The 72,089-nt window shown below is 46.5% G+C and overlaps 1 protein-coding gene across 1 annotated transcript; it reads left to right on the top strand.

Annotated features, from left to right (window-relative positions):
• The first annotated feature begins 25,439 nt into the window (after positions 1-25,439).
• On the top strand, positions 25,440-69,995 carry LOC119175619 (soma ferritin). Its single transcript, XM_037426521.2, has 5 exons — positions 25,440-25,595; positions 25,647-25,759; positions 56,554-56,700; positions 56,761-56,883; positions 69,743-69,995. Exons 1-5 carry the CDS (start codon positions 25,547-25,549, stop codon positions 69,878-69,880), a joined length of 570 nt encoding a protein of 189 aa, XP_037282418.1. The 5' UTR covers positions 25,440-25,546; the 3' UTR covers positions 69,881-69,995.
• Positions 69,996-72,089: the final 2,094 nt, after the last annotated feature.

Raw genomic sequence — 72,089 nt, 5'->3', positions numbered from 1 at the left:
TGATCTTGGCCAAATTGTGAAGCCCCCTCTACGCCTTAAGCTGTTTGCAGACGATTGCATCATCTTTAGCCACATAGTGTCTGTCACTGACCAGCACGTTCTTAACCGTGCTTTGCATGCAATAATGGAATGGTGCAATAAATGGGATATGATTATAAATCTCGACAAGACAGTTTACATGTGCATCTCCAATAAGAATAAATCTCACTTCATGTATAGTCTTGGCAATTATCAGATTAAACAAGTGGAGGAACATAAGTACCTGGGGTTAACCTTGACGTCCAGACTTAACTGGTCAACACATATAAATAACATATGTTCCTCCGCGAGAAAAAAGTTAGGATTTCTGAAGCATAAATTAGGTGATGCCCCCTCATCGCTTAGACTCATTGCATACAAATCCATTGTAAGACCCACCCTAGAATACGGAAGCATTGTATGGGATCCCCATACTATCACTAATAAAGAAAAGCTTGAAAAAATTCAGAGATTGGCAGCTCGCTTTATTTATAAACGTTTTAGACGTCGCGACTCCCCTTCAGCTATGTTGGAGCTCGCACACCTAGAGCCATTGGCCAACCGACGTAAAAGTGCCCGCCTAAACTTTCTACACCAGCTATATTTTAATAAATTGGGAATCCAGTCGCAAGATTACATAGCTAATAACCCTAGTCGAGCGTCTCGTCACAAACATAGCCGAAGTATTACACCGTTCTTTGCCCGTACAGACCAATACAAATATTCATTTTTTCCCAGAACTGTTTCCGATTGGAATGTTTTGCCAGAGTGTTCACCCTTGCTGTCATCCAATGTATAATGATTGTATACTTGCCTGTTGATTATGTACCCTCACATTCATGTGTCGATCTTGCATCCATACGCATGTCTGCTGGATATGTACATCCCTCTCCTGCTTGGACCTTTCAAGGTTCGCAGTATTGTCCAAATAAAATAAATAAATAAAAAACTGTGATAAGCTTGTATACAGCAGCGACCAGAGCTTTCGAAATACTTTTCAACTGTATGTCGAAATACCACAGCACTACATTATTCAAGTTGAAACTCTGTTGCCAGCTTTTAAGTAAAACTGCAGCATAAAATCTAAGCAAATTTGAACCCAACACCATGCATTCAGCTAAAGATTTTTTTGGAACATGCAAAATTATCACGACATATACCCTGACACAGAGATCATGTAAAATCAAGTGTTGAAAGCTGTATCTGTAAGAATAACTTACGAGAACGAAAGACTTGCTTGCGCGTGTTTTTATCCATGAAGATAAATGCAGTCATAGTCCCTAACTTCAATGATGAAACCAGGAAAGGATTAATGGAATGCAGCTCCAACACAGTAAAAACAGAGTGAAAGGCAGTTTGCAGCAAAAATGCTTTGTCTGGTAATAGTTACACAATGAACAGTGCTGCCACTATTAGGCTGCATTTATTGTGGTAGTTCAGGGATTACAAGAAGAAAATAAACCTTCAGCTTATCCCATGTTTTGCTGCTTCAGGGTTGCCCCGTATAGAGGCCAATTATTTTTTAAAGCATTGAGTATTTCGTATATCTACCCTTCAATTTGACTAGCGAATGCTGTTTGATCCGTTATTCAAATATTTACACACATATAGTAATGTTGTCGCTACCGATGACCCACCATCTTTTTGTGTGATTGTGATCACGCCCCTGTAAAGATCACGAGTGATTTTTGGTGCTTTATCCCATCTCTCATTGAACACACTCTTACACATGCCTCAAGGTATGTAAATGGAAAAAAGAAAACGTACCTGGCTACAAGTGATGCCAATTCGTGACACGCAACGTAAGTAAAAACATAAGTGTATTTGGTGAAAGTTGCTCTGAATCTTGTCGTCCATTAGCAGTAAGGATCAGTTTATAGCACATCTTTTTTACTCTTAGCTCACATCAGTTAAATAAGCATAAGCCTGTTCATAAGAACTGAATTGTTTATTACTGCATCACTTGTGCAGTATTAATAAAAACACAAGGTCAGTCAGCTCAAATAACTCTGACGAGGTAAGAATTAAACTAACAAAGTGAATTACAAAAAAAGTACATTGTACAATTCAGCACATGCCAGACAGAAAGTGCAGTAACTGCCAATACATTGTCAAAATTTTCGCCTAAATGACGAGTGGCAACCTGACTAAATTATAATTGTTAATATCAATAAAATGTATTTTCTGAGAAGCTTTGGAAGCATCCATTTCCTGGCCCAAGTTGAGTCGAATGGCTACATAATCTGAGTGCTTCGTTGAAAAAAATAGGAATAAGTGAAAAACCTCACAATAACATTTCAATGTTCCCATCAAATAAACAAAGAAAATGCCCTATGTTAATTGTTTTTGCCAGAGAATTCTGGATATGAGATGATTGATTAGGTCTGTCACAAGATGTGCTGAAAAATTAAAAAAAAAACTTGCCAATGTGAACTGCTTGGGGAATGTGAAGTTCACGTATATTTTTACTACAGCTATGAGAATTTCTTTATGTATTTTTCACGGCAACAACACATTCCGCACAAAACACCACACTCAGATGTTTTTTTTTTTTGCTTTGAGGATAAAAATATCTCTTTACTTGGGATAAAGGTAGCATATAAATGACAAGCCTGACAACTAAGCACATGCATATTGCCACGCGTGTTTTATTTCAATAAAGTCGGGTTTCACCCACAAAGACTCTAAGCAACACTCGGCACAAAAGTGTTTCAGGAGCTCCGCGATAAGTTGAGATCACCCTGTTAAGTTTGTTGGTAGGACGCGAATAGTCTAGAGCTTACGCAGCCACTAGCAATAACCCTGGAATTTCCTATAGCAGATGTATCAAACCTGACGCGCTGTACTGCTTGTCAGAATAATAATGGACGACGCACTGTTAACCGCTATCGGGGCAGACGATGTATTGCTTGTAGTTTTAATTTTGGTACTTCGGGAAAAGGTTCGCTGAAATAAAAAGTTTGATCGCAATCCCCCGAACTACTGCAATCTTCAACATCATGACCCCATGGCAATATTAGTTTTTATGTTTCTTTAAGAGATGTTTACATCAGTGAATCCAGAAAGATGAAATTTCATTCTCTTTAGAAATGTGCAGATGTACAACTGCAAAATTATGAAGTTTAATACTAACAGCTATCTGTTTTTGTTTTAATGTGAATCCTTTGGTGAAGCAGAGCAGTGCGCAAGGGCCGCTGTTAACGGAGACTATGTGACAAAGCCCATTGGTCCTTAGAGCAGCTTGCATCACAAGCTGTCTAGCATAGTGTAAGAGTGAAGGTTTCGAAACAAATTTCAAAATGAGGTATTGACGTGCTGTTCACAATGGCCTGTTTGTGGTCCCCCAATTTTTTCGGATTACAAATGAGATTTAAAGAGCTCTTATAATTGCATAGAAGAAGTCCTTGGACACCATTACTGTTAAATAACTGGTGCACAGCTAATTGTTTAACAATTCACACAAATAAAAGACAGTTTTTTATCTTCCATTCTAGTCATAATGCTCTTTCACCTACCCTCGCTATTCCTAGCAACAGCCACAGACATCTTTGTACCACTAAGTTCACATTCATGGGAGTACTCCTAGATGCTCATCTAAAGTCTATTATCACGTTTCACTTATAGGACAGAGGATCGCTCGTGGTATCAGAACATTAATTAAAGAATGACCATGCTTCAACTTTGCTTAAACTATACTGCGCCGTTATCCACAGTCATATTACGTACTGCATCACGTCATGGGCGAACACCTATCCATTTCATATTCTCCCACTTGAACGTCTCCGAAACCAAGCCATTCGCATCCTGACATTCATTACTACATTCAACAGTGTGTCCCCACTTTTTCAGCAACATAGTGTACTGACAGTGTGTAATTATTCAAATATAAACTGGGGATTCTTGTATTTAAGTGTCTTAACAGTTCCGTAACAGCCGATGCCTTGCAGAAATTTTATTTGGTTAACGCCAATCCCCCTAGGTTCTCGTCTAACAACAATTTGTTACTACCACATGCACGCACTAACTACGCCAAACACACTACCATATTTGCTGCCATATATTTGTGCAATTTAATACCACTATGCACTAAACAATTGTCATGTAGAATTAAGTTGTCGGGTGTATTATTAATTGAAGTCCCTTTTGTTCAAGATTATACTGTCATTTTTTCATAGCCATGTATAATTACTGAACATTGTTATGTCACCACTACAGCTGGAATTTATATTACAATTTTGTCTTGTCTTTATTCCAATCACAATGCCTTGCCGCTTTTTAGTTGCTATTATGCTATACTTATCAACATGTATATTTTTCACAGGAGGTCCCCTTTCAGCCATGTGCTATGGGACCTCCTTCTGTATATAGTAACCCATATTCGTTAATATATTTAGCAACAGATAAAAAATTGTGACTGATTGACTTATGACAGAATGACTATTGACAGAATGTATCATGCATTTTACAGACACGTGACGCTGCTCTTCTTGGCGAATTTAAAAGATACCGTAATAAGTTAAACGCCGATTTGAAAAAGGCTAAGACCTGCTACTATCAAACGCTTTTTGCTACTATACTTAATGAACCCAGAAAGCTGTGGAACGAAGTAAATCATTTATCAAACAACTTGAAAGTAAAACGTCGTATTAACATTGCAGCTTTTGCCCATGGCAAAACGGAATTGGAAGCACTCACAGAAATGAATGAATACATTACGAATGTGGGTGAATTTCAAACAAATCTCAGTTCTGAAAGTTGTCATGTTACTACACATAAACGCAAAAGGTTGCTACACTCAATTAGTTTATTCTCTACAAGTCCACAAGAGGCAGAAAAATTAGTGGCAAACATTAGAAACAATGTTTCGGCAGGAATTGATGAGCTAAGTGCCTTCCCCTATAAATACGTTGCGGCTCTTATATCTTCACCATTAACACATATTATTAACAGAATGTTTGAAACTGAAATCTTCCCCTCAGATCTGAAGCTTGCTCGCATATGCCCGGTACATAAGGGAGGTGCTCTTGGTGATGTAAGTAATTACAGACCCATTTTGGTGCTACCTGTGTTATCTAAAGCATTTGAAAATGTTATCAACACGCGTCTGGTTAATTTCATAAATAAGCACCAAATCATAAACGATGCACAATACGGTTTCCAGAAAAAGAAAAGCACTGAGCTAGCTTTGTTACATGTAAAGGATAAAATACTACATGACATTGAAAACAAACTCTACAGTGTAGGTCTTTTCATTGATCTAAGGAAAGCGTTCGATTGCGTTAATCACGACATTCTGCTACTGAAACTTAATGACTATGGCATTCGCGGCATCGCCCTAGACCTTTTAAAGAATTATCTTTTTTGCAGAAAGCAGTGTGTCAAAATTGGAGATGTTACCTTCCCTACAACCACGATAAAACAAGGAGTGCCCTAGGGGTCGATTCTGGAACCCTTGTTATTTATATTGTACGTTAATGACTTGTTTAATATTCCTAACTCTCCCAAGTTAGTAATGTACGCTGACGACACCAACGTCTTTTTTTCAGCGCACACACTTACTCAGCTTCAGAAAGTGATACACGAATATCTTGTTCAGTTGGATGGTTGGCTTCATGCTAATAAACTATCCCTAAATAAAAAGAAATCTAATTACGTCCTCTTTAAGCCCGTTAATAAGCCCTGTGACACAGAGCTTACGCTAACGTATCAGGGCACCGTCTTAGAGCGCGTAAAATGTCAGAAATTTTTAGGCGTATGGTTTGAAGAAAGCATGTCGTGGAATACACACATCAATAAACTCACTTCAGAGCTAAGCAGAGTCGTCGGTATAATATTTAAACTACCTCATTTAATTCCTTTACATCTAAAAAAGGCGATATATTACGCGCATTTCTACTTCCGCTTATCTTATTGCACGCTTGTTTCACCACAACAACTACTAATTACTACAAACTGGAAACAATGCAAAAGAAAATGCTCAGACTTTTCGAGAACTATTTTGGAGAGCCAAAAGACTTACCCACAAATCCTTTATTTGTTAAGTATAATTTGCTTAAAGCAACCAAATTATACGATTATAAACTCCTCCTGCACATACAGAAACATGATCTGATAGACATGGCACATGCAACATCAAGACGTTATCCACTACGTAATACACAGACACCAATACCAAGAACAAGTACGAACTATGGAAGGTCAGCCCTCACTCATCAGATACCTGCACTAATAAAACGTGTATCTTCACAAATAAACTTTGATATCCCATTCCATAGATTCAAAAAACAAATAAGACTTTTACTATTAAATGACTGTGCAGCCGTCACAGCATAACCTTATTAACTGTCACTGCACCACTGTTCTTGCATTGCATTTTTTATACGGTCGAACGTTTGCATTTTCGGTATGTGCAGTTATCCCAGTTACATGGGTGCATTTTAATTTCTGTTGGGCCCTTGGCCAGACACCAACAGTGCAACTGCGGTCACAAAAGCAGTTATTACCTTTTTAGAAACAACTGGACTATGTGCGCGGCTATAAAATGTGTCTCAGCTAGAAAGAACACTACATACTCACCTCTCTATCTCACCATCGTCATCCATTAATCTTTCTTTTCCCCTTTCCCTTCCCCCAGTGTAGAGTAGCAGGCTAGAGCAAGCTATCGCTCAAGCCGACCTCTCTGCCTTTCTGTAAATAAACTTACCTCCTCCTCCTCCTTAATTTCTGATGCTTTTCCCTGTTACATTCATTTTGCTGTATCTGTGCATTCTTGTTGTACCTCCTTATATTTACTTTGCTATGTACCGATGCTATTATATCTTGTCAAGTTGTATAAGTTGTATCATGTTGTGTTAGTTATACTTTTTATTCGCTGCTGCCTGTACGGTCCCCCAGGTCCCTTCAAGCTGTTTTTCAACAGCTTTTTTGCCTGGGGAACCTCCAACTTTTTGTGTTGGAAATAAACCCAAACCCAAACTCAAACCCACATAGCCATAACACAGCAGACACATTGACAGGACAGGCCAAATGGCTTACACCATGAAATTTTAATATTTTAAAATATCTTATCACCAGCAAAAAGCCTTTCAATTCACGGATTGTGCACGTGCTAGAAATTGAAGTTATTGCACAGTGGAAGTACACCCAGCCCTCGAAAAGTTGAGGTAGGTTCGACTTTGATTTCACCTCTGATGACAGACCGTACTGTAGTGTAACTGTGCTTGCAGATGACTTAACAAGACAGATTTTGCTTGTTTTAAGATAAGTGAAAGCGAGAACATCCAGCAGTACAAACTGTATTTGCGATTTTTTTCACTCAATGTAAATATAAAGTCTCCATAGGAGCAGATTTGCTCTGGCAATTCACGGGTTCATTTTACAGTTTTTAAATGTTAGCAAAGGTTATGTTGCACAACAGTTTCTTGTCAAGCAGAATGACAAACAATGTGTACTCAACGCCTTCAGAAAAATTCCACAAAGGCAGATGCTAACCTTATTGCAGTACTTGCCCAAACTGAACCGAGCAGCAGTACCCGGCAGCATTCCAGCTCTGGTCACTGATCCACAATGCTTCGGGGGCCAGCCTCTAAAGGGGGAAGAGAAAACAAAATGGTTTTTAAAATTTGAGTTCACCAACCTGCTGTCTAGTGACATATTTACTTGTTTTCAGGAGAGTTTCATACGAAGATGCCTGCACTTTTAGGTGTGCCAACACTACAAAGAAAGTCACAGAAATGGCATAACATCGAGTACAAGAACCGACAGCTGCACAAGTGGATAAATCAAAGACTGAACTCAAGGAATGGAAGCAAAGGGAGGTTTGCATTGTTAAAAAAATTAGGTGACGTGATTCCGTATTTAGTGTACTAGACTGCTCTACTATTCAAACTGAATACACATCAATAACAATAGTGAATAGGAGCGATACTCTCTTAGTGCGACTAAAGACTGCCCAGTAGTTGCTAACATTGTGTGGTTGGCTACCGCAGCTACACATTTAACGAAGTGGAAGTGAATTGCACGACAACAAAGAAAGAAGCACCGACCTTCCTAAAATCACCCAGAAGATTCAACGAAAGACAGTGGTGCAGCATCCATATTGGAGATCCCACTTGCTGTAGTGTAAAACAGTAAATGCTGTCAAGCTTTGAGAAGAAACTAAAGCTTTAAAACTGGCACAAGTAGGATTGATCACAGTGCCCCCACACTAATTAAAAATATTCAACTTTTATCATAACCGCTGTCATTTCGTGGTCATGACGGCATTCGGTGGACGTACATGATGAAGCTAACCAAGCAATTTACATGATACAGCATAAAAGAAGAAACATCAAGATAAGTACGATCATATCACGAGTGCCAAATTAATAAAGTGAAGTTTATGCAGCTGACTCAACAAATGATACAATCAGAACACTTTTCTCCACCGTTAGAGGTCATTCACATGAACTTGGAAGAACTTTGTAAAAATGCAAATGTTATGGTTTGTAAAAAGATGGTGGCAGCAAAACCAGAAAAGAGGATACCAAGTCTGGTCTCCTTTCGAAACTACAATATATCTGACAAAAAATCAGTATCAGTGAGAGCCAATGAACCACACTTACATTGTCATCAACCCAATAAACGGGCAAACCTACAGCGAATTGCGCTCAGGTTTACTGCTCCATGTCATTCAGCAGTTAATGGGCTTGTAAAGCCAGCTGATTGAGACATATATTAATACTTAAGCATGTGTCCAGACTTCCCAGAAGGATGGAAGAGCTGCCTTTGAATGATGTAGCTCATCGTTCACAGCTCTAAAAAGCATCTCTGGGGTTTACACCACTTCTTATGTATCATTAGATACTGCACCCTCAATGATGGTATTGCAGGAGCGGGAAAAAAACAAACAACAAAATTGACATTCATGAACGAACTTTTCACTGCTCTTTCAAAGCAACATATTTACCAGCCAACGTGGCTGTTGGTTGAAATTATGATCAGTCTGACAGAAGAGAGAACTAAAGAGGGTGAGGCTAAGTACGGAAAGAGAGTGGAGAGAAAGTTCGACAAAAAACAAAAAAAATACAGCTGTACCAAGAATTGAGCTTGAGACTTGGTGCTAGCAATGAAAGAATTGAGCAACTCAGCAGCGAATCACAGAGGGTCATTCTCTTTTGTCAAAATGGCAAGCCAGCAGGGACATTTAAAGATTGCCTGGTATGTTGGCCTCAATGGCTCCTTCGAATTGGCCTCCACAGCCAACATTCTAAAGGAGTACGATAGCACTTTTTAAAGGTGAGTTTACTCTGCCACACGAACTTTATGGATACAAAGATGACTCGGAGCCACTGAGCAGCAAATAAAATCTTAATAAGATATATTATTTTCTATACTAAAGTCAGGTTTCCTGTGGCACATCAGGTAATTCTACAGACTTCATGCTGCAATTTTGCTTGTTGTGATGACATTGGGTACCAAAATGGCCACTCAGCGTCACAAAAACTATCCAAATGACTGCTTGTAGGTCGGCAATGGACCCACAGTGCGTAGTAGCCGAGCGAGTTTCACGATTTCTCACACAAGCACATGACGAGGGGCTCATATTGTGTTAAAATATCAGGGCACTGCAAATTCGGAACTAGTTTTTAAAATGATATACTAATTACTTTCGCAGGGTGCACTCGTACTCGTACTTTCACACAAGAAAATAAAAATTTTGCAATCAGTACCCCTTTATCATCCCGGGAGGTTTGAAAACAAGTGCTGCGGAAGTGAAGCAAGCTTAAGCAGTTGCAAAAGACAAATGATTTTATTTATTTTTTTTTATTTATCACATACTGCGGACCAAGTATGGTCCATGCAGGAGAGGGCAATACAGTTCAAAATTCTTACATACATACACTTTCGCTGCAGTATATATTCACTGCAGAACAAAATTCATGTACATTAAAAATTCGTGAAAAACAAGGGACAAATACAGGCAAAGAAGCAGACTTAAGCAACAAGAAAAGGGTATAGTTTCATCTCGGCGTGTTGAGCATAGGGGAATCATGGGGCAGAGCATTCCAATCAGAGACACTTCTCGGGAAAAATGAATACTTGTAAATGTTAGTGCGTGCAAATATAGCTTTTCCCAGCTCCCTATGCAATTTCTTGCATAGGGAGCTGGGAGGACAGGTATTCGAATGAAGTTAGAAATGATGACAAGAACCGTGTGTGTTTCTGTGTTTTGTGCAGTCTCTTTACATACCCGTTATTAGCAACTTGTACGATAGGCCAAGATTAGTCTGCATTGAAAGAAAAATGTTAACTAACTTTTGCAAGATCACCAAAATTTCTGTATGTTTTTTAACAATGCATAAGAAATATGTGTCAACAGCTTAGCATTGTACTATTTTGTTAGTTAGACCTGTGAGTACATTTACGGTAATAATGTTAGCATAATAGGCATAAATCCAACATTACCCATGAACCTGAGGTGTAATGATGTTTTTATTCTTTGCATGGAGCCAGTACTAGCAGTGTTGCGAAGGCCCCAAGAAATTTCTCAGCAAGGTGCTGCAAACAGATTATAAACTGTTCATAAACTGATCATTCACAACCCTACAGCTGGTGTAGCATTCCCTGTCAAGTGCACTCTGCACACTATAATAATTCATTTGCCTTACGTGAACATGCAATCTCCGTAAAAAGAAATACTGAGGAGGGTGCATTTTCGAACAATACGCTACACTTAGCTGCAGCTGATTATTTTCTTTATTCATAGGACGTTTGTCGCGTAATTTACGTGTAAAGAATGCAAGCTCAAGCCACTAACAATTCCGCATTGCAGTTTGGATGTACACACTGCAGTCTTTCCCACACTAACTGTAGTGATTTGCAACATGATGCTTACTCTGGGCACCTGATCGTAAATATTCACACATGCCTTCACCAAAATACATAGCAGCTCTGCAGTGAAGCCTCAAATAACGCGTGCGTACTTTTTTATTATTGTATAGCTTTCAGTAAACACTCAAAGCTGTCAGTTTAGGTTCAATTTTCTTTGTTGTTGTTGTTGTTGTTGTTGTTGTTGTTGTTGTTGTTGTTGTTGTTGTTGTTGTTGTTGTTGTTGTTGTTGTTGTTGTTGTTGTTGTTGTTTATTTATTCACTTAAGTCTGTGAGCCCTAAAGGCACAGTGCAACAGCAGCAGCAGTCGTATTCGCGCTGGATAGCATAGTAACCGAAGCTGCGCCTGCCCGAGCATCGTTTGCGAACTTCAGTGCACCGACGGTCTTGTAAACAAGTATTTTATGGCTCTGTTCGGAACTGCAAAAAAAAAAGAACTTACCGAGACCAGCATCTGGACGTCTTCTTAATCTTCACTGGATGTGACTGTCCACTTCTTGGTGTCTCCTGCAGTCGTTGAAAACGGGCCAACAATGCCGGTGACAGTGAAGTGCAGCTTCGATAGAGTCATGCTCACAGCGTTTCTCGGCACACTTGAAGTTTCTACGCGTCCCTCCAATAGATCGGAAGGAGTTTTTCACGATGAAGATTACCTCAGCGAACATAGTGCGCTTATTTAGTCTTGCCTGGCAGCTGCATGCAGCATCATCATGGGCGCAGCCATGTTTGCTGATGACACCACGCACGAACCAATGAGCGCGCCGCTTCCGAGAGCCTTGTAAGGGCGCCTGGTGCAGTGGATTTGGGGAGGGGCGGTCTATACGCTCGCCTTTGTATACTCATGGCCGGGCCTCATGCGCGCACCCCCGCACGACACCCGAACAATTCATGTGTCCTTTGTGGTGGTGGTAGCGGTTAGAAGAGGAAGAAGGCACCTAATTCATGCAGCTTGGTGGGGAGCACGGCGCAACACCTGGCCGAGCTAGACTGCTCCTGCGCGTGCCTCTTTCCTTTCGGCCTTCTCGCTTGCCGTGAGAGCAATGGGAAAGTTTCTGAGTACGTTTCGAAACCCGTTGGCAGTTGGGGCGTTGCGACGCTGACCTTGCTTGCGTGACTATATATGCTATGGGGAACAAGCGCTGAAGCTTCCGTGGGCATGGAGCGCTACCCATTCAAGCGCGGCCGGAAACATTCAGGTGTACAAGCATGCTAGCGGGTTTTGAGTTACTTTTTAATCAATTTCGTCTAATTTATGTTATTGTGGAATTTACCGTCCCAGAACGACCATATTAGCATTATGAGAGATGCCGTAGTAGAGGGCTCCGAAAATTTCGGCCACCAGGCTAGGGTTCTTCAACATGTCATGCACCTAATCTGATCACACGGGCTTCGATGATTTCCGCTACCTATAGCAATATACCGCCTTAGTGCAGTAGTGCCATTTTTCTCAGCGCGCGCGAATAAGTCTGCTCAGTAGTTGCTAACATTGTGTGGTTGGCTACCGCAGCTACCCATTTAACGAAGTGGAAGTGAATTGCACGACAACAAAGAAAGAAGCACCGACCTTCCTAAAATCACCCAGAAGATTCAACGAAAGACAGTGGTGCAGCATCCATATTGGAGATCCCACTTGCTGTAGTGTAAAACAGTACGATAGATACTGTATCTGCTCCCGTGGGGAGCATATACAGTAACTCTAGAGCCTCCTAAAGACCCTCCTCCACCGCTACGTGCCGCGCGTGCAACGAATTTAGGAGCGCCTTTTTACTCACCAAGCGTTGAAAAACAAGTTGCTGAATCATTGAAGACATATTACTCATACCCCATGATGTGCCGCTTGAACCTATATGTACATGTCCGAAGTTTTCACTTGGGTGGCAGTCTCATAAGCCCTGAAATGCCAGCGTATTCGTATAGCTTCTTGCGGACAGAAAGCGCCATATCACGCACTCCCTAACAACTTCGTTTGGGTGCGCTGAATGCTTTTTTCCGTCACATTTTAATTGATGCAATAAAAACAAGGCCTTTAGTTCTCCTTTTTGTGCACCTGTTTTTATTTTTTTAACACATGCGTGGTGCTTGCTTTTGTGATAATATTCAGAAGCCTTTTCCTCTTCTTTCAGCAATTACAGCACCTGCATCCAATCCTTTTTTTTTGTCAGGGCGAAATAGGGCATGCTGATATACCTGTAACGCATCTTTTCAATCTCTCCTGCCTCTATAATTTTGCGTGTAAGCTAATTTCTACTTCTTTCCACATTTCTGCACGTGTCAAACAAGGAAACGCAACCACACTTCTTACAATGCACTGCTAGGCAACCACCTGGCCCATTTCTCAGCTGTTGAGCTTATGTTCTGCATACTGCTAGGCCTGGCACCCGAGCACAACCCCATGAGAGCAAGTACCAGCAATCACTTGCCTCCTTCAGCCACCATGGGCACTGCAGCTCCATCGTGCATGACACTTCAGTATCCTGATTCCTGATTGTTTTCATAGTGAGACCTATTAGGGCGCCCAAGACTGGCTGGACAATTTCGAACGCTGGGCGAAGTACAACCAGTGACACAAGCTTGCTAGTGTGTACTTCTACCTGAAAGAAAACGCGCACACGTGGTAAATCAACAAGAAAAGAAACTTGGCAACGTAGACGACTTCCACAACCAGCTGCTTGACACCTTTACTAGCCTCGACAGAAAGGAAAGTGCGCAAAGCCTCTTGGAACCTCGAATTCAAAAACCAAACGAAAGCGTTGCCACGTTCACTCAAGACATGACCCGCTTTTTCTGCAGGGCACATCCTGAGATGCCGGAAGACAGAAAGCTACGGTATCTCATGTGAGGTGTGGAGGAGCAACTGTCTGCTGTGCTTGTGAGAAATCCAACAACCACACTAGCTGAGTCCACAAAAGAAGCCACAGCGATTGAACGGGCATTACAGCAACAGTACCGCCAGCATAACCCTGTCAAATTTGCAGTGAGTAGTCCCGTTACGGCTATGGCGAACCTCTGCGACCATTACAGGCCTCTGCGAGGAGTCATCCGGGAGGTTCTGAGGGAGGAACTTTGCTAGCTCGGTTTGATTCCAGCAACCAAACCGACGCCAACATTGCTTTTTGTCGCCGATGTTGTGCGGGATGAGGACCATCATGCCCAACCTACATCCGGCTATGGCGATGTGCCACGACATCTTACTTACATGGCCAACATGTGAACCCCACAACGTGGTTCAGTATAGTCAGTCTCCGCTGACTTTCCAGCATCGGAAAACCGATTTTTGGCGTAATACTGACCGTCGACCGGTATGCTTTTATTGTTGCGAAGCTCGGCATGTCTACAGAGTTTGCAATTATTGCGACGCCCAGTATTCGAGATTTCCTCGCTACTCTGATTACGCTACATATGACGGTCGACCCACGTATAATGACGTTCATGGGAACACTCCACTGCAGAATCCAATGACACGCAGATCACGTACTCCATCTCCCGCGCGGGCAGTTCACCTAATCGTCGCAGTTTTGCTTACGTCACCAGGGACAGGTTCTCTAGCCTGCAAAGGGGAAACTAGACGCAGTGATCTTGGAGGGGGGGGGGGGTGCCAATAACCGAAATGCCGAACAGCCCCCATTATAGACGAACGGCAGCTCGAAGCCACCGATGCCAAAGACGACGAAAGCAACGACTAATGCGACGAATGAGACCACTCTCGACGTTATGGACGTTATGAGCGCTGACCTCGTTGTTCACATTGACGGCCACCAAGTGACCACTCTTGTGAACACTGGCTCCAACTTTTCTATATTAAGCCTACAGTTAGCCAACAGACTAATGAAATTGAAGATGCCATGGCATGAACCCAATATAAGAACTGCAGGTGGTCAGTTGATGGCACCGGTTGGAAAGTGCACGGCCCGACTCTTTTATCACTGGTTCCACGTTTGTCGCCAGCCTCGTCATTATTCACAAGTGCTGTAAACAGCTTATATTTGGAATGGATTTCTCGCGCGAATACGGGGATGTGATTAACATCCGTGACAGAAGCGTAACGTTTGCTATAAACTCGGACACTGCTACTGATGAGGAACACCAGCCACCTCGTATCCCCGGTGACGACGTCATAGTGCCGCTAAGAAGTTGCTCCCACACATCCATGCACTGCGACATCTTGAAAAACGGTACTAGCGTCACTGAACACATCAAGGAGCTCGTATTTACTTGTGGCATTTCTGTTGCCGGGGCTGTCATCTCTGTTGTTGGATGCGCTGAACTCTTATTAAGAAATTTCAGTAGAGAAAACGAGCACATCGTTAAAGGCATGGCTTTTGACTGTTTTGACGAGCTCGCTCAAATAGATGACTGCCATTTAGTGGAGGAGGCAGCAGCTTCTACTATCACTACACCGACACCTGTTGACGTTCGTCCGCCACTATCTAACATTGAGCGAGACCGCTTTCTCATGCTAATCAACAAGTTCCACGGCTGCTTATCATCCACTTCAAGAGTTGGTCAAAAGTCACTGACGAAACATCGCATCACCACAGATTTCGATGCCAGACCCCTCCGGCAAAATCGTTATCGCGTCTCCCCAAAAGCGCGTGAGGCAATTCAACAACAACTGAAAACAATGCTGGAAGTTGGCTTTATTAGGGCATCTAGCAGTCCTTGGGCATCACCTGTAGTACTCGTTAAAAAGAAGGACGGCAGCTTGCGTTTCTGCGTCGACTACCGGACGCTCAATCAGATCACAAAGAAGGATGTCTATCCTCTGCCACGTATTTACAATTACTTAGAAAGACTACGGAACGCACGCTGATGATGATGATGATGATGATGACGATGATCGTGATGATGATGATGATGATGATGTTTGATGTTTGATGTTTTGTGGCACAAGGGCTATTTCACGGCCAAAGAGCGCCAATTCATCTTACTAAAAATATGGACAATGATTGTGATAAGCGGCTGTATAAGGGCCACAAAATTCCTCGCGGTAAGGCGGGTAAGAACATACAAGTAAGAAAATCATGACCATGCCGTGAAAGGTGTGTGTGGTGTGAATAGATGACAAAAGTTGGTGATAATAAAAGACGATGGTGGATATGTATGGCATTAGCACAAGTGCCTCACTCGTTCATACCCTTGCATCCAAGGGCCGTGAGGCAAGTGCTTTCTTGTGTAGCCACCGCTGCAAAAACCTCTCTGGAGAGGTCGTGCTACGGAATGCCCGGGTATATGATATGAAAACTATGAATTTCTTTTAAAAAAGCTAACAATAATTTATGACTAAAAAGCGGTTCCCTACCGATGAACATTGCAGGTGTAAAGGTATATGTTGTCGGTAGGGTAATGGAAAATGTTGTTTTCTTAGAGTTTCTAAGTGTTTGCACTGGATTAACATGTGAAGGACTGTTGATGCTTCACCACATCTGTCACACAATGGTGGATCGTCACCAGACAAAAGATAAGTGTGTGTCGCGTATGTGTGTCCTATCCTGAGTCTCGTTAGTATTACCTCTGTATGACGCGATATCGATACGGGCAGCCAATGACCAAGGTGTGGCTTAATAACGTGTACTTTGTTTTGTGCGTGTGTATCCCACTTGCTCTGCCAGTATACCCTGAGGTTTCGTTTGAGAGACGGCTTAAGATCAAGGGCCGGGATTGATATGGGTGTAGGGGCAGTGCTTTTGTGGACGGATGCAGCGAGCTGATCCGCCCTCACGTTGCCTTGAATCTCACGGTGCCCTTGCACCCAGCACACTACAACATGTTGTTTGAGTGTGTAGAGTGTGCACAAAATAGAGTAAAGTGAGACAAGGACTGGGTTTTTGTGTTTTTTAAGAGTGTGCAGAGCCGTTACGACACTGAGGGAATCCTTATAAATTACTGCTTTTTGTATTTGTAATTGCTTGATGTGTTTAGCCGCCACAAGTATCGCATAAGCTTCCGCTGTGAAGATACTTGTGCCTGGATGTAGAGGACCAGCATCCGAAAAGGATGGGCCGACAGCAGCGTAGGACACAGAGGAGTTAGACTTGGAGGCATCTGTAAAGAACTCAAGACGTGCGTATTTGTGTTGAAGTACAGGAAGTATGTTCGGATATGGGCAATGGGTGCATGTTTTGTAACTTCTAGGAAAGACACATCGCAGTCTATAATCTGCCACTGCCACGGTGGCGGGTACACTACAGGAGCTATTAAACTGTGTTCAAGTGAGACTCCAGTTTCCTCAGCTAGACTCTTCAGGCGAACTGAGAAGGGCTGCCTCATCGAAGGCCTGTTTTGAAACAGAATTGAGCTCGACAAATCATTAATAGCAGAGTATGAGGGGTGCTTCTTGTCTGCTTTCACCTTAAGGAAATAAACATAGGACATGTAAGTTCTCTGCAGATGAAGTGACTACTCATTTGACTCAACATAAAGGCTTTCTACGGGGCTGGTGCGAAAAGCACCCGTAGAAAGGCGGATGCCCAAATGGTGCACGGGGTCCAGCATCTTCAAAGCACTTTGAGTCGCAGACTGATAAACAACGGCCCCATAATCCAAGCGGGTGCGAATGAGGCTTCTATATAGGTTCATGAGACATTGCCTGTCACTACCCCACCTAGTACGTGACAACACTTTTAAAACATTCATGGCTTTTAAACATTTTGTTTTTAGATACTTGATGTGTGGTACGAAGGTCAACTTGTTGTCAAAGATTAATCCTAAGAATTTATGCTCCGTATTAACAGACAGACGTTGACCGTTCAGTTCAATGTCGGGTTCTGAGTGCATGCCTCTCTTTCGAGAGAACAAGACACACGAGTTTTTTTGTGGGTTCAGTCGGAATCCGTTTTCCTCTGCCCATTTGGAGACCTTGATTAAACCTAACTGAACCTGCCGCTCACACATTGCCAGATTGCAAGATCTAAAGCCAAGCTGGACGTCATCGACATATGTACAATAAAACATATTGCGAGGAATGGACAAGCGCAAGGAATTCATTTTGATGAGAAAAAGTGTGCAGCTAAGTACACCACCTTGTGGCACGCCTGTTTCCTGGACAAATAATTGGGAAAGAACCGTGCCCACTCGGACATGGCATGTCCGGTTTGACAGGTAATTTTCGATTATGTGAAACATTCTTCCGCGCCCGCCAAGGTGGGACAGGTCTCTTAGAATTCCAAAACGCCATGTTGTATCATAAGCCTTTTCGATATCGAGGAATACAGAGAGAAAATATTGTTTATGAACGAAGGCGTCCCTGATCTGTGCCTCAATACGAATAAGGTGGTCTGTGGTGGATCTACTTTCTCGAAACCAGCACTGAAATGGGTCGAGCAAATTGTTTGTTTCAAGGATATGTATAAGTCGGCAGTTTATAATTTATTCGAAGACTTTGCACAAGCAGCTTGTAAGTGCAATAGGCCTATAGCTCGAAGGTAAAGAAGGGTCCTTGCCCTCTTTCAAAATGGGAATAATAATAGCCTCTTTCCAGGAGGTAGGGATAGTGCCAGAAAACCAGATAGCATTGTACAAACAAAGTAAGGTTTTTCGTGTTTCGATTGGTAGGTTTTCTAACATTTCATACACCACGCGGTCAGAACCTGGGGCAGAAGTACTGCAGGAGTTTAGAGACGTTCTCAGCTCAGCTATACTGAAAGCTTGGTTATATGCCTGGTATCTAGTGCATTTGTGTTCGAGTTTCTGCTTTTCTATTCTTGTTCTGTATTTTTGGAAAGTGTCAGTATAGTGGGATGAGCTGGACACCTGTTCGAAGTGTGCACCGAGGAAGTTTGCCTGATCTTCCAAGGTATCACCCTGAATGTTTACGAGTGGAAGTGTGTGTACTTGTTTTCCTGCTATCCTACCGACCATGTTCCAGACTTTAGCCTCATGTGTGTATTAATTGATCCCTGACAAAAAAGTTCTGCCAGCTTTCTCTTCTGGCCTGCCGACGCGTTCTCCTGCCTTGAGACTTTATTTTCTTGAAGGTGTCAAGATTTTCGGCTGTTGGTGAGTTCCGCAGCACCCTCCAAGCTCTGTTTTGCTGTTTGCGCGCGTTTCAGCATTCAGAGTTCCACCATGGCACACGCCGTTTTCCAGGGTGTCCATTTGTTTGTGGGATGCATTTTGTTGCAGCATCAATCAAAAACGCTATGAAGTAGTTGACAGCAACATCAATGTTCAAAGTACATATGTCATTCCAACCTAGACGAGCGATGGTATAAAACTGTTCCCAGTCGGCTCTATTTATGAGCCACTTGGGAACACGTGGTGGGCACTCAGTTACTGTAGTTGTGCTCAAAACTACGGGGAAGTGGTCACTTCCGTACAGATTACTTACGACTTTCCACTGGAGCAGAGGCACAAGAGATGGAGATACTATGCTTAGGTCTATGGAGGAGTAAGTGTTATTGGCGAGATTATAATAGGTTGGTTCTTTTCGATTTAGGAGACATGCGCTCAACGAGAGAAGGAACTGTTCAATCAGTCGACCTCGCGCGTCATACCGAGAGTCATCCCATAGCCTGCTATGCACATTAAAGTCTCCAAGGAGAACATAAGGCTCCGGAAGTTCATAAATTAGAGAGTGTAAATCACGTTTTTGCAGCTGATAGGTAGGAGGAATGTAAATAGTGCAGATTGTGATCAGTTTATCAAAAAGAACTGCTCGAACGGCCACTGCCTCAAGGGATGTTTGGAGTTGTCAGTGTGTGCATGCAATTCCTTGATTCACTATGATGGCAACACCTCCGGATGATGTCATGGCATCAACACGGTCCTTTCGGAAAATAACGTATTTACGAAGAAAATTTGAGTGTTTTTAATTAAGGTGTGTTTCTTGTACACACAGCACTTTTGGTGAGTGTTTGTGTAAAAGTTCTTAAATGCCGTCAAGGTTTCTGAGAAGGCCCCTGACGTTCCATTGTACAATTTGAGTGTTCATGGTGAATGTAAAATAGTGCTGTGTGTACGAAAAGCGAGTGGCTGTTTAGACAGGGAGTTTGAGTTCACTTAATCGGGTCGTCACCAGGCCCTGTTATCTGCTTTTTTGTTTTCTTGGCGCGCTCCAAGGAGCCACGCCGCTCTTTCGGCACCAAGGGTACCGACGTATCCATTGCCTCCTCGGAGGCACTGGATGCCTGCACGCGTGGGCTGTTAGTTCGAGTTTCGGGCCTCACCTGGTGAGGTGAGGCCTTGAGACCCGAAGACTCTGGAGTCTCCGGTCTCTGTTTGGGAGTAGGCGGTGTAGCCTGGGCTACAGCCGCCTTGGGGGCAGGTGCCACAACCACCGGCTCGGTATGCGCGGGCCGAAGGAGTGGCGAGGGCTGGTGCGGCGGTGCCCCCTGACGAGCCGCATCAGCGTATGTAGGTCCATAAAATGGAGCGACTCTTCGCCGTGCTTCCTTAAATGTAATGTTCTCCTTCGCCCTCAACGTAATTATTTCTTTTTATTTTTTCAAGTATGTGCAGGAGCGTGAATATGCGGCATGGTTTCCTTCGCAGTTTACACAGTGTGGCGGTTGTTTGCAGTTCTCAGACACGTGGCCTAGGACTCCACATTGTGCACAAGTCTGGCGACCACGACAGGTTTTAGAGCCATGGCCATACCTGTGGCACTGGAAGCAACGACGAGGGTTTGGTATGTACGGCCTGATAGATGTCTTCGTGTACCCAGTTTGAATAGATTCCGGTAGTTTACTGTATGCAAACGTGAGTATTAAGTGTTTTGTTGGTGTTTCCTTATTATCTCTTCTGATGATGATTCTCTGTGCATTAGTGACATTTTGGCTCTTCCACCCCTCCAAAAGTGCAGTCTCAGTCAAGTGAAGTAAGTCCATGTCAGATACCACTCCGCGAGTTGGGTTCATTGATCTATGTGGTGTTATGGTTATTTGTATGCCACCGAAATCTGAAAGACGGTCTAGCTTTTCAAATTGTTCTTTGTCACGGATTTCGAGGAGAAGGTCTCCGCTAGCCATTTTGGTTACCTTGTATCCTGTGCCAAGAGTTTCGGTAAGACATCTAGAAACTAGGAAAGGAGAGACGGTCCTGGCTTGCTTTTCAGTTTTTTCACAGTGGATAACATGAAAGTGAGGATATGTTTCTTTTGGCTGGTTGAAAAAATTTATATCATCGGTGCGTACCCGCTTTAAGCCGGTACGATCAGACAGTAGGTGGAATGCTCTATGCATGCCTGTCTTATTTTTGTTCAGCAGCGTTGGCGGCCACCCACCACGGAGCCCAACGAGTGGACGCTACAAGTTTGCGGATGCTGAAACCTGCAGATGCCAGCCGTACAACGCCACTATAACCCAATGCGCCTAGACCAAGGTAGGCTATTTGCACAGGGTTAACCCTAGCCACCAGGAAGTTTGGAAGTAAACGGAAGAGAGTAGAAGACAGGACAGATAAATAGTAAGAGATAAAGACGAAGATGTAGGGAGAGAGAGATAGGAAAAGGCGACTGCCGATTTCCCCTGGGTGGGTCAGCCCAGGGGTGCCGTCTACGTGAAGCTGGGGCCAAAGTGGTGTGTTGCCTCTGCCGGGGGGGGGGGGGGGGGGGGGGGGGCTTAACGGTCCAATCACCCAGCGTCGGCTCAATCCCCAGGATCCCTTTTTCTCCGGACACGGCAAAGCCACGCACGGCTAGGCGTGGGAGAGAGTAGAAACTCCCGCGTTAGCTCGGGTCCGTGGTGTCGCTACACACCAAACGCCTACTTGCGCAGGCGCCCCTGCGGGGTACCGAACGCACGCTACTTTTCGTCCATGGACTTTAAAAGGGGCTACTGGCAAATTGAAGTGGATGAGAGAGATCGTGAGAAGACCACTTTTGTCACGCCTGACGGACTTTATAAATTTCAAGTACTTTCTTTCGGTTTGTGTTCGGCGCAAGCAACATTCCAGCGTTTGATGGACATGGTACTGTCGGGACTTAAGGGGCAAACCTGTTGGGTGTGCCTCGACGACGTGATTGTCTTTTCTGTGACTTTTGAGGAACACTTACGAAGGCTTGAAGAATTTTTTGAAGTGATACGCTTTGCGGTCTTATACTAAAACCTCAAAAGTGTCACTTCGGTTTCCACGAATTTCAATTACATGATCACGTCGTGAGCAGCCAAGCGATCCGACCAGACCCGAATAAAATTGCTGCGGTGGTGAATTTCTCCACGCTACCAGACAAAAAATTGGTGCACCGTTTTTTTTTTGAAACCATGTGCCTATTAACGGCGTTTTATTGCCAATTTTTCGCCACTCACTAGAATAGATACCCCCTTCATAGGGGGCTCAGACCAGCAGCAGGCATTTCACGAGCTTCTTCAGCACATGCAAACACCTCCCGTGCTCACCCACTTCGATGAAGACGCGCCAACAATCCTACATACAGACGCTAGTAATCTCGGTCTTGGAGTAGTGCTCGTACAGTCACAGGACGACAACAAAAATGTGATCGCCTACGCCAGCAGGATGCTGTCCCGAGCAGAAGCTAACTACACTACAACAGAGAAGGAATGTCTTGCAATAGTGTGGGCAGTCCTGAAGTTTAGTCCATATTTGTACGGCCACCCATTCACCGTTATGAGCAACGACCACTCGCTCTGCTGGTTAATCAACTTGAAAGATCCATCTGGCGGTCCTGCACGCTGGAGTCTTTGGCTCCAAGAATTTGACTTCACTGTTGCCTACAAGTCGGGAAAACGACACACCCATGCCGACTGTCTTTCTCAGTCTCGACGACGACACAGCGTTTTGGGGAATTGTCGACACTGCCACCTTTTCTCAAAAGCAGCGGGACAACACTGACTGCCCATAAATTACCTAAAAAAACGAAAGAATAGTGTGCCGAAGTTGTTTGCGAGAGGGCTGGCGTCATACTGCTTGTCCAATAACGTCCTTCTTAAGGAGAACGTTTCACCCACCGGCAGCAGCTATACTTGCCTGTTGTTCCTTCTTCGCTTCGACGTGAGGAAGCCGCCCGTGACAAACCTACTGCTGGTCACTTAGACTACACAATAACCTTGGCAAATCTACTACTGCGCGAGACTTGCCGGGGTTGTCAACATGTCTAGATTGCCAGTGTCAGAAGCCACCATCCATCAAGCCAGCCGTCCTGCTGCATTGATTGATTGATATGTGGGGTTTAACGTCCCAAAACCACGATATGATTGTGAGAGACGCCGTAGTGGAAGGCTCCAGGAATTTCGACCACCTGGGGTTCTTTAACGTACACCCAAATCTGAGCACACGGGCCTACAACATTTCCGCCTCCATCGGAAATGCAGCCGCCGCAGCCGGGATTCGATCCCGCGACCTGCGGGTCAGCAGCCGAGTAACTTAGCCACTAGACCACCGCGGCGGGGCAGCCGTCCTGCTGCAGCCTGTCGGAGTGCCGACGACACCATTCGCACGAATCGGCACAGATTTTCGAGGTCCTTTCCCAACGTCTGCCAATAGAAGCAAGTGGACAATCGTCGCCACAGATTACCTAACCTGACACGTGGGACACGTGGTGACAGGTGCTGTGCAACGGGCAATGGCAATTGAAGTGGGGTGATTTTTCATCGAAGCAATCATTTTAAGAGACGGTACTCCCGCAATAGTCGTCACCGACAGAGTTACTGCGTTCATGGCCAAGCTTTTGAACAACGTTTTCTGTCTAAGTGGTACAGCTCACAGGAAGACGACAGCGTATCATCCCCAGAGCAATGGCCTCACCGAACGTCTCAACAAAACCCTGGCTGACATGATAAGCATGTACGTAGATTCAGAGCACAGAAACTGGGACGACATTTTGCTCTACGCCACATTCACGTACAATACGGCTCGTTTGGAAACCACTCGGAAGACACCATTCAGTGTCGTTTACGGACATGAAGTACATTAGACGCGATGCTACCTGATGAAAATGATGGCTATAATACGGAAGCCGAAGGGTTTACGCAGCGAGCAGAAGAAACCAGACAACTTGCCAGGTTCCGAATCACTGAGCAACAAGGCGACGATGCTAAACATTACAACCGCTGGCATAGAACTCTTATATACGACGTGGGCGACAAAGTGTGGGTCTCGACACCTATTCGTCGGCGCGAGCTCTCTGAAAAGCTGTTGCGAAGGTACTTCAGGCACTACACGGTTCTGCGACGCATCAGTGACGTCAGCTACAGGGTCGTTCCGGGCGGCATTCAGTGTTCGAGGCGCCGCAGACATTCACCAGAAATTGTCGACGCGCTTCGCATGAAGCCTTGCTTTCAGTGGCTCTCTGTGCAGTTTTGTTTTTTGCTTGCTTCCTGTACGTTTCACATGGGGGCGATGTTTTTATTTAAAGGGGGAATAATGCCACGCGTATGTGCCAGTGGTGGTGACAACGAAGAAGCGCGAGTGTCTTTGGCAGAGCAGAGAGACAAAAAAAACATTACAGGCTTTTCCTGTGATCGATAAAGCGTTTTTGTTCGTGGTTCTTCATGTGCTCATTGATCCCGCGTCTTCACAATATGTACAAATTTTGCACGCACAGAGATGTGTTGAAGAGTTCCAGATCTTTATATAACCCGTTGTTTGCACTTGCGCAATGATGTCAACAAGAACAGGAGTATTAGCAACACGAGAAGTGATAAGCTCATATGAAGCGTTGGCGCTCTCTGGGATGGTAGTCCTGGACACTGTTACGTTAATCATTTTCAGCGGAGGGCACCGAGCTACAATTTCCGTTTGCCCAACGTGACGGCTGTACTGTAAGAGCACATGTGCAATGTTTATAAAATTGGATATCCCCAGCACTGCAACCAAAATTGATGTTTCACGAACATTAGGGTCTATTTGAAAAGTGTTATCGAGACTTGGCGTAGCTTTGTGCTTGAACGCTTGATTGCCGCGCATAATGCTTGGGTTCGATTCCTGCTGGGACCCTGGCATTCATTCTTTGCATTCGTCGGGTCAGCGCTGCCAATGTCAGATTTTTCTTAACGCTCACACGATTAAATCAGACGTGTGTTGTCAACGTTCCTGAATAGATACTGTCAATCACCTGTGGCATATACCCGCTTACCTAGGAGTGGCGCACGCTCGACCGTGGGTATGTGCCACTGTCTGGCAAAAAGTGTTTGATGACGTACGTGCCAGGATTGTGACAATATTTATGTCTTGACTAGTACCTCATATTAGTCAAACTTCTTACCCTCCCGTACTAATTTTGGTTCACGCCAAGTTAAGGGATTAAGCACGATACAAACATACGCAGATAGACGCCAAAAGTGAAATGCGAAGCATTTTTTCGCCTTCGAAAAAATCCGTCAAATGGCAAAAGCTGCTGATGACGGCGTATTTAGCCACATCACATAATGTCCCGCCACATAAACTCAACAGTACACTCTTTTGGAGCAGAAGGTTGCACATGGTCCTGACAAAATATCTTATGTCGTTCTCGGCTCGCCTATCGAAAAAATGTATTCGTGTTCGTCAGTGACATGTGTAAAAGTGGCAAAATGCGGCAACGAAAATTGACGTGTCATACGTAGCGGGTTCGAAAGCGAGCGACAAAAGCTGTTTTGTGCATGGGCAGAGAAAGGGTGCCTGTTGTCGAGGGCTTGTGGCGCCACCGTGTCACCTTGGCGGTGGCCCCCCTTATCGGCCACTCAAAGGAGCTCGTCGACCACTCGACGTCCGAGGAGCGCCCACCATGCTTCGAATCGTACTTGTCGTGCTGGCCGCCAGCGTTGCGTTGGCAGGTAAGCTTTGGTTAGGCGGCGGCAACTCGTTGATTCACGCTTGCCTTGCAGGGAACAATCTCAACGACCAGGTGAACAAGTACATCCTTCCCGACCGATGTCGCGCGGGGCTCCAAGAGCAGCTCAACCTCGAACTGCACGCTAGCTTGGTCTACATGCAGATGGTAAGAGACGTCTACGCCTTGCAACAGAACGGGCACGCCCGAATCCGTGCGCAGATTTTATTGACATACAAGAAATGCCTTTCGTGTCATGTTCTGCATATCGTTGTACCGTGCACAGCTGTTAGATGCCCGCCGCGGTGGTTGCGGTGCTCGACGGCCGATCCGAAGGTCGCGGGATCAAATCCCGGCCGCAAAAACCGCATTTTCGTTGGAGTCACTTGGGGGCTACGTACTTGAGTGCACGTTGTGTGGTCGAAATTTTCGCAGCCGTCAACCACGGTGTCTTTCACAGTCATATCGTATCTTTTGGATGTTAAACCAGACTGTTATATATATATATATATATATATATATATATATATATATATATATATATATATATATATATATATGTGTGTGTGTGTGTGTGTGTGTGTGTGAGAGTGCGAGTGTGTGTAATAATAGTCTGGTTTAGTCTGGTTTAACATCTTCCCCATTCCACACACACACACACACACACACACACACACACATATATATATATATATATATATATATATATATATATATATATATATATATATATATATATATATATATATATATGGAGTGGGGAAGAAGTAGCTGTGGAAGGGGTGTTGTCTTATCTGCGTGTCTGCTTCCAATACAATACAATAAAATGCACTTAGTTTGCTCCCGCTGGCATGAAATAACCAGGTTTGCGCGAAACCTTCTTTTTTGATCCAGATAAGGAAAAAGAACAATCAATATGTTCATTGTAAATTATGTGTTGCCCATTGGGTTGGGGGGGGGGGGATAAATATGACGAACTGGATTGTGCGTTAGGGTAATTTCGTTAACTTCTTGGGGCAGTTTGCCTGATCCTTCTAGAAAATGTGGCTGCCAGCTGAAGGCGGGAAAGGCTACTTGTTCGTGAGAAATGCAGTAGAAAAGTAGTGCAAGAGCAAAGATAAGGATGCGTCTGTAGCTTGAGTGAAAAGAATTTCACTGCCTGGAATTAACGCTACCGGGTCACCGTCCACTACCAAGTAGTGGACGGTGACGTTCGTTTTTGCTTATATATGTTCTTTTCTGTCTTGACGGGTGGTGTCATGTACGTGTTTCAATTTGTCACAATTAGTTATGTTAGGTGCAAAGCAGCAGTCCTTTGACTAGCCTGTGTAACGTTGTCCCTCCACACGAGTGATGTCACGCTCCCCACGCAGTGCGCGCTGACGTCACTCTCTCCGTCGCCTGCCGCACACTCGCTCTGCTACTGTGACCACCGCTCGTTACACCACCTTCTCGTCGGGTCACGCGCAATAAACCTGATGCGCGCCTAACGTACGCGTTAAAACGCGTCTTTACGTGTCACCCCTCTTTCGCTTCCCGCTCTCCACCACTCGCAACGCTCGAGCTCCCATATAGTGGTAACACTCTTTGGGCTCGTTTATCTGCGATGGAGAGGGCGCCAGGAGACGACGCTCCTTTGCCCGCTGAAACGTCCGCCGATGCGACTGCGCTGCGTGTTTCGCACGCGAGCGATGGCGGTCGCAGCGATGAGTGGCAGCAGGACACGGGTTCATTTCGCATGCGCCACTTTTGCGAAGCGCTCGTTTCTGCGATGTGCCACGATGGTTGGGAAAAGCACCCGTCCCAATCGCGGGCTTGCGTGCGGGCTGTCAGGGAACTCCGCCAGACCGACCGAGTGTGCGCTTACCGGCAGGCTCTACGGCTGTTACGCAAACTTCTTTTCTCCAAGTTCACCTGTCTGAGTGCACGTAGCTTCACCAGCCGTCTACTTCTGTGCTCGATTTTGACGCGCCTAAGCCTCATTTATTTGTCACGTTTATTTGTGTCCATCTCTTATCCACGCAAGTCTTGTTGCATGCTCACAGAGGTGTTCAGGTAAAAGCAAAATAAGAAGTCGGCCTTTGTGGCTCACAGTGCTGTCGGTGGCTTTTGTGCTCGCTCGCCGCAATGCAGTGGTGCACCGTCCGGATAGGCAAGCCGATGTAATCTGACCAGTCGCCAATACTGTGGGTCACTCCTTGCACGCAAAAAGGGAAGTTCGTCCATTTTTGTGTGCATTCTAGCGAAGAGGTGGCGGCATTCGTTGTCACGTGGTCATTCAAAAGAAGAAAAAGCAAGCTGCGAAGGCGCTGAGTCAGAGTAGTACAAAAAGAAAAGAAAAGCAGCAACTTGTGGGGAGTGTCTGTAGTGTCCCCTGGTTGGTGCCGCCACGATTCGAAAAGAATGCTAAAAAACAAAATTATGCGTTTAAACAACTTGTCTGCTTTGGTAGAAGCGCCGTCGAGAACAACGACAGGCACAGAACGGCACTTCTGCACTGCCAGGGGAGAGAAGCTCGCAGCAACGAATGTCGTCTGCTACGAAAGCGAGTTCCTTCCAGCACGCGCGCTCACTTTCATATCCAAATTCAATTTTTTTGTTTACCAGGCGAAACTGTAGAGTTTCCAAGGCTAGAAGCCGTGAGAATGGCTTGACAAAGGCGCTGTTGACCCGTACATGTCCATGGCAGTAGCGCGGGAACGATAACAAATATACATAATACACAAACACGACATAAAACATGAACAATGCATACTGAGTCAATAATAATTTCCCAACTGATTATTCTACACCTATTATAAGAAATGGTTTTCCAAAAAGCAAAGCAATATACACCATGCATAGACCATCGAATACATTAAAATTTATAAGCATAAGAAAAGACATGTATACATTTACCTGAACACACATACATTCATATCGCGAGTACAACGCAAGATAACAAGATGTAACATGATAAAAGTTCTTTACAGTAAACTAAACTATGGAACAAAAATTTTACATGAACCATGGGAATAGTTTCTGCGCATGTTACGATGAAGCCAGAGGGCAGAAATGTGAGTGATGTTGTTGTAGGTTATTGTGCTTTCGTGCGTGTCAAGTGTTGTGGGAACATTGTAGGCCAAGGATTGGCATCTAGATGTATAGCGGAAACGTGGTACGAACCAAATATCTGTGTTTCTTGTGAGAATTGTACTGAGACGATGTTGAAGGCATGACAGTTATCTGATAAAGTTGGAGAGCTCCCCATACGAACAATAAAGTGTGGGCAACAGGTGAAATGTTTAAAGGCTGTTAGCTCGTACCTTACTGAATTCTTCGGGAGCTGCACGCGTCGTTTCGAACGGTTCAATATTTCCAATCTGGCAGACTATCCGTTTTTTGCAGGGTAGCAACTCGATTCATGTTTGCTTTGCTTGTAGTCGCCCATACCAGCCTGCAATACATTAGATGTGAACTAAATAGCTCACAATATATCTCAAGTTTGACATGGAGCGCCAAAATCCTACGGCCATGAGACATCACGCCAGTTACCGAAAAAAAAAAAGCCTTTTGCAAACAAAACTTACGCGTCAATGCCAGTCGAGGGAAAAACGAGCCCTTAGGTATACAGTTCTTTCCCTTATTTCATTAAACTAGGGTCTCGTACTGGCAGACTTGGTGTCATTAAGTTGTATACGAGGGACTATTAATCAGCTGCCCGCTCGTAATAAGTTCACGTGCTACGTGACGCCAAACATGCGCATAAAAGAGTGTTTCACAATCGTCCTTTGGCTTATAGATGGCACTGACTGACACTCCTACTTCTAAATTCACATATAAACCCAAAAATGTGGATGGAGGGAAGGCCGCTATAGTAGCTCAGTGGTTAGAGCATCGAACGCGTTATTCGAAGGTCGTAGGTTCGGTTCCTGCTCACGGCTGGTTATTTTTTCACCCACTTTTCTTTCTTCTTATTTACATTCCATTGGTTCTAATAACTTCCCCTATACAATCCTTGGCATTACTGTCTGTTAGATATCATTAATATTGTGTCAAAGCACGGAAGAACGAGCCCTTAGGTATACACTTCTTTACTTCTTTCCCATATATATATATATAAATATATATGTATATAAATATATATATATATATATATATATATATATATATATATATATATATATATATATATATATATATATATATATATATATATATATATATATATATATATATATATATATATATATATATATAAGGGAAAGAAGTGTATACCTAAGAGGGCTCGTTTTTCCGTGTTTTGGCACAATATAATGAGATCTAAACAGTCAATAGGTCGTAGGTTAAATTCCTGCTCACGGCAAGTTATTTTTCAACCAACTTTCTTTATATATATATATATATATATATATATATATATATATATATATATATATATATATATATATATATATATATATATATATATATATATATATATATAAACGTGTTTTATTGGTGTGATCTGCAAGTGCTCGGCATCAAGCGATTGAGTATTATTTAGATGCTTGACGACTTCGCATGAGTGGCTAAGGTACTCGGCTGCTGACCTGCAGGTCGCGGGATCGAATCCCGGCTGCGGCGGCTGCCTTTCTGATGAAGGCGAAAATTTCTTAGGCCCATGTGCTCAGATTTAGGTGCACGTTAAACCACCCCAGGTGGTCTAAATTTCCGGAGCCCTCCACTACGGCGTCTTTCATAATCATATGGTGATTTTGGGACGTTAAACCCCACAAATCAATTGGAGACTTCGCATGCTTCGCTTTCGTTTATTGCGTCGAGAAAGATACCTTCCCTCACATTACTGCATACAGCGACCAAATCCGCGTGATTATTACAGAACGCAACTGCAGTGATGAAGCCGTTATTAAAATAAGTTGGGAGTTCTGCGCCACATAAATCTTTACCCCCAAAGGTTATACACTCAAGCAAAGCGTTTTTATTAACACGACCAAGTATGGTATTAATTAGTTTCCACGTTTCACTTGAACGTTACCGATGTATGTGTTAAAAATCACAGCATGTCCACGGAGTGAATAATCATGAGTGGGCCGAAGCGTCCGTCCGTCCATCCGTACATGCGTCCAAGCGTAAGATCGCCTTCGACAATGCAGACGGCGCGCGAGTAACACCAACGAGACGCGAGCAGAGGAAGCCGAGCACAAGCGTCTTCAGCGCGCCTGTCACTCTGCTTCGTCCATGCCCAACCAATGATCGACCACGCACGGCGACTATCCAGGAGACTGAGAGGCACTAGTTCATCGCATACCCAAGCACAGCCCATGCACGTAGCAGTCAATCGGAGCGTAACGATACAGCACCATCTAGAATATCCTCACTCAACTGCAGTTAGTATGTACTTCAACGAGACAGTTCCGTCTATTGTACTGTTTGGGAGGTACTGCCTTCTTTTCTTTCTCGTCTCTTCTCTCTGTTGCGCGTTACACATGACAAGGTAAGAGTAAGAGGAGCTTCGCCCCTAAAACACTCTCATAGTAGACTTTTTTGGCAATTTTGCCCCAAGAGCGGAGCACGGCCGCTGTCGCACGAGCCCAAAACAAGTTCCTTGAGCAGTAACTGGACGCTGCGGTGAATATCGCCAGAGTTGTATAGAGCGGCAGAGCGTCTAGTGACGTGCCTGGCTTGCACGTGATGCCAGAGTCGGAGTCGAGCTGTGGACGCGCGCGCTGCGAGGAACTAGAGCTGTGCGCCGCCGCTCACCGCCGCTTCCGTTTCTACTCACGCCGTTCGCGCCGCTGTCGAATATCCGAGAGAGAGAGAGAGATAAAGATGCAAGGAAAGGCAGGGAGGTTAACCGGACGCACATCCAGTTTGCTACCCTGCACTGGGGAAGGGATGAAGGGGAGAAAAGAGGTTGCAGAGAGATGAGAAGGTACACACAATCACGAGCCCACTCGGGGAGCACACAGTCTACAGGCGGTCGCTCAGGTTTGTTGACTTTAAGTAAAGTAGCAGTGCTTTAGTCGCTTTCTGCGCAACTGAGGCAGATGCCCAAGGTCCTAGTATTTTCTGCACACAACATGGTCCGGGGTCAAGTTGATTCACAACCATCCGGAGCTGGCATCGCTCTGTGTCGTAGCAAGCGCAGCTGCACAGGACGTGTTCGATGGCCTCTTCAGCTCCGCAGTAGTCGCATGTAGGAGTGTCTGCCATACCAATGCGAAAGGAGTACACCTTTGTGAATGCAACACCCAACCAAAGGCGGCATAAGAGTGTCGCATCGGAGCGGGAAAGTTGTGATGGTAGCTTTATCTTGAGCGAAGGATCCAGTTCATAAAATTGACACCTTTGGAAGCTGGTAGACGACCAGAACGTGCGTGTAAGATCTCGAGCCAGCAGGTAAAGTTGTCTTGCTGCATCATTCCTTGATAGAAGAATTGGGACTACACGGGTTCCTTCTTGGGCTGAGCGGGCTGCATCATCGGCGAATTGATTTCTGGTAATACCGATATGTCCAGGCAGCCATTGATATATATCATGCCCTCGTGCTAGATCTTCATGATGGCAATGTCTTATTTCTTGTACCAATTCTTCATGACTCCTCCTATGCATGGCAGACTGCAAACTCTGAATCGCTGCCTTCGAATCACAGAATACGACCCATTTTCCTTGACGTTCTTGAACGAGATATTGTAAAGCAGCCCTTATAGCAGCAAGCTCTGATGCCGTAGATGTAGTCATGTGCGACAACTTAAATTTGATTGTCATTGCTGCAGCCGGAATTACACCGGCATCTGATGAGCTGCTGGACGAGACGGACCCATCAGTGTATATCTGCGTTCGGTCTAAGTACAACTCATGTAATAACAGCAGTGTGGCTTGCTTCAATGCTACTCTGGAGTGATTGCTTTTCTTTTTGATACCCAGAATTTCTAGACGTACTTGCGGCTGGCCGAGGCACCACAAAGGACATGCCATTCTCGTAGCTGGCGTACATCCTGATAAAATGCTGTTTAGGTGCTTGGCTATGACGTCTGAAAAAGTAGCACGTGGTCTTCCGGAGGGTAGAATATCCGAAAGAGACCATGTCGCTGCCGTGGCCGACGAATAATTGCGGCACACCGCCATTTTTCTTACTGAACCAAATTGATGAATCTAGGCACAAAATACATCACTTTACCTTCTTTTCTGCAACGTTTCCAGAGTGACTTTTCGACAGTACTGCAACTTTTTCACTTCTTTTATTTCTGCAAGACTTTTCAGAGCAGCGTCTGTGGTGCCGTTCTTGTGTCCGTGTTTGCATGCCCTTTCTATATGAAAGGCGTAAAACAGCTTCTGATGATACACAATTGAGTGTGTCATTCTATCTCAGTGTTTCTCGTACTTTTGACGTTCTTCCTGACGTTGGGATGGTGCTTCACGTGATATGATTAGGGCACATACTCTTGAATAGTCCATGCAGGAGAAATATCAATTGTAAATTGTTTTCTACCCTGCTTTGTCATGCATTGAACTCCCCCCCCCCCCCCCCTTGTTCAGTCCCACGGCTCGCGATGAACTTGTGATTTTGCTGCATTTTGTGAGTTTCTGATTTCGTAGGTAACAGAGTGTAGCCCATAAGCTAGAAATCCTGATAGACTAAATGCTTAGCCCTCACATATTACATACGTGTTTCATGAAGACTTGTCGAAGAGATATTGCCAGTAAGAATTTTAGTGAAGTAAGTGTAGTGGAGTGTATTGAAAATCAAAACTAAAGCAAGAGGCTCCTGATTATTTCATCCAGCTAACGGGCGAATTCTCTACAGCAAATGATGACGCAGCTCTTCATAAAAAAGGCCAACCGATGCGACGCTTTTTTGCACATTTTTGATTGCGAGAATACTAATATGGACACTCTCTGCAGGCTTTCATCATCCCTGTCGTGTTCCGTATAAATTCCGAACAAATACTATTCGTACTCAACCACAATATGCGGTTCCCACGGATAAAATGTCGTGAGCGCTAGCGAGAAACGCTGCTGAAGCATAGATAAAACAAGCTGCTCGTCTTCATCGTATGGAGGGCACATGCGATAACATCACTTCGCATGCGATGCCTACCGTCGATCAATCTTCGTCTGTGCAGGAAGACATGTCTGTTTTTTGCTAAATGAAGAAGTATGAAGAGATACTCAGGCAATAGGCTGTGTGGCACTACCTGCAACTGTGAACTTTGACTATAGGGGCATGGTTACCAGTGCTAGCGTGCTCGCTATTTCAGCACGCATCAGCAAACGGCTCGTTTACCCTTCTACACGCTATCGTTTCACTGCACAAATACTGCTCACCATACTTTCACGTACCAGCGTTTTGCAGTTTCGCGAGATCAGATCAATTGGAGTTAGCTGCAGCCTAGAGAGAGAGAGATAAAGATGCAAGGAAAGGCAGGGAGGTTAACCAGACGCACATCCGGTTTGCTACCCTGCACTGGGGAAGGGATAAAGGGGAGAAAAGAGGTTGCAAAGAGATGAGAAGGTACACACAATCACGAGCACACTCGGGGAGCACACACAGTCTACAGGCGGTCGCTCAGGTTTGTTGACTTTAGGTAAAGTAGCAATGCTTTAGTTGCTTTCTGCGCAACTGAGGCAGATGCCGAAGGTCCTAGTATATTCTGCACACAAAATGTTCCGAGGTCAAGTTGATTCAAAACCATCCGGAGCTGGCATCGCTGTGTGTCGTAGCAAGCGCAGCTGCACAGGACGTGTTCGATGGCCTCTTCAGCTCCGCAGTAGTCGCATGTAGGAGTGTCTGCCATACTAATGCGAAAGGAGTACACCTTTGTAAATGCAACACCCAACCAAAGGCGGCATAACAGTGTCGCATCGGAGCGGGAAAGTTGTGATGGTAGCTTTAGCTTGAGTGAAGGAACCAGCTCATAAAATTGACACCTTTGGAAGCTAGTAGACGACCAGAACGTGCGTGTGAGATCTCGAGCCAGCAGGTAAAGTTGTCTTGCTGCATCATTCCTTGATAGAGGAATCGGGACTTCACGGGTTGCTTCATGGGCTGAGCGGGCTGCATCATCGGCTAATTGATTTCCGGTAATACCGATATGTCCAGGCAGCCATTGATATACAATATCATGCCCTCGTGCCAGAGCTTCATGATGGCAATGTCTTATTTCTTGTAACAATTGGTCATGACTCCTCCTACGCATGGCAGACTGCAAACTTTGAAGCGATGCCTTCGAATCATAGAATATGACCCATTTTCCTGGAAGTTCTTGAACGAGATATTGTAAAGCAGCCCTTATAGCAGCAAGCTCTGATGCCGTAGATGTAGTCATATGTGACAACTTAAACTTGATTTTCATTGCTGCAGCCGGAATCACAGCGGCACCTGATGAGCTGCTGGACGAGACGGACCCATCAGTGTATATCTGTGTTCGGTCTAAGTACAACTCATGTAATAACAGCAGTGTTGCTTGCTTCAATGCTACTCTGGAGTGATTACTTTTATTTTTGATTCCCGGAATTTCTAGACGTACTTGCGACTGGTCGAGGCACCACAAAGGACATGCCATTCTCGAAGCTGGCATATATCCTGATGGAATGCTGTTTAGGTGCTTGGCTATGACGTCTGAAAACGTAGCACGTGGTCTTCCTGAGGGTAGAAGGGCCAAATGGTGGTCGGGGACACGGCTAGCATGTCGAATGTGTGCTCTGAGGCAATCCACAACTCTATATGTCCTCACCGGATGGTCTTTGGCCAGCATGATTGTGGCATAAGTAGAAGCGCATCGGGGCAGTCCTAGGCAGATACGCAGTGCCTGACCCTGCAAACTCTCCAATGAATGAGTGTTGGATTTGCAAGTGTTAGTCAGTACCGGCAAGCTGTAGCGCAATAGACCCAGAAATAGGGCCCTGTACAGCTGTAGCATGGAGGCCACATAAGTTCCCCATGCTTTCCCGCACATGAATTTCATTATATGCACAATAGATTGCAGTCTCTTCTTCAAGTACGCACAATGTGGGCCCCACGAAAGACTTCTGTCGATTATTATGCCCAGGAAACGATGCGTCCGTGCATATTTGACACTCTGCCCATTGATGTAAACAGGGTATGGCGTCATTGGTTTGCGTGTAAACGCCATCAACGCGCACTTCACAGTTGATATAGTTAGGCCTTGTTTCTGAAGGTAGGCTGTTGTTACGGTTGCTGCCCGCTGTATTCGTGCACGCACCTGAGGGTGAGTAACTGCAGCACTCCAGAGGCAAATATCATCGGCGTATATGGATAGGCACACCGACTTTGGCAGAACCTTCACCAGACCAATCAGGGCAACATTGAACAATGTGGGGCTTAAAACACCTCCCTGAGGTACTCCGCAGTAGGTGTAATGTTCAGCCGTTGTACCCTCATATGTTTGCACAAAGAAACCCCTGCCAGTGATATAACCTTTTATCCATTGAAACATTCGTCCACCAATGCCCATTGCTGCGAGAGAAGTGAGGATGGCATCGTGAGCTACATTATCATATGCACCCTTCACGTCAAGAAAGAGTGCCACTGATATGCGCTTGCGACTTTTTTCTTGTTGAACAAATGTCGATAAGTCAAGGACACAGTCGATGGAGGAGCGGCCCCGACGAAAGCCTGCCATGCAAGAAGGGTATTTGGTGTATCGTTCCAAGTACCACTCGAGACGAAATAGAACTATTCTTTCCATCACTTTTCCGAGGCAGCTTGCGAGGGCAATAGGGCGATACGCTGCAGCCTAAGTTCTTTATGAGGCTGAATGCTCCTATCACATGGTGTAAAATGTGTGAAGTCGTTGAAATGTTTTCTGACAGTGAAACTGCTGAAGTTGCCTCAAACGTTGCATGTTTTCTCTTCAAAGACCTCAGATGACAACTGTTTTGAAGTATCTGAAAGTTGATGACACTTCTGGTTCTGGACACTTGAGCCTCACCTTTTCAGGAATTTGAAAGTTGTAGCGAATTTCGCAATGTAGAGGCTCTCCTTCTTAATTTTTGGAACATTGTGCTTGAATGCCTATCAAATTATGCGCCCCTAGAATATATTAGATAGAACCCAAGATAGTCTTGGTACCATAAAGATATAATGAATCTCACTCATTGCATGAAATGCCTACGTAAGAATTGTCATTGATGAAGCTTCTACAATTATTGCATTTAAAATAAATTAGAAGCTAAAATGAAAGGCCAATAACAACTAATTTAACAATGACTTCGCTAAATTTACGAAAATAATTTATCCAGGGTGCAGAGTCTAGAGGCTTGCATCGTCTATAGCATCATCGTTTATTCTCGATGTCCAATCCTCCTCAAATCCTGAAGCTGCAGTATATGTCATTAATAATTATTTCGAATCGGTTTTTGTACCGATAACGGCAAGACTCCTTCATTTTCCGCGTGCACCAAACTACCTGTTCTTTCTATTCTTGAACTACGCTCCTCTGAATATTGATTGATATGTGAAGTTTAACGTCCCAAAAACACCATATGATTATGAGAGACACCGTAGTAGAGAGCTCCGGAAATTTTGACCTCCCGGGGTTCTTTAACGGGTACCCAAATCTGAGCACACGGGCCTACAACATTTCCGCCTCCATCGGAAATGCAGCTGCCACAGCCGGGATTCGATCACGCGACATGCGGGTCAGCAACCGAGTGCCTTAGCCACTAGGCCAGCGTGGCGGGATGTGCTCGCGGTAATTTCGCTAGCTACGCAAATACCAAACTTTGTATTACGTGACGTGAATAGATAACAAAGGTATATGACTGTTGCAAGCATGGTAGTCATGACATGCGTGTCATGTAAGGACATGACTACATGCGACACTCATGATGCGTTCGCGGCCTTTTGCTAGCTTCACATAACCAAATTTTGTATTAAGGGTCGTGAAGAGATTACGAAGGTATGTGACTGGTGCAAACACGATAATCATGACATGCATGTCATGTAACAACATGACTACATGCCACGCTCATGAAGCGCTCGTGGCCGTTTCGCTACCTTCACATGTACCAAATTTGGTGTTACGTGACGAGAATGGACGAAGAAGGTAAATGACACGTCCACACGTCATAATCATTATATTCGTGTCATGTAAAACATGACTACACGATACGCTTATACACTCAAAGGCAAAAGGGTGTGAAAAGCGTGTGTGGTTCGTTCTTTTGGGGACTAATGGGGCTGCCACAACCGTTAATCCTATTAAAGACTAACGGCACCGGGTCTAACAGTTAGTCACCTCAAGGGACTAACATTTAGTCTACACATTTACACCTTAGTGAGTAACCGTTAGTCCCACAGTTCACACCAAAGGACTAACATTTAGTCCTCACATTTGCACCTTATAGAGCAACTATTAATCCCCACATTTACACCTTACCGGGTAACCATTAGTCCTCACAGTTGCACCTTGCCGGACAAACCGTTGATCCACTCAAATACTCCAATCGGGTGAACTTTTGTTTCCAGTTCAAACATTGTTTTTTGTTTACTTTCCGCCAGGCCTAATACTTTTTCGCCTGTTTTTCTGCGCAGTGAGCAAGAAATTGCGCAGAAAAGAACACGCGAAAAAGTAGTTAGCCACCTATGTGTAACTGCTTTCACAGTCACGGCAACAACAAAAGACAAAAGTGAGACATCGAAATCTTTTATTTTTCTACATACACATGAAGTTTCTCCATTCTGCTAAGTGAATTCATGGTGAAGTGTACAAGTCCAGTCTAGCTGCCACATCTTGTTCCCTCCTTGTTGAGCTCCTCCGACGGAAGCGATAGATGACAGCCATTGCTGACGCCAGCGCACGCAGACTTCTGGCTGTTGTGTTCCCACTGCTGCACGTACAATAACAAAGTAAAAATAGTTAGGCACACGTCACAGATGAAGATGCACGCATATACCAAGTACGTGCACGTTAATATAAAAACAATCGTTAAAATATGACACACAAATAACTTTACCTTCACATATCGCACAGTCCTTCTGAAGCTGCTCTGACGAAAGAGATGGATGATGGGCATCACAGACGCCAGCGCACAGTATTCAGCACGCTTTGTGCCCATGGCTGCACAATAAGTATGTAAAAGAGTGAGTCACACGTGACAGAGGATGAATACAAATGCATATGAGAAATACGCGCATGGTGAAATGAAAACATATGTGAGATATGACATGCTAATAATTTCACCATGATGTCACACATCGTCAAAGACTCATTTCGATCCCCGTAGCGCAACTGCTTAGAAACGGCGGCCGCAGTCACAACTCCGCGAACCACCGTGCCGCTAACAAGTCGGCGAGTCCTAAGCGAGCGACGTTGTTCAGCTCGAGCAAGCGAACGCGAGACCAAACACGGCACTGAACGAACAGCGTCGAGCTGGTTTGGAGCTAGCGCCGAAGAAATCGACGGTAATGCGGCCCTTTTCCATAAAATTGAGCAAGTGCAGCGCGCAAACTCGAGTCCGCCGCCGCGGCCAGCGGACGGCTCCGAGCTGCTTGCAACCGACCGGCGGGAAAGCCAACTGTAATGGCGACCAATTGTTAGTGAGTTCCAACGCTAGCGAAAGCCCCGCCAGCCCGCGCTGGTGCACTTAAAGCGCGCGACACACTACATCCAAGCTCTTTACGAGAACCCGCAACGTATTTTTGACGACTCCCAACACAGCGACGAGGTCTCAGCCCAATATCGTCCGCACGGAGCTCATCGCCGCGGCGAAGACAGGCGAGCACTCGGAGGCCGACGGCAATGGTCGGCTATTTCCAGGCCGTTGCAAAGCACAGGCGAACTGAAGACGCCGAAACTGACCTTCGCGATGCATTTCGTGCGTGCGATATACATACAACACGACCAAGCCCGTTGCCGGCAAGCGCGATCCGTATCAGACACGTGACAAGTAGAGTATAAAAAAGAACGATAACCTACTTGCCTTAGAATAGAGTGCTATTATCTGCCCTGAGTCGGACTGAAGTATATATCCGATATGCCTGTTCTTCTCGGCTGCCATATTGGCCTTACCAATTAACTGTTGCTGTCGTGTGTTGGTCGTGACTATCTTGAAGCCAGAGATATACAGCGCGGCGAGGTGACCTGTCGAGGCTTGTTCCAGACTTCATGTGTGCAGCGAAACGCTAAAGCAGCAGCCCACGCTCATCCAGGCGTACACACAAGCACCACGTCGTAATTCTTAGATCGTCGAATCCAGGCGGCCGTGGTCGAGCACTCCGAACGCGACGCTACGCGACCGCCGCCGGCAAAATACGGGGAAAGACTAAGCCAGCAGAGGAGGAGAAGTACATGTGTTCTGTGGAGAATGAGGGTTAGTCACCTTGGCAACGCTTTTAGCGCTGCCACCAATGCCCGGGTGGTTCACCCCAGTGGAGACGAAGTGGTTTCGCGCCGCACCATTCTCTCTGTGGTTGCTCCTCAACGGTCTATCCGTTCATCAGGCGCGCCCATTGGGCTCTGTTACTCCTTTTTGGGGTAATTTGGCCTTGGAGTGTAGCGTGCTCACGACCATTTCTAGACGTACACCAAATTTAGTATTATGTGACGCGAATAGACGACGATGGTTTATGACACGTCCCAAAATAATAGTCATCACATGCGTGTCATGTCGCCTGTCTACTTGCTACAATCATGATGCGCTCGCGGAGGTTTGGCTAGCTTCATATATTGCAAAGTTCGTATTACTTCACGTGAACGAAGGACGAAGGTATGTAACTGCAGAAAACATGATAATCATGAGATGCGTGTCATGTAGGAACATTACTACATGCCACACTCATGATGCATTGACGGTCGTTTCGCTAGCTTCACATATACTAAATTTTGTATGACGGGACGCGAACGGATGACAAAAGTAAATTACACGTCCAAATATGATACTCATGACGCGTGTGTCTTGTAAAACATGACTACAAGCTAGGTTCATAGTGCGCTCGCGGTTCGTTCACTAGCTTCACATATACTAATTTTGGTGTTACGTGATTTCAATGGATGACAAAAGCATATGACATTTGCAAACATGATAATCACGACATGCGGGTCATGTAAGAACATGAAAAGCTACGACGCTCTTGATGCACTCGCGGCCGTTCCGCTAGCTTCACATACACTAAATTTGGCATTACGTAACGTGCATGAATGACAAAGGCAAATGACACGTCCACACATGATAATTGTGATATGCGCGCCATGTAAAACATGACTATGTGCTACGCTCATGGCACACTCGCGGCCGTTTCGCTAGCTCCGCATTTACCAAATTCGGTATCACGTGCCGTGATAGACGACGTAGGTAAATGACATGTCTAAACACGATAATCATGACATAAAAGTCATTTACGGCATGATTCACATCCGCCTCGTAACGTTGTGCTGATTTTAAAGTGATGTTTCAGCCTTTCTCATTCGTGCCTCGCATATCTTCGATTACCACTGTATACGTGAAATCTGCCAACTTTTTCATCGAGCAGCCGGGGCAGTAGTAGCTAAACATCCTTCTCTTTAGGACGCCAAGATGAAGTATTTCTGCAATAAGCATTAGAAGAGCATTCTTTGGGAATAAATTGCCGAGCTGCTTAAAGAAGTCGCATACTTCCATAAAGTCAAAGTCGTTGTCGCTTGAACTGGCCATTGTTGGGACTCTGGGTCCTGCCGGTCTCGTTTTCGGTAGCTGGCCTCGTCGCAGGATCCATCGTCCAACAATTCAGCGAGAAGAAGCGCCCGAACGAACAACAGAGATTTATTTACATGTGGAGAAGTGGTCAACTGACCCAAAGAGAGAAGAGTGAGTGTGATACAAAACGTCTTCGGCATTTTATAGCGCCACGTTGTTGACACTGGGCGCCTTGTCCGCATCGTCAGCCAATACGGTGTCCCCGGCACCTCGGCCACGAGGGAGGGGGAAACACCTCTCACAACACATGGAGTGGCACAACCTAACACGGAGTCCATATATGGTCACGGCGCCCTAAAATGTTACCAAACATGGTCACGAACGCACAGCAAAGTCCGGAGTTCTCCCGGTGAGAGGAGGAGCCTGAATGGGGAGGTGGGGGTAGACGACCCCGTCGGTCAAGAACCGGTTCTCCCCCATACTCTACTTGCTTGGTTCCCTAGGGCCGGTCGTAACACCATGTTCACTGCTGAACTCAAAGCGCCCCTCTTTTTCTTTCGTTTCTCTCGACGAGGTTTCCACTGGAATCGTGTGCGCTTGCCTTTTTATTTTATTTCAGTGTTTTTCTTGCTTTTTTCAGCAAATTTTGCTGGTTTAACAAAAAGTAGGACTTGGTGACACGTTGCATACCTGACACGAATGAGAAAGCAAGGGCGGGCGATATGACAGTCGGCTTGAGAAGTAGCATTCCACGCAGACCACTGAAAAAGAATTTTGTGGTGTGACTCAACAAGGAGGGCGTGCGAAGCGTGCTGTCACAGTTTGGGGAAATAAGGCATTCACAAGCAGTCTTTTATTTTTTGTTCTCCCTTCAACAGGCCACATATATCTCACTCAAGCCCAGGTTCACTTGTCCGCGTCCTCTGCGGTGCTTTTTTAGAGGCTGTCGACAGGTCTTTACCCCCTGGCCAGGTGCTCTCCGTGACACTCAGTGCCAGAATGCATGGCTGGCTGAGCAAACATAGGTGTTCGGTCATGAGCACAACATATACTGGGCTAATAACGAAGAATAGCTTTTGATTTCAGGCACCAGCACAGCAACAAATGCCTATTGCCATGAACCTAAAATACCCGGCTGCAGGCCTTCAATATATTTTACGCGAAATTGCTAAATCGTCTGGCAATAGTGAGCCGGTGCCGTCTAGGTTGTGTCAAGAAGTTGCGGCGTTCTCATAGATTGCATGTGTTGCTGTAGTACATTGCGGTTGAATTTTATGTTTCGGCACTCCAGTTTAGCAGCTCGTGATCGTATGAAAAGTGGCACAATCGGTACGCTTTGCAACTGCCGGTCACGTAGTATTGTCGTCCCTATAATGTATTGGCATGTAAAAACAATCTCGACTTCCTGCCACACGTCAGCGAAGATGCTTCAGCCAGTCTGTGCACCTTGGTGTCGTCGCACTAGCTCGCGAAGCCATGTACAACGGTTCTATCAAGGCCGCCGTCGGTAGCTGCGAACACCTATGATTTGAAGTACTATCAGCGTCAAAAGAAACGCGAACAGTGGCAAATACAGTTTGGTAGCACTACGCATACGTGCGCCTGTCAGTGATGATGGCTGCACGGCGTCAGTGCGACGATTTCCGCATTTCATTTGCTGCGTCACAAGAACAATGGCAGCCGCAAGCCGTAGTGCCTGTCGACTGCGGTGTCTCGTCGCAGTTCTGTCTAAACACTCTCTGAGCGCAATAAAGAAATCAAGCATAAACATATTGGGATTATGTGAAACGTCACTCTTCATTCGTCTGGATATTGAACACCGATGCTTCCATACATGTATTTCCTGACGAACGAGCACACAGCACTCGATGACACTTGCTGTGCCCGTCGCTCTGCGCTACGGCAGTAACGCTAATAGTTTCAGTCGACGAGTGACAACGTAACTTTACTGGCATGTTACGATTCATCGTTCACGCAATGTAAAAGTGGCGAAGCAACATCATAAAATGTGTAGGCGACTCTGCTAGTTAAGAACGAAGGCTGACAAGAACGACAAAGACGAAGCCTTTACACAGGACCTTCTAAAGTAACAACGTTGTGGTCATATTTCTTACTTCATCCGCCTATAAGTGGAATCGGTAATCTTGACATCGCACTTCAGTATTTCGCTTGTTTTTGTTTTGTTTTTTCTACCTTGTGAAAGCCATCAAGTGGCATCAAATTTATGGGGAGATTAGTGGGGAGGTGCCATGTTTCACACAAAGGGGCAATTGAACAGAAATTTTTTGTGGTTGAAAATTCTGGCAATCGATTCATTGCACGGGAATAAACTAGCACAAAAAAAGACGATGCCGTCATGCCGATCCCGCTCTTGTAAAGTAAAGTTCCTGTTTGTACACAAATGCTTTTTCGGCGCAAGCTGCACATGCTACAGCTCATATTTATTGGATGTAGAAAGAAGTTTAGCGTATGCATTCATCAGTGCTACATCATTTATCTCACTCAACAGCTCTCGCCTGAGCAGAATGCTTCTGCGATTCGATCCGAACATCAACAAAAGATACGCCTTGTATCATATGAACGTACAGTCACCCAAATCTTTAACTATCATGCATGAGCGGCAATGTTTTTTCTGTGTATCTTCACTGTATGACAATTAAATTCCGAAAAGGGTGCGGACAAATGCATGCCACCAAATAATTTTGTAGCTTCGTTCCATCATATGGCTCTGACAGACAAAAGTCACCGCTGAACGATAAGTAAAAACTTTGGGCGGGTCTTCCTTCTTTTCTTCCCTATAGCTCACTTCACTTTGATTGCCAAAGAGAACAAGAGTTGCGGCATTTGATGACAATGAATCAAAAGAATGATAACAGGCTGCTGCCTTCACGACGGAGTAAACAAAAACATGTGCTCCGGGCGGCCGGGCGCCGTGCGTGTCGTCTGCTCCGCCTGACACAACCAAGATGGAGCCACCGAAGGCGCACAAGATGGCGCTACTAATTTCGAATAAGGTATATTGAATGTCACTGCGCTCCGACGGCAAAGACGTGTTGTGTGAAATGTTGTGATACTTCCGCTTTCCTACTCATCACTACAGCATTTATGGACGCAAATTTCCTATAAAGTAAGAATTGCTGCGTAGTTCCAGATCTGGGCCACACAAAAGTGCTTATACAGCAGCCAAAGAATAGGGACAATGAGCGTATCACGTACACCATGCTGCCTACCGTTGGTGAAACTCTGCCCGAGGTGGTTTACTGAATCATTGCAAAACCTAAGAGGCTTACTATTTAAGGTGGAAGCTTACAAATCCCAGCATCAGAATAGAGGTAGACCATTCGCAAAATTCGGATGAAGAGTGTCCTCACACATAATCAAGGGCGAAGCTTACCGCTCCGGCTTTTTATAAAAACTTTTATTGTGACTCGTACAGGTACAAAAATTTAGGTATAAGTTTTGCGAGGTGTATATACTGCTGGGCTGATAGAAAACTCGTTCATCGTCCCGAAGTTAAATCGCTGAAAGCAAGAGCAATAATTCAGAGAAACGTGGTAAGTTCTGCGCAAAAGACACCTGCAGTTCTTAACTAGCTGGAACAGCTGTCGGATAAAACCATACCACAAGCTTTTTCTTTTGCTTCTTCATAACCTCCTATACGATCGCGCAACAAAAAGCCCGAACAAAACTAAAAGTGAGTGCACACGCTGTTTATTTGCGATGAGATTCACGTTACACTTAGTTCATTCAGTGTACAGACGCGTAAAAGTCAAGCTGCCTTTGATGACGGACCTCGCAGCGCAAGGGCGCCTAAGGAAGGATACTTGAAGCAAAGCATGACTTTTCGATAACACTGAAAACAGCGCTTAACCAGCGCCTTCCGAGGGCAACACTGCCCGCCAGGTCGGCGGTCGTCGCGCAACAGCAACGATACCAGCGGCTCATGTGAAACGAGCGCGCGAACTGCTGCCGCATGTGAAACAGGCTTGACCCGGCCGTCGCTGGCGTTGCGAGGGTTAGCGAAGCCAAGCGCGTCCGCGTATGGTGACGTCATTTACACGAGTAAACGCTACTCCGAGTTGCGCTTCAAATCAATTTGAATGCGAATGCATTTCTTTGTCGGGCTACAACACTTCTAGTACACTCTAGTCGGGCTATGTCAGGCGTCCGCGGGACCCATGGAGGAAGGAAAAATATCTATCTATCTATCTATCTATCTATCTATCTATCTATCTATCTATCTATCTATCTATCTATCTCCCATTAACTTGGAGTAAACAAAAATTAGTGTGGGACAGTACGATGGTTAGATGAATATGACGCTCTGGTCAAGAGATGAATAATGTCACAATCCTGTCACGTACGTCGTCAAACACTTTGCCCCAGACAGTGGCACATACCTGTGGTCGGCATGCGCCACTGGTATGCGGGTGTGGGTCACAGGTGATTGCAACTTTGTATCCATTCAGAGACGGTGACAACGCACATGGCTAATGTCAACGCGTGAGTTTTAAGAAAAAACTGACATCGGCAGCGTTGACCCGACGAATGCAAAGAATAATTGTAACGGTGCCAGCCTGATTCGAAGCCCCACATTCTGCGTGGCAATAATGTATTCTACCACAGAGCCACGCCAGGTCTCCGAACTATTTTTAAATAAACCTAACCAGCAGCAAGTTTCAATGGATCAGTGATCTTTTTATTATTCTTTTTTTTTCTTTCGTCTTATAAATGTGTACCGCTATGTATAATGATGCCAAAAGACCACATACTTTCAAGCCATTTCCTCGCGACAGCGACAAACGACAGCGACTAGCGACAAGATTCGCTGTCGCGGAGGCCCACCGTCGCCGCCGCATGTCGCGTCGCGCGTTTCTGGAAAATTAGAAAAGAATGCTTGTCGCCCAGAAGACACAATGGTGATTTTAGGCGTTATGGCTGCGCCCTTAGTCCTTGCTTCAGCTGAAATTTACTCGTGATGCTTGTTATCGACGCTTATTTCAATTAATGCAAGGTATCGATACCAGTTTTACATTCTCATCTCACGCTGAGAGTGAGAAAGTGGCCGTATTTTGTCATAAATCTCGTGATCCAAGGTTTTTTTCGATGTCTCGACGGTAGCTTGCGACAATTTGGTCACTTGCTAGTACTTGCTACGATGCGAAATTTTCGTGTGCAGTGTGTCGTAGCCGTTGTAGCGTATGCTTCTGGGAAGCCTGCCGAGGTTAAAGCAAACATTGTTTGAGAAAAAAGAAGGTCGCGAAATGCTTTTGTGGCTTCCTTATGTCACATAAAGTAGTAATAAATTTGACATGTTGTCATCGACTAACTTTAGGGATCAGCACTGGAGATTCCGTGGTGCCCTGGCAGTCAAAGTGCGCACTTCTCAGCCGCCCACGCAGGCGAGTGGTGGCTGATAGAGGCGGCGCGGGTGCGCAGCGCCGAAACAAAATGAAACGGTGCTGGTGGTACTGCTGGTATTCAAGTGCGACAGTAGTTAGAAATGAGGGAAGACGTATCCCTGTACGTTTTCCCTTCTTAATTATATCCACGCGTCGAAGGCTGATGCACAGTGTTGCTTGATCTTTTGGCACAAAACTGTTCAAGTTCAGCACAGAACTGCGCCTTCTCAACTGGAGTGGGTTCGTACGTTTTCGAAGATATGAGAGCGCGTTGAAATATTTATTGTGCTTCACCCACCACCGTTCTCACTATTTTAAAGTAATTGGCAGCACAGTGACCAAAGTAACTACAGTGGTCCTAGCGTATGCCCACGCCTACGCGTTAAAAGCGTCTAGTTACGCCCGGTGGAAAAAAAGAGTGCACCCTGCACCCCGCCGTATAGTCTGGGCTCCTGCTCACATGGTACTTGAAGGGAATGAGGCAGCTGACGCCGCCACCTGCGTGCTCTCTCACCGGGCATTCCCGCTCACCTCCCCCGATCAGGAGGACCTTGAATTCAATCCGGCGAATTCATTCCAAGAAAGTTTGGACACTTACGAATTCCATCACAGCATTTATCCGCACCCATGTAAAGGCATAAGTAAAGCGGAAGAGCGGCTTTTACTCCTACTCTTCACGAACACTATGCTGTGCCCGGCAGCCCTCAAACATTTCGATCCCGCCTTTTCCGGCAGCTCCTCCGACTGTGGGGAGAAGTCTTCGGACATCTACCACGTGGTGTGGGCCTGCCTGTGCAACCCTGCTGAACCCCCTATTCGTGACTCCAGCAATTCATTCGGCACCTAGTGGCAATACAGGGAAGCGGCGTACTGAGGTCCAAACAGTCCAAGCGTCCCTCGTATACGGTAGGAGCACGGTACGATGGTGCCACCTGTGAAGGAAAAAAACAAATGGCCATGCAGATTTCTTCGTTCCAGGTGAGGCACCAGTGTTAACTTGTTAACTTGAACCTAGGAAATGTCCATTGCATCCAGTGACTAGATATCGCTGCAGCGCCCGTAGTATGTAAACAAATTTTGCAGAGACGCCGTGCGCCATGTCCATTGCACAAACAACGCGATCACTTCAAGAACGCCACTCGCGCTTGCGGTACCACTGGTGCCGACTAGAGTAAGATGCTCTGCATCAACAACTTACTCCCCTTCAAAAAAGCAGCCCGAACTGCAATCACACAGCAGAAAACTCAATATATGTGTTAACAACAGCGGACGTGGTGACCTCCGTGAATCCACCATGCTGCAACTCCACAGTGCCCTCTCATGTTCGTTTGAGTTGCGATAGGGTTGGGAGGCGACCCTGCTTGGCTGCTCTAACCTCCACACCGAAAAAGCCTTGGTTCGACGAGCCCAGGCAACAGCCGACGCCATTGGGGTCCCATACTAAGGATCAAGATCCCCGTCCACTCGTTGTGGGTGCCGTCCTCTTATGAGATGCTCGCGCATACCTCCTTTCTTCGTTAAATAAAAGTTTTTACCACCACCACCAGACGCGCATTTAACGCTTTTGACGTGTAGGCGCGAGCATAGCCGTGCCAGTGGTCGGCACCTAAAAGCGTTAGGGCGCGTTCACTCTGAAGAAGTGAAGTGAAAACTAAAATGCCAGGGAGGCCGGAAAATGATGACCACATGCGTCAAAGATGTTCACAAACGTTCTGCCCCCCACCACCGCTGCCATCGTGACCTTGACAATTAGATTTTGCTTGTTTTCTCAGAATTAAAGTGCAAACCGAATTCTAGTTATTCGCGCAAAGTACTGAAAAGAAACGGCTCGCACCTTTTCAAACGTTTTTTCGGGAGATACGCCAGCAGAAACGACACGAGCAGCAGCGGCGGCGGAGTTAATCGGCGGTACATAAAAGCAAGACGCGTTGGGGCATGCCGACTTGCTGCTGCTGCACCGTCTAATTCCAGAGTTCTCGGTGATCGTGAGGAACGCGCTGGTCACCGAAGACAGTGGACTCATATCACGTCGGCTCCGTCTTCCAAGAACAATATGCCAGTGGTTTTCGGTCATTCAGTCGATAAGTTTTACAACAACGCGTGCTAAAAGTCACCAAGATTCTACTGACATCAAAATTAAAGGTGGGAAAGAAACGTTTTGCCGCAGTCGGGAGGTTTTTGACCCGTTCCCTACTGGCCCGATGCTCACGCCAGTCAGCCACCCGAGGAGACGCGCTGAGCGTTTCCTCAGATGCGGGCGCCCTCTTCGCCTATCAAAGATGGAAGCCCAAGTGAACGTGGAGAATATCTCTTCCATTTCTGAAGGGTACGGATTGGTGCACCATCGAATGCAAGGCCCAAGTTAGCCGCACGAACGCATGGAGCAACACCCAGAACGGAACCCCCTCCTGCACCGGCGAGGGAGCGGACTGCAACCGACAGCATTCGCGTCGACAACCACGTAACATCAAGCAGCAAATTGCCAGAAACAGCAAAATGCCGCTACTCCCGCGGAGTGATTTCAAGACCATGATACGACCACGAAGAAGCCTCGACGTGGCCACCACTAGAACCGTGCGCCTCGCATCGGCTATTTACCGCGCGGCCAACGCACCGGTGCATGAAGCAGGCGGGACACGGTGTGCTCCAATAACCACTGAAGCACCATCGTCACGAGCACACCCCGTGCCTTTCACGCTGATAAGCATAGACAGCTTCAAGCCATCGGTGATCGGCACCATGAGGTAAGTGCGTACGAGACGGCTCCGGACTGCACGCTGAAAGGAATAATGAAGGGCATCCTGTTAGAAAACGATGTCAAGTCCATTCGCACCGACATGGTTCACGCACACAACCCCCACGCCCTGGCAGCCAAATGGCTCAGTAACGCCATGACCATCACCGTGGCGTTTGAAGGACTATGAGTGCTCACTTACGTCAGGCACGGCGGCACTCTGCTTCACCGCATCCTGTATCACAAGCAAGTCGACATGTGCTGCTGCTTCGGGAGACTCGGTCACTGCATGGACATGTGCCCAAATCCCAAGGACAAAGTGTGTCGTGGTTGTGACGCTCCTAACCCAGGCCCCGACCACCAGTGTTCCTCCTGTTGCAAGCTCTGTGAGGGTGCACACATGACGACGGACTGCAACTGCCACGCAAAATACAAGACGCTTTACATAGTGAAGAAGAGGCAGTGGGAATGACGCCGAGTCACTGAGGAGGTATGCAGAGGCCGCTACCACCACCGAGCCCGCTGGCAAGCCACCCTCAAAATTCAGTACCCCCGTCAGAGCTACTCCTGATCTCGTAGCCACACACCGAGACCCCGAAAGCATATCGACACCGGGCTCGCATCCGCAAACCTGGACGCACCCCAACGAGGGACGCCAATGCTACTGACTCGGTGAGCTTTGCTGATGTGGTCAAAGGGGAACACGCAGCAAACGTGGAGACTGGCGACAAAACACCCGCTAAGATGGAGACGGAGATTAGTCAGTTAACAGAGACGATAAAAACCTTGCAAAAGCAAATGGAATGCATGCAGGTACAGATTCACGCCGAAAAGACGAACTCAGACAAAAGCTCCAGTCTGCCACTAACAGCAAGACTGATCAACAAGCAATGCAGGAAACACAAGAAAAACTCGTAGAGGACGATGAGGTTGAAGGCCTCGTTACTAAACGCGGACTCGCTGACTCCCTTATAACAGCAGCACGTCCCAAGCATATACGCGCTTAGCAACAGGCGGCGCCTGATTGAAAGCACTCAAGCCTCGCTTGACCAGTCTCGAGGAAACTATCACCATGATTATCACGCGTGCGATTAAGCAGAGTTTGGAGAGCATTTATTTCAAAGCGTCCATATTATAAGCTAGCAACAGCGCGCTGTGACGTGGCATAGCGAAGCGGTGCCCCGCATGTAGCAACACATAACCATGGCCCAACACTCTCCGAAAAAAAAAACTTGATATGGCAGTGAAACTGCCTAAGTTACCAAGGCAAACGAGCACACTTACAATACTTGAAAATAATCCCCGAACGGCCATACGTCATCATACTGCAGGGAAGAAATGGCCCCACCAATTTTTAAGGTTTCCAATCTATAACAGGCAAGGCAGAGAATCCAAACGTCGCGACAGTGGTGAAGCAAGAGCCCACGATTATGGAACACAAAACCAAAGTCAAGAATATTGAAAGCATCCACGTAGAGCTACTTACAGTGCGTAAGACGCCCGACAGCATCTTCGTGCTCAACATCTATAGAAGTTCCAGATGCCGCAAACACCGCTTCCTCGTCATCTTTAAACGAGCACTCGATATCGCCCGGAGGCAACAACTCTTTATTGGAGGCGATTTCAACGCGGAGCTTACGGCGTGGGGTTACAAACACGATCACCTTAAAAGCAGGCATTTGTGGGCAGCGGCGCAACACGCTGGCCTCAAGTTTGTCGCTGACCCAGCGGCACCAACTAAGCAGAGCAACAGCGTCAGCACCGACACTACACCAGACCTTACTTTTACGTGCAATACACGAAAACTTATTTGGAGAAACACCATGCAAGACTTGGGTAGTGACCATTACATTATCTCTGTAGAAGCAGAAGGGGGCCCAAAGGAACACAATACCGGTCGCCAAATAAATATCACCGATTGGCGACTACTACGAAAAAATCGAGACAAGCAACAGTGAGGACATTCAAGACATAGAACAATGAACCGGCCAACTTCAGCGGGACATCGAGCAAGTGACGCAAATGATGCTGTTGATAGCTGGGCCTGATAGAATAGACACCCAGTAACTGCACATGTGAGAAGCCAAGACTGAACTGCAGCACCGCGGAAAACAATAAAGACCCAATCAGAGACTAAAAATGAATATGACAGCTCAACAAAGAAATAGAAAAACCCGTGCTTAACCTGCAACAAGAACAAAGGGGAGCAAAATGCGTGGAGATGGACGGTCAACTCACCACAAGTCGCACGTGGCAGATACACATTATAGATCCCTCCTATATCAAGACCACACAGAGGTGAGGCAAAATTACACACGCTTACGGGAGAACGGTGCAAGACTTCCTACAGGGTGAGGAACTCTTTTACATATCCCAAATGCTACCACACGCACATTCGTACTACGAGAGAGAAAGTAATGCCATCCTGTAGACGCAGAATTCTCAATTGCTGAAATAAAGGTGGCCCTCGTCAAACTCAACACTAAGTCAGCCTCAGGTCTCGATCAAATATTGAACACGGCACTGCGCAATCTCAATTACCGATCGCAAAAAAAAAACGCGCAGACTATATTAATGAGTGTTGGGTACGTAGAAAGTTACCCCCGCAATGGAAAAAAAGCACAGGGCATACTTATATCGAAACCCCGCAAGAAATTGCAGCTGAAGAACCTGCGCCCTATCTCCCTCATATCGTGTGTAGGTAAACTGGTGGAGCATGCGTTTCTCAATAGACTAATGGATTACCTCGAGGACAACATTCACACACAATTATTGCGTTCAGAAGACATCTGTCCACACAGGACAACCTTCTGCAACTGAAACACGAGATAATTGGAAATTCTGGGCGCTCAACGAGAGCTATCCTCGTCCTGGACCTAAAGAAGGTCTTTGATAACGTTCACCACAACGCCATATTGCGACAAATATACTGAATCTCCGAATGCGAGCGTACAACTACGTCTGAGACTTTCTTATGCTATCGGGACAACTAGAATCAAGTCAAATCAGTATTAGAGGCTCGAGCACACCGCAGGGCTCGGTGATCTCACCCTGCAATGCTCTTCAACCTCGTCTTCTAGGGTTACCCGAATGATTACATCAAACTGATGGACTGTCCCGTATGCTATACTCGGATGATATTACGGTCTGGACGACAACTGGCAGTGACGGTGAGATCGAGGATCGCTTCCAGGCAGAATGCGTGGAACACTACCTCGTGAGCACGGGACTCACCTGCTCGGCCGAAAAAATCCGAATTGCTACTCTATAGACCAGTCAGGAAGGGGAGCCCGCCGAATAGTTACATTCCTTCAGAAAAACAAGAAATCAAATTAACAGCATTCAATGGCTCGCCAAACCCGATAGTAAAGAAGGTTCGGGTACTGGGGATGGTGATCGGAACAGAACGGTGGCAATTGTGAAGCACTGCGCAAGATTAGGGCAAAGGCTGATGCAACTCATCCGACCCATTGCGAACAAACATGTGCGCATGCGCGGAGTCAGCGTCATACGACTGACAAACGTCTTTGTGATTTATAAAAATAACGTACACGGCACCGTTTCACAAATGGACGGTTGCGCAAAAAGACAAGCTTAACGTCCTGATACGCAAGACATAAAAATTCACGTTCGGACTGGCGCCCAGAGTTGGCACCAGCAAACTCCAAGAGCTAGGGTTGCATAACACTCTCGACGAATTCACGGAGGCGCCACAAGTTTCCCAGTTTGAGCGCCTATCCAAGACCCGCCCGGGCACTCAAAAAACTCGGCTTCACGTATTGTATGCAGCATGGTATCAAGGTCGAAATTCCAAGAATGATACGCGAGCAAATATACGTGCCCCTATTGTCTGGCAACCTACCCCCCCCCCCCCCAACACCATACGGGACAATGTAAGAAAAGGGCATGTAGCGGCGTGAGAAGGAGAGACGTGAGACGGCATCAAAGGCTGCAGACGTAGCCGTGCCAAGCTCACCACTTCATTCCACGCCAGCAACGGAACCGTGGTGGCTGTCCATGCCCGACGCGCCGGGTGCGTGAGCTCGTTCCAATTCTCGCGCAGCTCGAGCTAGCGCCAGCTACGCGAGAGACGCGGCGCGGTGATGGAAAAAATGATGATGGTGATGATGGCACTACAGGGCTCCCCCCCCTAGCGCTTTGCGCGATTTGAAGGCATATGAAAAAAAGAAAGAGGGCGACAAATGCTATGTACATGAACGGCAGTCCATAAAGTGTTCCTTTGGCTAGTCCATTTTGTCAACGTGTAGTGACAATCGGGAACTAGTGGGTCTCTGGTGGGCGACACTGAGAGTTGCGCAGTGGACGAAGAAGTAAGCGCTCGATGGAAAGAAATCCGTAATGACGGATGGCTCGGTCCCAGAGGTCTTCAATCGTGGAAAGCACCTCTGGAATTTCGAGGTCTCGCGCCACTTGTGATGCGTTTCTGTAGGCGAAAGAGAGGCCGTACTCAGTGACGCTGTGAAGCGACGCGTGACCGAGAACGTGTTCAACTGGTGCACTAAAGTGCGGGTTGTAAAGCGTGTCAAACAGGCCCGTGTCGTAGAGGCCGTCGTAGAAGGTGTAGTCACACACGCCGTCCGCAGGCAGCGGCTGCGACTCGTTCGTCGCCGTGCCGAATACGCGGACCACGGGAAATGGCGTCATGGGAGGCTGTGCAGGAAAGACGGGTTCAGTTGTCGCCTCAGTCACTGTCGAGGTATTCGACGCTGGTGGACTGGTGGCAGTGCTTGTTCCCATGCTTTCAGTTGGCTCCCCAGTGGTTGTAGTTAGGTCGGTTGACTTGACAGACGTCATAGACAATTCAGTTGGCTCGACAGATGTCGTAGATAGTTCAGTTGGCTCGACAGATGGTGTAGGCAGTTCGTACGCGGGACACGCGTCGCTAGTGGCCAGACGAGAGGAAGTCGGGAGGTCAATAACGGGTGAAAGGTCACCTGTGCCAGGCTCCGAGGCGGGCGGCAAGGTGGCCGTCATGGAGTCTGGTGGGGCCACGGTTGGTAGCACACGTTGCGACGCAGTGACAACCCCAAAGTCGCGGGCCCCTGGAAGCGGTTGGTACGTGAGGCCATTGCGGGCGAGCACCGCAGTGCAGAGGGCATCATAAGGCTGCGGGCTAGTGCTTGAAGTGGCAGCGAGATGACGCAACTCTACCGGAAGGGCGTCATGAAGAATGGCGTGCATCAGCGGCTGGTCCGTGACGCCATTCACCGCCAGAACGGCATCGAGCTGCATGAACCATACCTTGGGGTAGGTCGATTGGAACGGCGGCACTGGCGGACAGAGTTGCGGGAACATGGCCGCGGGCCGCTCGGCGAAGGGCGTGTTCTCCGGGTCACCAATGTGGCGGCGTGTGAAGAGAGACGACGGCATCAAAGGCTGCAGACGGAGCCGTGCCGAGCTCACCACTTTATTCCACGCCAGCAACGGAACCGTGGTGGCTGTCCATGTCCGACGCGCCGGGTGCGTGAGCTCGTTCCAATTCTCGCGCAGCTCGAGCTAGCGCCAGCTGCGCGAGAGACGCGGCGCGGTGATGGAAAAAATGATGATGGTGATGATGGCACTACAGGCATAACGCATTAAGCAAAGCTACCCCAACAACACGGAAGCGGCTTTTACTGATGCTGCGCGTTGTACTGACCGAAAAAGTTTCGGGGGGGGGGGGGGGTAGTTACCAGCAATCATGGCCAACACCTCAGGAGCCTCACTGTGAACACTGTACACGCTGAAGTGGCAGAAGAAGCGGCTATAGCACTGGCCCTGCACAAAGACCAAATCTACGTGATTAGCGGTTCGCAAACAGCAATTTACAATTTTGCCAACAGGCGCATCTCGCAAGAGACATTCCACATACTAAAGCAACATCTCATACATCCAGGAGTGGTCGACTCTGATAACAGAGGGCACCTGCTATGCACCCCGGAAATACCGGACTGAGCACCCCCAACGAAGCGGCTCACCGCGTCGCTCGAGGCCTCACTCACCGAGCATCACCGGAGGACGACCAGCCCCATGGGGTACTGCAAACGTCTGGGCGTGAAGGAACAGATTTCACAATATCATCACACACTACCAGTTCACGAGAGGGTAAACAGGACGCGAGCGGTACACTTCAGACAATTACAAACAGATTCATATAGCAACTCGAGACTCATGCACGCAATGTATTCAGACATTTAAACTACAAACAAATGCACGTTCGTACCTAATTCTAGTTATTCACGCAAAGTAGTGAAAAGAAACAGCTCGCACCTTTTCAAACGTTGTTCTGGAAATAAGCCAGCAGAAACGACATGAGCGAACGCTCTAGCAGCGGCGGGGGTGCATTCAGCTGGCCGTACACAAACGTGAGACACGTTGGGGCATGCCGACTCCCTGCCGTGCACCGCCTACTTCCAGAGTTCTTGGCGATCGTAATCCAAGTCAGGCTCTCGATGAGCGCGTCCTCGTTGAGGCTACAAGCTTCGTCATTATGCACAGGTGGTTTTCAATTTGAGTCGATGCGAGCCACCGCCAACGCCTGTGCCGCCGTGTTGAATCGGTGGCCGACTGGTTAGGTCACGTGGTTTGATCTAGCGCAGCCAAGGCTGTGAAGCGGAAACCGGATCCGGTTTTCGCTTCACAGCCTTGGCTGCGCTAGATCAAACCACGTGACCTAACCAGTCGGCCACCGATTCAACAGATCCGGTTTAGCGTGGCGGAAAAATCGTGCTCGGACCGATATTTGCGCCACGGCCGCGCGGCGTGGTTTTCCGGCCGCTTGGGCGGCGAAACAAGCCAGTTTTGGGAGAGTTTCGCCGGTTTCGCTCTCTTCGAGGCCAAGTGTAAACGCGCCTTAACCGATTTTTGCACGCCGCCCACGCGGCGTATTTTTGCGGCTGCTTGGGCGGTGAAACGAGCCAGATTCCAGAGAGTTTCGCCGCTTTTGTTCTCTTCGAGGCGAGGTTTGAAGGCGTCATTAGAGCCCACTGTTTTGCATATACACATAATTCCCCTTAGCGAGAGAGGATGACTTCTTCTGTTAATCGCATATTTCTCAATAAAAAATAAAAGTCCCTTCATTGAGTGATTGATTGATTGATTTACTCCTCGTTCTGTCATGTATGCAGAAAGTGTGGGGGCGTGAATTGACTAATGCAAGGTGCAGTTGAAAGCACCTCTGATATGGCACGATGTCTGTTTCCCAGGCTGCACATCTGGCCAACAACAAGGTGGCCCGAGGAGGGTTCGCCCGCTTCTTTCGAGACCAGTCCAGCGAAGAGCGCGAGCACGCACAAAAGATCATCGACTACTTGAACCTTCGCGGTGGCACCGTGTCCGCCGTGAATGTCGACGTGAGTACACATGCCGGTCTAATGACGTTGCGGAGAGCTTGAACCGCCCCATCCTCGCAGATGCCACCTACGGCCATCTGGATGAGCGTGCTGGACGCGCTGCAGGCAGCCCTCGCCCTCGAGCACCGGGTCACCAATCGGCTGTACGAGCTGCACCGGCTCGCCGAGGAATACGACGCGCAGGTATGCTCCGTTAAAACAATAAAGCTCAGAGTGGCAAGTATTCAACCTAAGAGCATGGCACACAAGCAAGAGGCGGCTGAAAAAAAAAACAAGCGAAAGTCGTGAAGAATGAGAGTCACAGTCGGCGCTTATTTGATCCGCTCTTCCCCGCCTTCGCACGTGTCTTCCCAATCTCGTCGAATCATTTCGGCGCTTTGTAGCGTTCCAGATACAAGGCGCTCTGATGTGCTATCTATCTAATTAGCACACGGCCTTCAGAGCACGCCGGTATGTATGCGTTGTTATGGTTGCTCTCTCATCACGGTGATTTTTATAGGCGGGCCTAAGTGAGTACAGGGAAACCCTCTGCAATTATCAGGATATCGTTACTATGGCATAGTTGCACGTGGAAGTCCTTTCTGTTGACGGTGTTCGCAACGCCACAACGCTATCGACGCAAAGTGCTGTGGCGCTCAAGGCAGTTGTGCTACGCCATTGAGTGCAATAATTGTGGGCCACTGCGGATGTTTATTTTCGTTTTCGAGAAGTCAATATTCTCACAGCACAAACGCTTCTTGTTCCTTATTTTAAACATTAAGAACAAGCTGCAATATACACTGCTCATTTAGTTTTCGAATTATTGAGCAGCAAACGAAACTCTGCCAGCGTTTGCGCCGGTCGATGCGGCTGCCACATTCGGACACACATCGCTGTTGTCGATAGCATTTGAGAGTCGCTTTATTGGTAATACTGATTCCATACACACTAGTTGCATAGTACTTGTGTATTGAAAAGAGAGGGAGGGGGAATGTTTGGTGAAAGGCATGGATGTTACCAGTAAAAAAAATTCCGGTTTGCTGCCCTGCACTGAAGATAGTAAGGTAAGATTAAAAAAAGACAAGCGGAGTGGTTACAAAATAACACGCGCTTACACCCTAGCAGGCAATGTCGTTTTACGAGTCTGGTTCGCCGCAGTAAACTCAGTCGCTTTCTGGCTGAAAGCTCGAACCTTCCGGCATTCCAAAATTGACTGCTCCGAAAGTGTTCGGTCATCGAGCCGTGCTAGCGTTGCCGAAAGTCTTTGGGAGCTGTACCACAAAGGACGTGCGAAATGGTTTCCTCACTGCCACAGTGATCACACGCAGGGCCGTCCGCCATTTCGTTAGTGGAAAGGGAACCGGGCAGACCCTATTCAGACGACCGCTGCAAAAACATTTGAGTACGCTAGATGCTCAAAATCGTTTTGCCACCAAAAAATCGGGGCACGTTGTTTTTTCAAGGCCAATGCTCATGTAGGCTATGGCTTTTTTGTGGATATAGAGCAGTTGTTTTATTCAGTGCCTCATGATGAATCGTTCGTAGCAGTTAAAGAGAGCATTCAGGAAAATGGCGAAGTATAAGCTATCAGAACTCTACCAGAGCAACAGTCAACAGTTTGATGTTCTTTTTAGAACTTGTGGGTATCGGGCTTGCTGCGTCCCGCCCGTAGGTAAAGCAAGAATGACGGAGACTTCACGTCCAAGCAAAAAACAACAGCATTTTGACTAAACACGGTATACGGCAGCATCGGCCCAGGAAAATTGACAACCACACAGCGACCATCATTCCGGGCAGCAGCAATGGGCCAGTGCGGGTGACAATCTCTGTCCTTTGTGGCAGGCAAGGCCAGCGTGCAACCTTAGGTGAGCGAACACCATGGAGCACTCGCTTTGCGGGGAGGGACCGATTATGTTCTCATTTGGGGCATGCCCATAGACGGCTCGCGAGATTGAGGACCATGGCGGGCTGCTGGCGAATTTCGTAAAGTGAATTCGGCACGTGGATGACGGTTTTAGAATCTGAGAAAACTTAGTTATCGCAAGATATCAACTGCTCGACACGCATAAATCGGTGCCGATAAAGAGAGTGTGATAATGGAGGAGGAATTGCGCGGTGAGGTTGTTGTGGTGACGATAAATGAGTGCCGCTACTCTCTTACGTCACAGGGATTTCCTACACCAAAAGAGGGGCGGAAGCCTGAGCAAAGTGTGTAGTGCCATCTCTCGGGCTGCTTGCGAAGCAGAATATTATCGGGCAGTGGATAGTTCAGGCGTTCGCTGACCTAACGTATTCTTGCACCGTGGCCAAGGCATCTCTACCCCGGGAAGCACGCAGGTTGGCCCTTTTGAAGAGCGCGTGCGGGCCACGCGCACTGTTACTGCGCGACACGTAGCGCTATCTCTTGATGGCCGGTCCGCGTGGTTCCCACACATCCCCCCCTCCCTCAAGAAGGTGGGCTGGGGACTGAAAGTCTGCAAGTAATGCCCGGCTGCAGGAACCTTGTGGCGAGTAAAAAGAAAAAAAAAACAATAACTACTTTCCTCTTGTCGCCAACAAAAAAATCTGCGTCTTGCGCCTAACAATGAGTCGAACATAACAGCCCATGAAAAGAACAAAACAACCACCTAGAAACTCGCCATCTTTCCACACCCCTGTTTGCTACGTTACCGAGGACGCAGATTGTACCACTTGCTGGGCGGTGTTGGTGACTTGGTCGCCGAGCTCCGATGAGGTATGCCTGGACCCTCAGCAGCTGAATCTTGTCGTACAAAGAAAAGCTTGAGATCAGAGACATGACAAGAATAGTACCATACACTTGGTCAGTCATGCAATATGTCAACATGTACGAAAGCTTGGATTTTCAAGTATTCTGTGAGACCCGTTCCACCTGTTTGCAAGGGAAGCAGAAAAACCTTTTGAAGCGCCACTGAGGGGGTGTGTGCGTTTTAACAGCAAATCGCCAAGCTCAAAGTTAATGTTCTTCCGACGATTATCATGTTATCCAGCCTGTTTAATGCGGAATACATCAAGGTGCTGTCTGGCTTGTTGAACCGCGTCCGTCAGCCGGTGCCTCAGGGCATCTGCAAACCTTACATAAGGTCTCCCAGTAGTGTCGGTATGTGTCAGAACATTGTTTTGCGGAAAACTCAATTCATGCTCAGGTTACGTTGTGCTAGAGTGAAACCTGTCAACCAGTTGTCTGTGGTTCGAGTCGCAATGCTATTTTTGGCAGTTTAAGATCCCAGTTCTTGTGACACTCGGTATGCGAGACAAGCATACATTTCAGATTTCGGTTTACTCTTCCTGTGGTGTCGACTTGCGGGTTGACTTGCGGGTGATACACAGATGTGCGCTTGTGACGAATACTCGCCCCGCCGTGGTGGTCTAGTGGCTAAGGTACTCGGCTGCTGACCCGCAGGGCGCGGGTTCGAATCCCGGCTGCGGCGGCTTCATTTCCGATGGAGGCGGAAATGTTGTAGGCCCGTGTGCTCAGATTTGGGTGCACGTTAAAGAACCCCAGGTGGTCTAAATTTCCGGAGCCCTCCACTACGGCGTCTCTCATAATCATAGAGTGGTTTTGGGACGTTAAACCACACATATCAATCAATGTGACGAATACTCAGGGTGTCACAGGAATCCGTGAACACCTTGCTGGTGATGTAAGTTGCGTTGTCTGCGATTAGCTGGGCAGGGAATCCAAGCCTGGGGAAGGTTTCGAGAAGGCAGTCCCATACTTTCTGCGTAGTCAGCTTGCGCAAAAGAAACAATTCGACCCATTTTTTGAAATGGTCAATCACAACGAGCAGGTACTTGTTTCGCCGTGGACTCATGGGAAACAGACCCATTACGTCACAAGGTACTATTTGCCAAGGCGACGTAATATCAACTGATTGCATTGAACCAAGCAGTAAACCACCTCGTGTCTTTGCCCTTTGACAAACTGAACAAGAACGCGCGTAGCGTAACACATCCTGTTTCATGCCTGGCCAAGTTACTACTATACGACGCAGCTTATCATAAGACTTCTGCCCTGAAGAGTCACCAGATAAGGCACTGTCATGGTAGTACACTATAAAGGACTTGCGAAGTTTGCGAGGAATAATAACTCGGAATGGCGATTCTGCATTACTATCGTCAACCTGAATAAAATACCGGTACAAAAGGCCTCCTTCTCCAAGCAGGTATACCAGTCGGTCTCCTTGTCGCTTCCTGTGTCAGCTGGATCACGAGCTGCAAGCTTTCTTCACACTTTACGACGGAAGTCATCACTCTGCTGCGCTGCAAGAAGCTCTTGTTTAGTCACGAAAGTACCCCAACGGAAACGCATAGTTTGAGGTGGCGTTTTGATCTCATACACTGTTTTCGGCTCTACCTAGGGTTTCACAGACAACGGCACACGGGAAAGTGCCTCAGCAGCTGTGTTATTGCTGCCCTTCTAGTACTCATTAACATAATTGTAGCGTCGCAACGTAAGCGCGCCATGGACCAATCGTCCGGAGGGGTTACGTAGCGGTTTAAGCCAAGACAGTGCTGGATGATCAGTCTTATTAACAAAGTGAGTCCCATCCAAACACATATCAAACTTATTTAACGCAAAAATGATGGCTAGACATTCTTTCTCGGCTACCGAACAGTTGCATCCCGCAATGGCCAAAGTGTGGCTTGCGAAAGCAACGGGCTTCAGAGCGCCGGCGCACTCATGTAAAAGTACTGCACAAAGGCGATAATAGGGAGTTTTAAAATACCGTTTGCAAGCGCTGCGGGCGTTGCGGGTGTAGCGGGCGCCATATGTGATTTAGAATAGCGCTTGCCCTGCTGCGAACCACAACGCTCGACAAGGTCGACGTTTGAGCAATCCGCAAGCCTTTCATTGTTGTAATAAAGTGTAGACGAGGTAGGCAAAACTATAAACATTGCCAGAGATGCGTTTGATTTGTAGTTTTGCCGACCAGCGTTGTTTTTCTGCCGTGCTAGTACACACCGTGGCATCGCAAGTCAGATCGGACGCCGGATTGTTACGTTCGTAAATTATTTTTCAGCCAGCACTGCTGACTGATCGTGCCAACTGTGTTTGTAAACGCCTAAGTACAACTCTCCGGCTTGGGCAGAAATGGCTTCACCCCGTTGAGCCGACATGACAGAATACCAGCTGATAGCCTCACCGCGGTGGTCTAGTGGCTAAGGTACTCGGCTGCTGACCCGCAGGTCACGGGTTCAAATCCCGGCTGCGGCGGCTGCATTTCTGATGGGGGGCGGGAATGTTGTAGGCCCGTGTGCTCAGATTTGGGTGCACGTTAAAGAACCCCAGGTGGTCGAAATTTTCGGAGCCTTCCACTACATCGTCTCTCGTATTCATATGGAGGTTTTGGGATGTTATTCTTCGCATATCAATCAATCAACGATGCAAGCTGGTAGTTACATTTCATTAATAAGAATGGCGTGGTATGTCTCGTAGTTTTAAATAAAAGGTCGACGTACCTACAGAGTGCCTAACGATCACCACATATATACATATGCTTGACGTATATTTGCTATTCAAAACTCGTAGAAGAATTCTAGCGCCACCTACACTAGCACGGGGCCAGACATCATGAGTAAAAATACCCGTTGCTGTATGAACGGTTGTCCGTAGCCAGAGAGGGGTATGTTCGGTGTTTTCGTTTGCTGTGTTGCGTACTATTATAATGCGTATGCCGATACCCGTCCTGCATACGTGACGTAAGCTTGAAGCACTCTATGCAGTTCACTCATATTACCAAATTCTCTCTCTCTCTCTCTCTCTCTCTCTCTCTCTCTCTCTCTCTCTCTCTCTCTATATATATATATATATATATATATATATATATATATATATATATATATATATATATATATATATATATATATATATATATATATATTGAGGCATTAGTTCTAGCGTAGCAGGAGTGATTCTACTCTTGGAGGGAGATGATGCACTCTAGCCCTACCAGATTGTAAAACTTTGTGAGGGAGTAGCGCAACGCCCGCAGAGCGTGTATGAACGCTGTTTCAGAAGCGTGTGGGGTCTCCAATTGGCGAGGGAGCGCCACCCCGCGTTCTTGGAGTGAAAAGGACACCGTTGGCAAGGTTGGTACAAATCAAACAATACACACGTTTATTTAACTAATTTAAAACGACGATATCGTCCACCAAATGATACGTCAATCGTGGTCAACCCACTAATAAATCCTTACACACATTACACACAAAACATGACAAACACAATAACAAGACAAACACACAACAACATACCCAAGGCGGGGTCGCCAACGCTTGACTTACCACGAGGGCCCCCGACGCGCAGGCCCGAAGTGCTCCGCGCCGAGGACCCCCGCTAGAGACAACCGTTCGCGGCAACCGCCACGCGCCTGTCAACTCTCGCCCGCCACCAACGCTCCCTTCCGCCAGGGGTCACTGCCGGCGCTACCCCATGATGATGATGACGATAGTGGTGCTCAAGGCGAATACAACGCCGCCTATCACGCGGTGGTCGTCACCCGAAATGCGGCTTTGGGGCGAGACAAATGCGCCACACGGCGCAAACAACTTTACAGGGGCTGTCAGCACCCCCACATTTCCCCAACCTTAAATCAAACCACATCCCGAAAACGAAAAGAAAAACTACACAAGCTTTAACAAAAATGACATCACATGTCCATAATGTGCTTGCACCACGACACCGCCACCGGTCGACACTGCTGCACTGTCTGGCTCGACTTCACTGGCAACATCAACGGCAACATCAACGTTGCCGTTGGCACGACAAACCGTCGCTAGCGCCGACACGTCTTCCAGTTGCGACCAGCACTCACGAGGGCGCTGGACCGCAGGCAGTTGCGCAGGTCCCAGGCATCTCCATCACCCGAGCTCACGACCACATTCCCGACCAGCGGCGCTGACGATGGGCACAAGACAGCCAGCCATGGATGACATCCCTCCCACTGAATACATAAAAAAAAACTCGAAAGAAACATTGCAGCACAACCTAGGGAAAGGAGCTTCGGGCTTTTCGCCCACGTGGTACGATGATTAGTACGGCTAGCTAATACATCGGCGGCTGCCGAGACGCCCATCAAAACAAAACCAAAACTCATGCATCGAAAAATAAAAAAAGTGAGGGAAGCAGAGCGTAAGACCTCAACGCCATGATCCACCTAGTTGTGCCACGTGCGACAGGCGGCTGCGCAGAGCCTTGGGCCTAATGAGTCGCTCGGCAACAACCGGCATCCACCCAGCACCCAGCCTAGGCGCAGAAGAGGCAGCCGCGAGGAGACATCCACTCTGTGGGGTGGCCCTATCGCTCACCGCACGCAGCAGCTTACCGAGCGATCGGCGTCCACCGCCCCGGACGGTGTTATACGACGCCTCGACGTCCAGCCGCAATACCAGACAGCAACGACACCCGGCTCCCTGAGCCCAAAGAGATAAGAAGAAGCTATTTACAAAAAATTGGACCACCCACAAGGCTTCCGTACTCACGCGCTTCGGGCCTAGCCTACGCTCTAGGCCTTGCTCACCCCAGCATGCTGATCGCATGGCTCTCGTCCCAATTCAACAACGTTTTGGTAACTAACAACAAAAAACCCACTTGCGAGCAGAAAAAAAAAATAAAAACTCGAGTGCCAACAAGTTCAAAACACGTCCCAAAACCAATATCTTCGCTTCTAAAGAAAGCACACCGCCGACGCCAGCAAAGAAGTCCCCCTAGGCCTACTCTGTCCCGGCTCTTACAAAAGCATCTACCGAACCACAAAAACTGTCGTCCGATACTCCAATAGCCCCACGTTGGGTGCCAGTGTGAGGTCTCGATATGACGAGCGTGCCACGCCATGCTCTTGGAGTGAACGGACACAGCAGACGCGGTCGGTACCAACCAAACAACAATATACATTTATTTAACTAATTTAAAACGACGATATCGTCCGCCGAATGATACATCCATCGTGATCAACCCATTAATACATTTTTACACACAATTTCCATACACTCCAAAACATGACAAACACAACAACAGGACAAGCACACAATAACATACCCAAGGCGGCATCGCCAACGCTTGACTTACCACGAGGGCCCCCGACGCGCAAATCCGTGGTGCCCCACGCCGAGGACCCACGCTAGAGACAACCGTTCACCGCAACCGCCACGCGCAGACGAGAGTCTGTCAACTCTCGCCCGCCACCAAGGCTCACTTCCGCCAAGAGTCACTGCCGGCGCTACCCCATGATGATGATGACGATAGTGGTGCTCAACGCGAATACAACGCCACCTATCGCCTTGCGGTCGTCACCCGAAATGCGGCTTTGGGGCGAGACATATGCGCTACACGGCGCAAACAACTTTACAGGAGGTGTCAGCACCCCCACAAGCGTGACTGTACTCTGGCGAGGGAGCTTGTTCACTCTCATTCAGCCAGAGTACCAGCACTCTGTCGAGAGAGTGTACTTACTCTGTGCAGAAGAGAGTTCCCCGCACTTCTGAAAAGAGAGTGAAATATGGGACAAGCCTCTACTTCCGCAAAGAGAGTTGCCAGCACTCTCTTGGGGCTGTGAGTGTAGAAAACCGGCACTTCCTTCATTATGAAATGTTTTGTACATGGGGTGAAGAGGGATGGTCTCCAGTTGCCCAGAATATGTGTTTTCAACAAATTTATGGTGCCTCTTTTGCGCGTACGACCCAGACAGACGTTTCCGGCAATGACCCATCTGAGATCGAGCCTGCGTGTAAGGAGCGTCGAGTGGTCCGTTTATGGTCTGGGGAACTTTGTGAACTCTAAGAACGTCTCGACTAAGGAGAAGCAGCATTCTTGCCTCTTCGAGAAGTGGAATGTGAGCTGCAATGTCTCTCAAGTGCGGGTAGTTCTGTCACACTTCTGGTGTTGAAATTCCTTCCCTGTTGTCCGGAATCTCGTCGCACTCAAAAAGATACGGAAGGGAGAGTTCGACATTGCCCGATACGCTCTACACAGGGAAGCCGGGAGCGATCCTACCAACAACCTCAGCACTGCCGGAACAAGTGCGTAATGTGTATTGGGTAGGTGTTCCCTCCACACTGAACTCGTCGAGAAGTTTTGGCCAAACCAATGAACGATTACTTTCTGTTCATCATGTATCACGTGTGCTCTGAATGTTGTTTCAGGCTGAGATTGATGAATCACATTCACGAGGCAGATTTTAGAGCATCTTTTGCAGCTGTCATTCATGTCTCCTACCTCGGTACGCGTAAATGTGACTCTTCCTTCTCAATTCTAAACAGAGCTGCCATCGCATTCAATAGTCTTCGGCGACTCTGAGCACGTAGTTGATGGGTGAAGCGCTGTTGCATGATCACCGCTGCTGGCACTTCACAACCGCCTTGCATTGACACTGCGTGTGGTTTGAGGACAAAAACATCGTAGGTATATTCCGTGCGCTTTGAGGAATGTTATTTGCTCTTCAATTGTTTTTCACGAAAAACGCGACAACTTGCGAGAGGATGAGGCTTCTTGTGATGCGGGCACCATTTCTCGAAGCTCTTCGATTCAAGTTACTGCTTTCGAGTGGTTTCGTGAACCTGCTCGAAGGCGTTATATGCGTTTGTTTTTCTTGCTGACAGAGATGACTTTTGCAGCGGGTTCTTAATCGACATTTATTCTTTTCGCTGCGTGATCGAAGGCGAGACATTTTGTGGTTGCAGGATGAAACTGGGATCATTCCTCATGCTTGCCTTATCTTGAAGAAACTTTGAAAAAAAAAACCGCAAAGGGTGGGAACGTAGTGATGTTTTGTTGTTTGTGTTTAGACCCCACTGACATCCAATTTTCTTCAAGTCCAGGTGGTAACTTCGAAAAAATTTTGTTTATTCCTCTTGCAGTATCCATATAGCTAAGACCGGTGCGGTAAGGATCAGATTTGGTAGCTTTGAGTTCCAGTGGGAGGTCACTGAACTCATGCCATTTGGCATTATCCCGGTATGATATTCTTGCGAATCCCTCCAACTTCTTTAGTGGCGCATCCTCAATTTCCTCGGGAAGCCCAAAGGTGTCGTCAAGCTGTGTCTACACGATATTTAAGCGCTTCGAAATATCAACAACATGCACAGAACTTGATATAATGATTCGGGACCAAGCCTTTCGACAAGAAGGTCGAGCTCTTCTGCGCAGAAAGGTCTACATCTCTCAGGTCGATCATCAAACTTTGCAAGTCTTGTAGAGACAAAGTCCTTGCGGCACAGAAATTCAAGGACGCCGGCAAACTCCAAACTGGAACTGTTAGGTGCAGGCGTGTACGCAGGCGGCTGATGATAATCACGCAATCCATGCGGTGGTTCGTTGCTTCAGCATGTTCGAAGCTGCGGCTTCTCGGATGCACAACAGTCAACCGAAGAGACGCAAGCTCAGCATCGCGTATGGCGGCTTGTTCAGTGATGTAGCTCGAAACCTGTAATGCTCGGTCTATCGGTGAGTGTAGGCGCACACGCTCCCCGCCCCCCTGTTCTAAAGCTGCCTCGTGTGCACTTGCCTGCGCGTGTGCAGCAGCTGCCTGTTTCTCATGTTGGAAGACCTGAAGCTCAATTCTTGCCTTCTCTGAGCGCATCGCGGCCTCTCTACAACCAAACTGAGCTCTTTCTTTCACGGTCTCTGCTTGCGTACGGGCGTGCACAGCGGCTAGGCTAATCGCGGAGGAGCCCGATCTTTGTAATCGTGAGGAAGCTGTTGAGTGAGCCGATAGGGAGAACTGCAACGCTGTTTCATGCGCCTTGCCGCGTTTTTGTGGCGTAGCCTCTCGTAACTATTCGCTGGCGATCGCCTCATGGTCTTCATCGATTGCCTTTCGGAGCTGTAATTCTAGCCTAGCTTTAAAAGTCTTTGCCTTCTCGAGAAAGGCTGAATACCTTGCGGTGGTATGCTCGTAGCACTTATAACTTGCTTGAAGCTGCGTTTTGGCACCAGTAAACTGTCCTTCCTTAGCGCGTGACAGTGCCTGAAGAGCGCTCTCCACGTTCTTCCAAACAGCGTCTAGTTCACAGCAGTGCTCTTCGCGGCTAGTTTGATATTTTTTTTTTAGTCTTCGTCGAAAGTGTTGCTTTTCTTTGCGGCCCATTGTTTGATGTGGAAGCTTTATCCTGTGATGTGACATGTAGACACTCATGCATCAGCTCGCCCTGATCCATTCTTGCTTGCTTCGCGTTTTGTCTCGGAGCGGATGTACGTGAAACAAATGGTGCTAAGCGACGCGTTGAAAGATGAAACGATCCCACCTTCTGCTGTCAGGGGCTCAACTCCTTGGCGATAAATTTTTGCAGTGGGTGTGTGTCTGGGCTCAACTGGGTGTCTTGCCGTGGCGACGCATCCCATTTCCGGTGGACATTGAGATTGCGGCTGATGGCAGTTGAAGCGCTTTTTTACATGCTCTCGCAGCTCGAATTTGACGGGTCAAAGCGTCCGCTATCCAGCCGGTTAACGGTCGAACACTTGTGAGCATTTAAACAAAAGCACGTGGACCGTTAATCACGGGTGCACTAGGTCGACCTTACCCTGTCTTGGCATCGAATAATAAACATTCATCATAAATCATGGCTACCGAGTTCAATCCCATCCACTCAACACTATTTGGCTGGCTTAACTGGCCGTTAACTGGCTCGAAGCGTCCGCTATCCATCCAGTTCACGGTCGAACACTTGTGAACATTTAAACAAAAGCAACTTCAATTGACAAGAATTGGGGTTACATCTTATCAAACATTCACTAGCACTCAGGAAGTTCCCGTAAAAAAGCGGAGCTGCTGCTCCGGCTGGTAGGGGAAGTCTGACCGCCGCCTGGCTTTTTTCCCCGCTGACGGCCGGCGCTTTCCCTCTCTCCGGGAACCTACATAAAAGATGGCAAATGACGCTCTGAAGGTCGTTTGCGGTGCCCGTTTAAAGTGGTCATAACAAAGGAAGAAGCGGTATTGAAGATTTGGACGGAGCCCCCAGTAGGGGCTTAGGTGTCCCCCCCCCCCCTCCACTTCTGTTGGCGGTACTTCAAAAACAAACGCCGCTCCTGGCTCCTCTCTTAGAGAGGGGACAGAACAATCCTGCTTTTTCATGTTTTCTTCTTATTTTGTGGGCTTGCTGCTTCTGTAAAAATTATTATGTACACTGAGGGAACATTAAACTAAATTAAAGCTAAATTGTTTTCCTCTGTGTGCATTATGAAAGGCTGTGCAGTCTCCAGACACAGAGGTAGCTGCTCCATGAGCAAATTTTGCTGCTACAATAGTTGCTTCAAAATGCTGTAAATCTAAAATGCATTCCCACTCCTGCAAGAGCAAAGACGGAGTAGGGTGCGAGCTGTGAGAAGTTCTTTATATTGAGGAAATGGGCGAACTGCGTAAGTGACATTTGGGTGCTTTGTATAACGCAGAAAGTAATTTTCTTAACAGCTTTTGTTGACACTAGGTGACCTTGACATGTGTTTACTAATTCTCAGTCCCCCCCTCCCCCCATCTTATTTTGATTTATTTGGGACGTGTGAAAAAAATGCATATATACGGAGCGACCAAATTAATGTATAATTTTGCGCTTTTTCCAATTAACCAGCCATTTTACTGTGTTAGAGTGTGCCCCATCATCTGTACCCCAAAACAAACTGAAAGATGTTTCGTATTTGTTCTTGCGAACTGTCCGGCTGCCAAAGCTGCAGATGATCAAACAGAGTTATGGGGTCAAGCGCTTGTTCGGCATGCATTTAGTCCTCAGCACGTGGACTATCAATTACGTGTGCATTAGGTTGACCTTTCCCGGTCTTGGCATAGAGTAATAAAAATTCACCATAAATCGAGGCTACCGAGTTCAATCCAGTCGACTCAAACCCGAATATGAGAAAACCTTAGGAACATTTATAAATAACTAAGCAGCCTTGTGGCTGGTTGGTATATTTCTTGCCGAACAGCTAAAAATTGAAGAGGATCAATGCAAGGAGCATCCCTCGTCAGTCATGTTTTCAGTTCTGCCATGAAGGCAGTTTTTAAGCTCTTTGTGGTTCAAGGCGCACATGGCTAATCGTGAACACACTTTGCAGATGGCGGATTTCTTGGAGCAGGAGTTTCTCGCCGAGCAAGTACGATCCATCGATCAGCTGCAGCGGCTCATCACGCAGCTGCAAAATATGGAGACAGGCCTGGGCGAGTTCCTTCTCGACCAGCAACTGCGAGCCTAACAGCTCCTCTTTGAAAAAAATTGTCCTTTTTTCTTCAGCGCTCATGTACTGGTAACGTAAATATCCGTGTTGAAATATCCCCAGGTCGAGACGTGTAATAAAATAGTTTTCATTACCTTCTTACTCTTTGTTGTAGCGCGGCCACGGTGTGAGCGCGGCAAAAGACAACACATAGCGCCAAGTGTGCGCGTTCTAATTCGGCGCGCTACAAAGAAGTCAACAAGCCCGACCCTTCACTTGGTAAAAGTCGGTTGACAAATCACATGCATAAATTGCTGCTAAGCCTCTCCTTGTGACCTGTACGCCACAAAGTATTGAAGAAAAAAAAACAATCTTCTATGGTTCCGCGATACTTCCGCATGTTAATTATGAATGCAGCGTCGTGTTGCGCCAATGCGAACTGCATTCCAAGTTCTCGCTTTCCGGAAAGTATCGACTATGCCAGAATTCATAATTTTTGTAAACACGACAGCACCCACTACACCACTATTGCTCTTTTTTCGTATAAGTGAGGTACCCGATATACATTTCTAAGGCATTATGTGTACATTGTTGATGCTGCAAGTGGCAGATGACGATTAATACTTGTGGCTGAGTACTTTGCATGGATATGAAGCATTACACCACACACTCTTTCTGCAATTAGCGTTGCGTGATTACGGGTTATTGTATATTTTACTCTTCTGCCACGGTGTATTAGACGGGTTAATTTCATGCCAGACATGACGCCGCTATACTGTCTTTTTTTGCAAATTATCTTCGAGCCTCAGTGCCTTGTGGTGGAACACTACAGGTTTTCCCGATCAATTTATTCTAAGCACCAACCAAGTTAACCTAAATTCAAGTCAATTTATTCCATCTACCACTGGATTAAATGCCAGTCATCTCACTTCAAGTGCCACTGAAATTAATCCAAGTGTCAACCAATTTATTCGAGTTGATCGCCAGCGAATTTAATCCTGACTACTTCAACTTTCAAAGCGGCCCAGAATTTTCAGATATGCGTAGAGTGAGTATTTTCGGAGTGAATTTAAAGGGGAATTTATCAGGATGTGTAGCTCATTCTTACAACACTCAGCTCGCTATACTAATGCACGCTTTACATTCCAACCTGGATCTCTTCTTCGACTTGAAAAAAGCTTTCGATAAAGTATTGCACATTCTTATCATGTAAAGTTTCGAGCCTAAACCTACACCCCTGCGTTTCTCATGTTCATATTGTGGTTTCTGGACGTTAAATCTCACATATCAATAAACCTGCCACAAAACACAGTTAATTGAATTCTTTATTTTTCACCTCCAATTTGTTTCCGCCAGCTCATTTGTCTCCTTTATATCCCTCTGGTGGGCCGCAAGGCTTGGACTAATAATGTTGGTTTCTTATAATATATATATATATATATATATATATATATATATATATATATATATATATATATAGTGGGAGTAATAACTCAATGGGCCAGTTAGTCCTCGTGAAGGTATGAGATATGGCACAACGGGAGCGTTGTCAACAAGGATAAATATATTTATTTCCCAACAGTTTCGGGAGGGGTCCTCCCTTCATCAGGGGATAAGTTATCCTGTGATGAAGGGAGGACCCCTCCCGAAACTGTTGGGAAATAAATATATTTATCCTTGTTGACAACGCTCCCGTTGTGCCATATATATATATATGGCACAACGGTATATGGTATATATGGTATATATATATATATACAATATGGTATATATATATACACAATATGGTATATATATATATATATATATATATATATATATATATATATATATATATATATATGACCTTAATGTATCACCCAATAGACGCTGCCTTGCAAATGACTTTGTGCTGTATTGTCAAATTACACCCTCCATAGACTCCTCCAGGATGATCTCCTAGAGATCCCGATATGGTGCAACCAATGGTGCATGTCCCTCAACATAATAAGTAAGTGCTCCCACGTATCCTTTCATGGCCACCTTAACTACGTAGCGTCTTCTTACTCGTTCTACTACAGCACTTTAACTCAATGCCGGATTTAAAATACCTAGGAGTTCATATATCTAGCTATCTGTCCTGGACCAATCACATACACCAACTAACCTATTCCTGTAATCGCATATTAGGTGACCTACGCCGTAACTTACCATGAGCATCATCCCCTACAATCAAATTATTTGCATATACAGCGTAGATACAATCGAA

Source organism: Rhipicephalus microplus, chromosome X (assembly GCF_043290135.1).
Source record: "Rhipicephalus microplus isolate Deutch F79 chromosome X, USDA_Rmic, whole genome shotgun sequence".
Classification (NCBI taxonomy): Eukaryota; Metazoa; Arthropoda; class Arachnida; order Ixodida; family Ixodidae; genus Rhipicephalus; species Rhipicephalus microplus.
The sequence above is the reverse complement of the archived record's forward strand: the minus strand, read 5'-3'. Positions and strand labels throughout refer to the sequence as shown.

Excerpts from the sequence above, each read along its gene's own strand:
- LOC119175619 (XM_037426521.2), top strand. The coding sequence starts at position 25,547 with ATGCTTCGAATCGTACTTGTCGTGCTGGCCGCCAGCGTTGCGTTGGCA. Across the intron at positions 25,760-56,553 it reads GCTTGGTCTACATGCAGATG|GCTGCACATCTGGCCAACAA; the intron begins GTAAGAGACGTC and ends TCTGTTTCCCAG. Across the intron at positions 56,701-56,760 it reads TGTCCGCCGTGAATGTCGAC|ATGCCACCTACGGCCATCTG; the intron begins GTGAGTACACAT and ends CCATCCTCGCAG.